The following is a 72,089-nucleotide window of genomic DNA, read 5'->3' on the forward strand; positions in this document are numbered from 1 at the left end:
AAAGTTGTTCCACATGTCATGCTACAAGCTTTTGTCGCTTTTTAGCTTTCATTACATTGCTTGGGGATGTCTCATAAGCTACACTCTTTCTTTTTTTCTTTCTTTCTCCCTCTCTCGGTGTGTGTGTGTGTGTACGTCCGTGTGTGTGTGCATGCGTTAGTGAGAGAGAGGGAGAGAGAGAGACAGAGAGACGTGTGTCACAAAGGGGGCTCACAGAGGCAGTATGCCTGTAAAAACATGGGCCACAGAATTGTTATATACTATAAACTTTACGAGCCATTTTTTTTCTCAAATGAGACATGTTGACATTTTCTCCCACAAATTTGATTGTGCCAAGATTCCAAAACCAGTGTGTCAAATTCTATGAAAAACACTTTCACCATTTAAAAAATGTTTGTTCTCCCTCATCCACCATCTGGGAAAAAAGGGCCTGGTTAACAACACTTAATTGAATCAAGAGAGCCTATCTTATACTCCTGACTCCTCCAATGTCACTGTCTGGTTAATTTATTCAACAAACAAAATCACAGCCACATTGACACGCCATCACTTTGTCGTCTTTGAAGGACAGTAGACTCTTTGTTATCTCTGCAGCTCTCCCTCCAAAACCCTCCTTGTGTCTCCTTACAACAACAAACAGAGGATGACAATTCCATCAGCTGCAGCAACCAGGTCCCCAGTCCGAGTTTTGTACCTCAGGGGGTGTTCCAGTTCCTCAATGATCGTGAAATGAATGGTTGTGAAATGGTGTAGCGGCTCGGCACAAATAGCCGACTGAGAGGGTAGTTTAAAGCCCAGTGACTGTCCCGCCAGAACCCCAAAACAGAGTACAAAGGCGTGGGAGAGCTGGGGCTCAGTCAACCGTCCCTTGGTCACTGTTGTAGATATTGAGCCTTGCCTGAACACGTGAGCGACGTGGTGGGCTCTAATTAATGGTGTCGTCCTTCTTAGGAGGAGGGGGCCGGGATGTCAGAGGAGTAGAGGAGAAGAAGTGGGTAAGAGGAGTTAGGGGTTGATTGCTATGGGGAGCGGATGGAGGGGATTTCAGTAGGTGTGGATTGGAACAGAGGCTGGGGAGTAGTGGTTAATAAGGAGTGTGAGGGATGGGATAGGTTTTTGATTAACTTCTCTGCGCTACGGATCCCTTTTACGGGATCATTTTCCTAAACAACGGCTGAATTGCATGGCGCAAAATATTACAAAAAATATTTATAATCATGCAATCACAAGTGAAATATACCAAAACAAAGCTTAGCTTGTTGTTAATCCACCTATCGTGTCAGATTTTGAAAATATGCTTTGCAGCGAAAGCAATCCAAGCTTTTGTGAGTGTATCAATCAATGCTACAACAGCTAGCCCCAAATTAGCATGGTCACAAAAGTCAGGGGGGAAAAAAATGTAATCGCTTACCTTTGATAATCTTCGGATGTTTGCACTCACGAGACTCCCAGTTACACAATAAATGTTCTTTTTGTTCGATAAATATTACTTTTATAACAAAAAAACGCCATTTGGGTTGCGCATTATGTTCAGAAACTACAGCCTCGTTCCGGTCCTGAAAGGCAGAAGAAAATTCCCAAACGTATCAGATTCAAAAATATTACAAAAAATATTTATAATCATGCAACCACAAGTGAAATATACCAAAACACAGCTTAGCTTGTTGTTAATCCACCTATCGTGTCAGATTTTGAAAATATGCTTTGCAGCGAAAGCAATCCAAGCTTTTGTGAGTGTATCAATCAATGCTACAACAGCTAGCCCCAAATTAGCATGGTCACGAAAGTCAGAAAAGCAATAAAATGAATCGCTTACCTTTGATAATCTTCGGATGTTTGCACTCACGAGACTCCCAGTTACACAACAAATGTTCTTTTTGTTCGATAAATATTACTTTTATAACAAAAAAACGCCATTTGGGTTGCGCGTTATGTTCAGAAAACCAAAGCCTCGTTCCGTTCGACGAAAATTCCAAAAGGTATCTGTAATGGTCGTAGAAACATGTCAAATGTTTTTTATAATCAATCCTCAGCTTGTTTTTAACAAACATAATCAATAATATTTCAACCGGACTGTAACCTATTCAATAAAAGAGAGAAAGAAAATGGAGAGCTACCCCTCTCGCTCGCAGGAACTAATCAGAGGACACCTGACTAGTTTTGAAAAATCTCGCTCATTTTTCAAAATAAAAGCCTGAAACTATGTCTAAATCCTGGTCACAGCCTGAGGAAGCCATTGGAATAGGAATCTGGTTGATACCCCTTTAAATGGAAGAAAGACGGGCCAGGAAACACAGATTTAAAATGTTAAAAAATCACTTCCGGGTTAGATTTTCTCAGGTTTTCGCCTGCAGAATCAGTTTTGTTATACTCACAGACAATATTTTGACCGTTTTGGAAACTTTGGAGTGTTTTCTATCCTAATCTGTAAATTATATGCATATTCTACAATCTGGACCTGAGAAATAGTCAGTTTACCTTGGGAACGTTATTTAAAATTTTAAAAAATCTGACCCCTAGCGTCAAGAGGTTAAATTATGAATAGAATTTGATTCATTGATTTATGGGTTATGACTGGAGGATGGGATGAGATGGACTAGTGTTTGTGTGCATGTGTTTGGAGGAGGTAATAGTGAGCCCGTAGGGAGAAAAGGAAGGTGTTCCGGTGGGTCAGGACTCCCGGTGGGAACCAGGGACAGGAAGGGAGAATCTTCCCACCGGCTGTGGTCAAGGTCAGAGGTTAGGGTTCAGCTCAGCCCTGCTCATCTTAGCCTCATCTCAGGTGTCAATGGGTTTGTGTGTGTGTGTGTGTGTGTGTGTGTGTGTGTGTGTGTGTGTGTGTGTGTGTGTGTGTGTGTGTGTGTGTGTGTGTGTGTGTGTGTGTGTGTGTGTGTGTGTGTGTGTGTGTGTGTGTGTGTGTGCGTGCGTGAATGCGTGAATGCGTGCATCTGTCTAACCTTAAATACTGCCCAGGGACGGGAGCTGTCCACTTCACCTTGTCTATCCTCTATTTCTGCTATTTTCTATATTTTTGTTCTCTCCTCTCTCTGAGATGTCTTGATGTGAGTTAGTGCCATGCAAAAGCTATCAGCACACATTTGTTTTCCTATCACATTCCCCCGTCACTCTCCAACTCAGAGGCCCCATGCAAATACATGCTGCCATGTCAATCTCACACTGTGACTATTTCCTTCCTCTACCAGCTCACTTCAATGCAATTCAGTCTCCCATTTGCATGCATAGGCTGCACTTTACATTAAACAAATACAGATATTTCCATGAAACCATTGCAATACATCCTCTTTCTCTTTGCTACCATATACTGTTCTTAGTAAACTGATGGAGAGAATTGTGTTTGACCAAATACAATGCTATTTTTCAGAGAACAAGTTCACTACTGACTTTCAGAATGTATACTGGCATTTTGCAGGTACTATTTAATGAAGCTGCCAGTTGAGGACTTGTGAGGCGTCTGTTTCTCAAACTAGGCTCTCTAATGTACTTGTCCTCTTGCTCAGTTGTGCACCGGGGCCTCCCACTCCTCTTTCTATTCTGGTTAGAGCCAGTTTGCTCTGTTCTGTGAAGGGAGTAGTACACAGCATTGTACGAGATCTTCAGTTTCTTGGCAATTTCTCACATTGAATAGCCTTAATTTCTCAGAACAAGAATAAACTGACGAGTTTCAGAAAAAAGTTATTTGTTTCTGAACATTTTGAGGCTGTAATCAAAACTATAAATGCTGATGCTCCAGATACTCAACTAGTCTAAAGAAGGCCAGTTTTATTGCTTCTTTAATCAGAACAACAGTTTTCAGCTGTGCTAACATAACTGCAAAAGGGTTTTCTAATGATCAATTAGCCTTTTAAAATGATAAACTTCGATTAGCTAACACAACGTGTTTTGGAACACAGGAGTGATGGTTGCTGATAATGGGCCTCTGTACGCCTGTGTAGATATTCCATAAAAAATCATCAATTTCCAGCTACAATAGTCATTTACAACATTAACAATGTCTACACTGTATTTCTGATCAATTTGATGTTATTTTAATGGACAAATAATGTGCTTTTCTTTCAAAAACAAGGACATTTCTAAGTGACCCCAAACACAGATTTAACAAAAGAAAAATCATTTTCGCCTGCAGAATCAGTTTTGTTATACTCACAGACAATATTTTGACAGATTTGGAAACTTTGGATTGTTTTCTATCCTAATCTGTAAATTATATGCATATTCTACGATCTGGACCTGAGAAATAGTCCGTTTACCTTGGGAACATTATTTTGAAAAATAATAATAATCTGACCCATACAGTCATGACGAGTGTGTTTCATTTGGTGATCTCATGAAGGACAGGAAACACACATAACTGTATCTCTTAAAGTGTACATTTCCCAGATGTCAGGTTTACATCTAAATATTGTGAAACGTATGTGATTAAACATGAAACTATTTGTGAAAAGATGTAATGTGATGTTATTAATGTGATGTTATATGAGAATATATGGGTTTTCATGTAAAGTTTTACCCCCTCAGTAACCACACCCACGTGAGCATAGACATTACGTCGGAGTCGTGGACCGCCCTTTTCTCAGAAGTGTATAAAACCCACTCCTGACGAAATTTACATTAGAGCAAAAAATATGGAGCTGTCGCTACATGTTGAAATACTTAAGAACTACAACTCTATAGGCGAAAGAGACCATACAGCTGTAGTTTTGGCTACACGGCTGGAAATGGTTAAACTCTGAGACAATCGATCACTACAGAATAAGAGCAAATGCTAGACATATAATTACTAGTCTGCAGCTGTAAATTACGTAAGTCTAGTACAAGAATACCGACAACCGCGGAAGCATCTATTCTATGCAATGACCATCTGTAGGCCTGACGTATCCATTACAACAGACACTATCCAGAGCCGCAGAGAAAGCTACAACCACGAAGAACATTGTGACTTCTGGGGAAGTTAACCAGAGACTCTCTGAGGAACTGACTCTCCAGCAGACGAACTGGCAATTCCAACAGAGAATACAACAATGACATACGGTCGTAAATATATACATTGCAATTATTCTCGAATGAGCGGCTGTTCATGTGCAAAGGATTAGCATTTCAATTAATATAATTATCAACTGTGTGTAGTGAATCCATTTTGTCTTTCCCGCTCTTTTCGCAGTCCCCACCCCTTTCCTTTGTCTACCAAGCTGTCATATCGGCTTCGTCCGCTAGGGACTTTTTCTTTGTATCATGTAGTAACCCAAATATCTACTGTTGTTTGTTATGTATTTCTGTGATTATTTAGTTAGTTAGTAAATAAATAATTAAGCCAATTTGTATATTGCTGATTCATCATTTAGGCTAGGGTTCGTGCAGAATATCCTAGGGTTTGCAACGTTTAGTAATGAGAACTGCTGAGGTAATAATAATTCATTAATAAGCGGCTGTTTTGATAAGATATGAAAGTATCTGATGAGTCGATTCGGGAAATAGAGACTCTATAAAAAAAAATCCCGTGGTGCCCCGACTTCCTAGTTAATTAAAGTTTACATGATTAGTTTAATCACGTAATAATAATTACACATATAGAATTGATTTGATAAAATAATAGACTATCATTTAATTCACATTTAATGATAGTCACAGACACGACAATGGTCAATTATCATGGTCAAGACATATTCAATATCATGGTGAAGTTGTGAAGATGGGGAGGGGTATGTCTGTTATAAAAAATATGATAGCATTTTTGACACAAAAATCAACTGTACTAGTTGTTCAGGCTCTGGTCTTGTCCCATCTTGATTACTGTCCTGTAATATGGTATGGTCCAGCACAGAAAGACCTGCAGCTGGCTCAAAACAGAACAGCACACCTTGCCCTTAACTGCACCTACAGAACTAACATCAACAAGATGTATGCCAGTCTTTCCTGGTTGAGGGTTGATGAGAGAGTAGCGTTTTCTTGATGTCAATGACCAAAAGCACCCTCTTAGGCCTCATGGGCGGAATGTTATTAATATTTTTCAAAATGTCATAATTAATTATGTTTATTTTTTTTACAGACGAAAATCCAGTGTTTCTATGTCAAACAGTTTTGTTATATTTCAGTCTTTGGTGATGTATATAAAGTGTAATATTCTGATGCAAACTCAAAATGAAATACATTTTAACTCTATATCTGACATTGTACAGGTATCTTCTTTTTAAAGGCCATAACCATGTGTGTGAAGTGTATACTTTTGTTTCAAAGTAGATTTGTTTAAGACTACCAAGAATCACTCTGTGTGACCCTGATTTAGCCCACTGCAGAAAATATTTTTAACTGTTTCTCTTCCAGTTTTTATGAGAAATATTACTGTGATGAGAATTCCAGATTGTCTGCATAATCAAATAACATTCAGCTCAGACACCCATACATACCCCACAAGACATGCACCAGGGGTCTCTTCACAGTCCCTAAGTCCAAAACGAATTCACGGACCCGCACAGTATTATACAGAGCCATGATCACACAGAACTCCTATCCATAACCAATTACTCAAGCAAACAGCAAAATTACCTTTAAAAAACAGATTAAACAACATCTCCTGGAACGGCGGGGACTGTGAGGTGACACACACAAACACAGACACACTAACACATACATCATTTCTTTGTTGTATTATTTATGTTGTTTTTTAGGTGTATTTGTTGTGTTTATCGATGTATTTTAAATTTGTGTGACTGTCCTTGTCTATCAGTGGATTTTGTTACTTCTCATGTGAACTTTTTTATGGACCCCAGGAAAAGTTGCTGATGCTTCTGCAAAAGCTAATGGGGATCAAATAAACAAATATATGTCTCTACCTCCCATACTTTCTCTGTCACTAGGATTTTCCTCTAATCTTGTGTCCCTGCTTTCATTTAATTCTCCCTCTGTCTCTCTGTCTCCGTCACGTCTTTATTCTATGTGTCTCCATCTCCCACACTATCTCTTTGTCTCTCTCTGTCTCTCTGTCACTCCCACATTCTATTCCCAGCCAGCCTTATTGTCCTGATAGATGTGGGATTTTGACATCTCTCCTTCTCTCTCATGCCCTCTCTTTCGGTCACTCTCTCTTTCTCTCTCGTGCCCTCTCTCTCGGTCACACACACACACACACACACACACACACACACACACACACACACACACATGCACTGCTGCCCTCCTGTCACAACTCCAGCAAGTCCAATGGTCTGGCATCTGACAGACGTTCTTTCAAAGGTTACATGTCAATCAGTTTTGACAACCATGATGAAGATTTAACCCTGCAGCAGCCAGACTCTATGGTCATGAACTAACCCCTTAACCTTAATCTAGCTACTGAAACCTAAAAGATGGTTCGATTTCTCTCAGACTAGTCCTTATCAGCCAAAAATATACATCCAGGTGGCTTAACCCTATTTGTCTTGGCATTTTTGTATGTTTAGGAGATAGACTAGACCTCCTAAAAAATATGTATTTGCTTATCTCCCAAGTATGTTCCCATGGTGCTGAGTTTTAATGCAGTATGTTATTGGATACAGACATGAATAAAGAGAAAGGCTCTGTATGGTTGCAATACAATCTGCCTTTTCTTCTTCTCCTCCATTCCCCAAATTTGGACCTGATGGGTCTGTAACCATGGTGCTGCAGGGATCATATTTAGAGGTGGTGGGAGTGTCAGTTAGGTCTCTTTAGCAGAGCCAGAGGGAAGAATAGAGAGGGACTTGGTTAGCATTAGGTCATCACTCCCCCTCCCCCTTTACACACCAGCCCCCATCACCCCCCAATCTAGACTCCCTACTATTAGTCTATCTCAAGCTATGACAGAGCTCATCTCACAGTGCTACGATGCAGATTGACATCTCAATGAGAGGACAGCGGCAGTCTTTTACAAGGACCATTTCACGGCTGCAGGCTTTGTCTCCCCGCGCCCCTCTGGGCAGAACCTCCGTTTTTGGGGGGTTCAGAGGGGTGGGAGGTGACCACAACAGGCTGAAGGGGAGTGCGGGGTGGGGTAGGAGGGGACACCGTCATGACCCAGTGCCCCTCAATCAGAGTCTGTGTAACTGGCCGCAAAACTGGCTCGCTCCATATACCTTGCCTTTGCATATGAATTGGCTAGCCATTGTCCAGGCCAAAATGCACATTAAACCTGACTGGAAACAAGTGAAAGGAAAGGAGGCCAAAACCTTTTTCTCTCCCTCCTTAATAAAACAATTAATTAGACTATGGGTTTCTAGAAGAAGGACCTCTTAGTGCAAATCTCTTTATTTGTACCCAATGGTATAATGTATCCTGTAAATAAATAGGATGTTTATTGTTTTACCAGAGAGAGATAGCATAGTGCTCGGTCTGTATCTGTGCCTTTGTCTGGCTCCAGATTGAGATTTGGGTTTTCTCGTCTTGGTGTGGGTGGTAATAGACTCGTTGAAGGCTGACTGGTCTGTGGAGGACACCTTGGTCTCAGAGACGCCATACGCTTTTGTGCTGGTCACTGAGGAAACAGAGCAGTAAAAGAGTGTCTGCTAAAGAGACAGTTTATTTCAGAGTTTATGAAGCTAATCAGAGTTGGGGTCAATTCCAATTCCATAAATTGTACATTCCATGGCTAAAAGTAAAATGACTGAGTCTATGTGTTAGGTCTAAGGCCTAGATTCAATCAGATCAAGCATTAACCGGCGATAGCAGTCACGCGTATAGCGGATGTTTTGGCAGTGTCAGAGGTGGAACTGCGTTGAAGCCGTCAAATCGGTGAGCAGCTGCTCTTGCGATCACTATCACGAAGCCACACCCGCCCCACTTGAGTTTGAAGTTCAGAACGAGAAAGTGCTATGTAGAAAAATCACGCTCAAATTGAAAAATCATTCAACAAAATAATTTGTATTTCCATCAGCCTAATCAAGGTGTAGATTACGTCTCACATTCCAGTGTTTGAACTTGTAAACAAGGCTGCATGGGATATCTGTTCATGCAGCTCCATGCAGCCAATGGCAATGTCTGCTTTAGGTATAATGCCAGGAGCCACTTGTGGATTTGGCAGCTCTAACTCAGTTCCACCTCCGACACCGCCAAAACAACCTCTGTGTGGATGTCGGCTAAAGCGGGTCTGATTGAATAGAGCCATGAGTATACATGTAAACATAAATGCCTTTGGGAGAACTGTGTAGGCCGAAAATATTGTATTCTAACATTTTTAACATAAAGGTTTGATTTTCAACATCTTATCAACTCTCTTTTTGTGCCTGATCAATGTAAAGCACCCCTAGCTAAACTCTCTACTGTTAATTCAGAGGCATCCCTGTCCACGGTGAAAGAGTGGAGAAAATTCTTCTGGCATAGCCCCTCACTGTGCTTTGTGCTCTAGGCCTGACAGGCGGTTTGGACTGGACGGGCCCCATGTAGGCCAGCCCCGGCCTTCTCTCTGGGGTCCTGAGGAGCAGGGTCCTGGCGGGACACTGTCTCCAGCTCCAGGCCCAGCCATGCAGCCGTCAGCAGCCCAGTGGGGTTTGTTTGTGACGGGTCCGAGTCGGTCCACAGCAAAGATCCGGCACAATGTCCAGCCTGCTGGTTCGGAGGCCGAGCCAAGAGGCCAACTGTAGGGGCCTCTCAGTCAGGGGCCCCCAGGGCCAGTGCTGGGCTCTCACCATCACAACGCATGCAGCTGCGGTAGGCAACGCAGGCACAGCCCCCTCTCCCCTCGCCTACACAGGTTCCTTCAGCAATGTGGCAGGCTGTGGCCCTATGAGACACAGCTCATATACATAATCCAGCAGGCCCCCAGCTCTCTGAATAGGGGCTCCCCTCCTTTAGGGCCCAGAGCCCCTCAAAAGGAGCCTGCACCTCCCGGTATTGGGGGCCATGTGCGCAGTGAGAAAATGAAGACCTCTGCTCCCCTCTAAATCCCCAGGAATTTCTCATTAAACGCAGGTCTCGGGCTCCTGAAGACCCCGGCCCCCCCTTGAGGAGACTCAACCCGGGCAGAGAGAATGGCTACTCCAGTCCACTTTGTGTCGGCTGCTGTTTCCCAATGCTTGTTATTCACATCTTCCCTTTCTCCCGGCACAAGAGGCTTCTCCCAATCGCTCTTTTCAAAGCCACTCAAGATTTCCTCTTCTTTTCACTCTATTTTAATGTGTGAGTGAGTGTGTGTGTGTGTGGGGGTGTGTGGAAGGGCCCAAACCTTGGGTTGGAGAGAAAATAGTAATTGAAGTGACATGTTTTTTATGGTTTCCTAAGATATTTGGTGTGGAAGTAGCGAGGACGGATTCATCCGGACACTCATATCAAACAATAGGTTTTTGGTGCCTTGTTCTCAAGTTAGAGATATGCTCAATGCATGTGTATGGAGAGAGTGAAGAGCTCTGAGAAAGGCAGAGAGGATGTTTAAGGCAGTCTTTAAAAACATATCTGGCTAGTGATTCAGCCGAGGGCGTTATCACTTCTAACTTTTTGCTGATGTAAAGATGATGATTGATCTAGTTTATTTTACAATTAGGAAAAAACAACAGTGTAATATCAAATCCCTTCTTGTTTTATTGTAATTCTTCATTCCATAAGTAGGTTGCTGTGTCCTGTCCATCCCAGTCTATTACCATTGTTTAAAACTACAAGCTTTGAATATTGTTTTAGACAGATTTTGAATATAAATCTGAAAAACTGCATTTAGACTATAAAGTACCAATGGAATTGATGGAGTGCTCAGATCCCCCTCTGTTATCCCCATAAATAGTGCATGTCATTTTGCAAACACAGCTACTGTCACGACTTCCACCGAAGGTGGCTCCTCTCCCTGTTCGGGCGGTGCTCGGCGGTCGTCGTCGCCGGCCTACTAGCTGCCGCCGATCCATTTTTCCTTTTCGTTTGTGTCTGTCTGTTTTTGTTTACACCTGTGTCCTATTAGTTCATTTCGGGGGGTTTATTAACCTCCTCTGCCTGCTAGTCTTTGTGCGGGATTATTTGCTGTGTTTGCTCTGTTAGGGGTGCGTGTTTGCCCCACAGTTTTTTTTCTCTTACAGTCGTTGTACCGTTGGTACTGTATCAGGAGTAGAGGTTTCTCCTCCGTGTGTCTCGTGATTTTCCCTATGTGTGGTGACATCGTTGGGGTGTGTTTCCCCACCTGTTGTTGCTGGGTTGGGACTCTATAATAAATGACTGTGCCACTGGAAATTCCTTGCTCTCCTGCTCCTGACTGCTGCACCTACCTCTTCTTAGGAGGCACCTAACAGCTACTGTATAAGAGATGCCCTTACCTCCCCTTAAGGGTGTTAACGTACCTACAGGAGAAAGTTAAAAGCAATCTTGTTAACCTCTTATGGCTGAGATCGGCTAAGATCCCGTTAACGGGATTGATTTGACAACAGCCAGTGAAAGTGCAGGGCGCCAAATTCAAACAACAGAAATCTCATAATTAAAATTCCTCAAACAACAAGTATTTCACACCATTTTAAAGATAAACTTGTTGTTAATCCCACCACAAAGCCTTTTTCAAAAAGGCTTTACGACGAAAGCACACCAAACGATTATGTTAGGTCAGTATCTAGTCACAGAAAAACACAGCCATTTTTCCAGCCAAAGAGAGGAGTCACAAAAAGCAGAAATAGAGATAAAATTAATCACTAACCTTTGATGATCTTCATCAGATGACACTCATAGGACTTCATGTTACACAATACATGTATGTTTTGTTCGATAAAGTGCATATTTATATCCAAAAATCTCAGTTTACATTGACGCGTTACGTTCAGTAATGTTTTGCTTCCAAAACATCCGGTGATTTTGCAGAGAGCCACATCAATTTACAGAATTAGTCATCAAAAACTTTAATATAAGATACAAGTGTTATGCACAGAATTAGAGATATACTTCTCCTTAATGCAACCGCTGTGTCAGATTTAAAAAATATTTTACGGAAAAAGCAAACCATGCAATAATCTGAGTACAGCGCTCAGACACCAAAACCATGTTGGAGTCAACAGAAGTCAGAAATAGCGTTATAAATATGAACTTACCTTTGATGATCTTCATCAGAATGCACTCCCAGGAATCCCAGTTCCACAATAAATGTTTGATTTGTTCGATAAAGTACATCATACCTCCTTTTTGTTCACGCGTTTAGCCCAGTAATCCAAATTCATGAGGCGCAAGGAGACGAAAAGTCCAAGAGTTCCGTTACAGTCCGTAGAAACATGTCAAACGATGTATAGAATCAACCTTTAGGATGTTTTTATCATAAATCTTCAATCATGTTTCAACCGGAGAATTCCTTTGTCTTCAGAAATGCAATGGAACGCAAGCTAACTCTCACATGAACGCGTGTGGTCAGCTCATGGCACTCTGCCAGACCCCTGACTCAAAGAGCCCTCATTCCCCCCTCCTTCACAGTAGAAGCATCAAACAAGGTTCTAACATTGACATCTAGTGGAAGCCTTAGGAAGTGCAATATGACCCCATAGACACTGTACATTGGATAGGTAAACCTACAAACCTCAGATTTCCCACTTCCTGGTTGGATTTTTTCTCAGGTTTTTGCTTGCCATATGAGTTCTGTTATACTCACAGACATCATTCAAACAGTTTTAGAAACTTCAGAGTGTTTTCTATCCAAATATACTAATAATATGCATATCTTAGCTTCTGGGACTGAGTAGCAGGCAGTTTACTCTGGGCACCTTATTCATCCAAGCTACTCAATACTGCCCCCAGCCATAAGAAGTTTAACAGCAAGCGATTGAGCAGCATAACTCCTGAAGAATTTCAACATGGGCTATCCGCATGTGGGCTACAAACACAGACAGTGTATTATTTGTTTTCGAGACTGCCACAACAAACTGCAGTTCCTCACATTACAGTTAATTTATCAGCTGTGCGTAATACTGTGCCCATTGGGATATGTAGGAATGAATGGGTCAGAGGCATGTTACTTGAGTCCTGTCAACAGATTTGATGGGAGAGGGTCCATATGTTCCTTTCACTCATCATGTTCTCTATGAATTCACCATGATGCAATCAAATCAGTCCCCAAATCCCAGTTTACATGAAACTACCGTTGTAAATCAAGGTTCTCTGTGTGGAGAGATGGGTAGAATAATAGGGCAATAACGAGAGAGAGAGTAGAGAGAGAGAGTAGAGAGAGAGAGAGCAATAGAGAAAGATAGAGAGCGTAATAGAAACAGAATGGGATAGAGAGATAGACGGAGAGAAAGAGGAGAGAGCTGTCACCGGCAAGGACAGCTGACAGCTGAGATCGGGGAGGTGAAAGGTCGCGGGTGGAAGCAGCGGGGGAGTGGAGCGGAATTTAAAACAACAGGAAGAGTATTCCACATACTGAGTTCCGGGAGGGAGAGGAGGATAGCGTGGGCCTCCGGAAACTCTCCTTTGTGAGATAGTGACAGAGACGCCTAAAACTTAATCAGTGAGGGACCTTACCCCCCCCCCCCCCCCCACACACACACACACACACACATACATACACACATATGAACGTACAAAAACACAAATAAGCATACACACACATACATAATTATGCATACATGCCTACACACACCCAATTATCACCCCAGTCGGTACAAAGGTTAATGCTATAGCTGCTATTCAGTGCCTAATGATGGAAAGTTTAAACTCTCAGATATTGTCCTGTTGGAAATTATGTTTCTGTCATTTGTGAATTGAGGAATTCAATGGGGCCTTATTCAAACAATTCCTGATGTGAGATCTATAATTTCCTATTCTAATCAATCTACATGTAAAATAGATATGTATTCTAAATTTTATTCATTTGTTACAATGTTAAATTGCATTATTACACATAAGACATAACACAGGTGTTACACATATCTGGATTCAATATGGTTTACCATGATTACTGCATTGTTGGGTTTTTAGTTTGCAAGAAAGGCATATCACTGTACTTGTCCATGTGACATTAAATACATGAAAGTTGTGCTGCCCCTTGGTGGTAGAATCATGTCACCACAGGTTTATTTCAAAGTAAAAACATTCTAAACTCAGCAAAAAAAGAAACGTCCTCTCACTGTCAACTGGATTTATTTTCAGCAAACTTAACATGTGCAAATATTTGTATGTACATAATAAGATGCAACAACTGAGACATAAACTGAGCAAGTTCCACGGACATGTGACTAACAGAAGGGGGGGACAAAATCAAAAGTAACAGTCAGTATCTGGTGTGGCCACCAGCTGCATTAAGTACTGCAGTGCATCTCCTCATGGACTGCACCAGATTTGCCAGTTCTTGCTGTGAGATTTTACCCCACTCTTCCACCAAGGCACCTGTAAGTGTAACGATTGTCGTCTGGAGAAGGAGAGGAGGACCAAGGTGCAGCGTGGTAAGTATTCATAAATATGTTTCTTTAATAAATATGAACACTAACAAAACAACAACACGACAAACGAACAGTTCTGAAAGGTGACGACAAACACTAAACAGAAAATAATCACCCACAACTCAAAGTGGGAAAAATGGCTACCTAAATATGGTTCTCAATCAGAGACAACGATAGACAGCTGCCTCTGATTGAGAACCACACACGGCCAAACACAAAGAAATAGACAACATAGAACACCAAACATAGAATGCCCACCCAAACTCACGCCCTGACCAACCAAAATAGAGACATAAAAAGGATCTCTACGGTCAGGGCGTGACAGTAAGTTCCCGGACATTTCTGGGAGGAATGGCCCTAGCCCTCACCCTCCGATCCAACAGGTCCCAGACGTGCTCAATGGGATTGAGATCCGGGCTCTTCGATAGGCCATGGCAGAACACTGACATTCCTGTCTTGCAGGAAATCATGCACAGAACGAGCAGTATGGCTGGTGGCATTGTCATGTTGAAGGGTCATGTCAGGATGAGCCTGCAGGAAGGGTACCACATGAGGGAGGAGGATGTCTTCCCTGTAACGCACAGCGTTAAGATTGCCTGCAATGACAACAAGCTTAGTCCGATGATGCTGTGACACACCGCCCCAGACCATGACGGACCCTCCACCTCCAAATCGATATCGCTCCAGAGTACAGGCCTCACTCATTCCTTCTACAATAAACACGAATCTGACCATCACCCCTGGTGAAACAAAACCGCGACTCGTGAGTGAAGAGCACTTTCTGCCGGTCCTGTCTGGTCCAGCGACGGTGGGTTTGTGCCCATAGGCAACATTGTTGCCGGTGATGTCTGGTGAGGACCTGCCTTACAACAGGCCTACAAGCCCTCAGTCCAGCCTCTCTCAGCCTATTGCAGACAGTCTGAGCACTGATGGAGGGATTGTGCGTTCCTGGTGTAACTCGGGCAGTTGTTGTTGCCATCCTGTACCTGTCCCGCAGGTGTGATGTTCGGATGTACCGATCCTGTGCAGGTGTTGTTACACATGGTCTGCCACTGCGAGGACGATCAACTGTCCGTCCTGTCTCCCTGTCTTAGGCGTCTCACAGTACGGACATTGCAATTTATTGCCCTGGCCACATCTGCAGTCCTCATGACTCCTTGCAGCATGCCTAAGGCACATTCACGCAGATGAGCAGGGACTCTGGGCATCTTTCTTTTGGTGTTTTTCAGAGTCAGTAGAAAGGCCTATTTAGTGTCCTAAGTTTTCATAACTGTGACCTTAATTGCCTACCGTCTGTAAGCTGTTAGTGTCTTAACGACCGTTCCACAGATGCATGTTCATTAATTGTTTATGGTTCATTGAACAAGCATGGGAAACAGTGTTTAAACCCTTTACAAAGAAGATCTGTGAAGTTATTTGGATGTTTACGAGTTATCTTTGAAAGAAAGGGTCCTGAAAAAGGGATGTTTCTTTTTTTGCTGAGTTTAGTAGGCCTATGTATTGTATTGCTTTTTATTTAAATGTTTTCAGTGAAGGCCCAAGATTCAACATACTTCTGCTGTAGGTCAATGTTAATGGTTAATCAGGAAATTATATTTTAAATGTCTAAACATTTACCATTACTGTATGTCTAATTATCTTTACATTCATTATGCTAATGTATAATATCATATTGAATGCTTTTGTTTTTACTGAACAAAGCCATATCTATACATCCCTTGTAGAACCTATTACAGCCTACTGAAACAATAAAAGTCGCTTTGGGTGGCAGAGGTCAAACTTATATGTGACCACTAGGTGGAGTAAGGAGTGAGTTGTGCAGTGGCGCCTGTTGGCAGCAGGCCCGGTAGAGTCGTCTGTACAGCCAAAGAAGAAGAGGCGAAGCGAGATGTTTCACTGCCCAAAATCTCCACCGAAAATAAGCCCACGAAGTGAGGAATTTTTGTATGGAGGTCAATGAGAGTCTTTCTATGCCTGCTACGTTAAGTTAACGAGAGTGTCGAATTTTGTCAACAAAAAATGTAATTGCTAATTTGCTAAGAGGCTTATTGGATAAAATAGGAGTTTCGTAATGGTTACGTTGTTACAAATACCCGATATAAGTGGATGCACGTGGCATTTCGGCAACTTTGAAAAAAGAACTTTCCATCAGTGTGCTTGTTTTCATAGAGATAGATAGAGGACTCATCATGCATATGACAGATTTTGCATGGATATTTTCAATAAGCATGGTTACATGCACACAAAAATATAATTATGGTGGATAGTCAGATTACTATAATAGTTTAAAATGTTTACATGCTTTGCAAGAAGAACGATTTCCCTAATAATCCTGTTTACATGGACACCAGAGGATGCTGGTCGAAAGAGCTATAGGAGGACAGGCTCATTGTAATGGCTGGAACGGAATCGATAGAATGGCATCAAACACATCAAACATATGGAAATCAAGTTTGACTCCGTTCCATTAATACATTCCAGCCATTACAATGAGCCGGTCCACATATAGCTCCGCCAACCAACCTCTACTGATGGACACCTCTGAAATCAGGCTACGTGATGGGACTTCTGTTAATGCAGAAAATTGGCAATCAAAAATAAGCATTCTACCACAGTGACCATGTTATTTTTGTGAAACGTATTTGATTCTGAGTTTTTGTATTTTTATTTTATTTTTTTAAACTAGTCAAGTCAGTTAAGAACAATTTCTTATTTTCAATGACAGCCTATCCCGGATGATGCTGGGCCAATTGTGCGCCGCCCTATGGGACTCCCAATCACGGCCGGATGTAATACAGCCTGGATTCGAACCAGGGACTGTAGTGACACCTCTTGCACTGAGATGCAGTGCCTTAGACCGCTGCACAACTTGGGATTTTGGACATATAAAGTTTGTATGTGAAAACTATTTGTAAGACGCATACTTACTCACGCATAAGAGCGAGGCTTGCTCTACTGGTGCTGGCACATGTGCAGATCAAATACACAGCTGGGATGAGATTAAACTGTTTATATTTCCTAATCATTCAAAAGCTTGCTCAGAAAACCAGATGTTTTAATCGGTGTATGCTTACTTCAATTTTGACCTTACACCGATTAAGATAAGCAGAGTAAGGTGTTTACATTACTATTTCCATACTCGGCCTACTGCCATAATTAGTTTAATATTGAATAATTAGTGTGCATGTAAATATACTAATTGAGGGCTTCCACCATTTTAAAGTAGTCAACTGGCTGGGGATTCCTATGAGTTGGGCCATTGAATAATAATAAGAAAATTGACTACTTTAAAATGGAGATAGCCTCAATGGCGCTGCCCATTCAGTCACATACGTTATAATGGCACAGATAGAAAGAAGAGTCCTCTATCTATCTCTATGGCCATTTCACACGTATCTGCCCTCTCATTGGCTAGAATGTTCCCACCTGATCTCGCCTCCCCCCATCTGCATTCCGTCTTTCAGAACATGTATTTCCATTGTCAGAGCGGTTACTTGACTATCTTGTCAATATAATAGACCATCTTTACTACACCTACAAAGTCATAGTTATGGCAAAATCCCGCCCATTTCTATAATTTATCTTCTTAAAATCGGATTTTAAACCTAACCCTTACATTAACCCAAACCTAAACCACACTGCTAACGTTATGCATAATCCTAGCCTTAAATGATGACCAGAAAGCACTTTTTTTTGTTCATGAATTTTTCATGATATAGTCCATTTTGATTTTGTGGCTGTGTTAACTAGTGACAACCGAATGAACGTCTGGGACATTTGGCCGCCACACTTGCGAATTAAATAATTATTTTGTGACCTGAATTATATGCCATACAAACGCCATACAAGTACAGTATGCCAGTTCTTCTAGAGTCTGTTTCTGTTTTGGGGTGCACAGAGAGAGGTTGTATTTGTCAATGTAGTTGAAATCGTATTATAATAGTGTTATTTACTGTAAACACGTTCTAGAGAGAAAATATAGTGCTTTCTATGTAAACCAACATAAAGTGCAAACACGTTTTTTAAATTATCTTATCTAAAGATTAATTATATTGCACTGGATGTTTAAATATTTAAGACTTGGAGTTGTAGGGCTTTCTTAGGCCCTCTTGATTCGAACATCTTTAATAAGTGGGTGTAGCCATGTCCAGCTGCATATCCTCTGAGCCAATTGGCTCCTGTCTCATACATAATGGTGCAGGTGGGTGGGGGGAGGAATGGCGTGCCACTAAGGGGCAGCCTAGTTCCTGTTCCCAGGGCCGCGGGAAACAGCCGCCCTCCCTCCACCCTTCTTCCCTCCTCTCTCTCTCTCTGGCTTCCAACAACAGAGCCTGGCGCAAGCCTGTGAGTATACCAACCAGGGCTTTAACTCACTGCTGCATCCACCGCACAAACAGACAACGATGATAATGCAATGCATGCATCGTGATCATTTTGATTTGATTTCAACACACAAAAACATGTTACTGTAGTTTTGGTGGTTCTGCCCTCTTCCTTCCCCACCTGAATATGTGTCTGCTTGAGGAACACTGTATGGTATTATGCTCCAATGGCTTAGCTGAAGCACTCATTCTTATTCAGGAGAGAGGTTGTTTCGTTCGAAGACACTAGTAGCAATGTGATAGATGAGATGACAGAAATAGAAACTGTCACTCCTCTGAGACATCTAATTTATTAGTAATAAGGACAGTTTCTGTTTTTTTGCCAAATGAGTCATAACTCATAAGCAGGTTGGTTTGATTTGATTTGAAGGTGATGGTGGGTAGGGAGGGGTGTGGCATCTTCATTGTGGTGATAGTGTTACAGTGGATTTGAAGGGTTGACTGTCACCATCCTCAGAGCACAAAACCCAAATTAACCAGTAAATACTGTAAAAAGTTATAATTTGCTGTTACACAATTACAGTCACACAATCATGAAGTTGTATTATGTATAATCAATGCATCATGACTTAGTTGTTTAGTTTCCAGGGTTAGTTACTTAGTTTCCAGTTTTTTTTGTATTCACCACCAATAACTGTAGGGTTAGAGGTCGTCTAGGGTTAGATCTGATTGACCCACTGACCTCAAATTATCAATGGGCCAATTACAGTTTTCTATACTCTTAGTAGTGTATTGAACAGATAATTAAACTTTACATAAACTTTCAATCATAAGGGCTACATAACACTGTTGTAAAAATACATTATATATATAATTCAAGGTCATGACAACGTTAATTAGCTAAGCCAGTTGGGTCATTTTAAACCTAGCCAATTAGCTGATCATGGCATATGTCATCATAAATCATAAGCTGACTACTGTTTATAACAAATGGCAGTGTTATAACAGTGTTATAGGCCTAACAGTGTAATGTAGCTTTTTTGACAGAGACTTCATTCAAGTAAAGTGTTACCAAATAAAGTATGAGTATGAAGACTGACAAATGACTGAAATACATTATAGTCATGTCATGGACAGAGCCATTAACATAAGTGACAACATTGAGCTAGCTGTCAGTAAGTAGACTAATGGACAGTGACAGACTTTATAATGGGCTTGTCAATCACTCTGCCACAAGAAGACATGATGGAGACTTGTGTACAGGTAAGATACTCCTAAGGGTCCACATTGTAGGGGTGATTAGTGAAAACACAGCTCGGGTAAAGATGGAGGAGCACAGGTCTATAAACCAGGCATGACAGGTAAGCATGTTGTGTAAAAGGAGATAAGAATAGAGTGGTACATATAGCTGAGTATTGTGCAACTGAAGTGCTGATGTCTCTAACCACCATTGTTTTTCTGTTCTGACTGACTGCCGACATTACGAACTGCACAGACAGAGCACAGCGTAGAGGAACACACTTCACATACTGTATAGCAAGATAATGATTCAACAGTTTACTTCAACTCGATTTCTTGACGGATATGTAAATAGAGAGGCTTTAAATCATGTTATGGTATTTTTCTCGTTACAAATCTGTCTAAAAACGAAAGAAAGATGGGTTTATTAGGGCTTGGAGACGCATGAATGTGTTTGATCTGTCGGGGCGCTGTTTTGACTGTGTGTTTGCCGTGCACTGCAGGCCCTCTCCCACCAGGCTCATGCGAGCGAGGCTGAGCAGGCAGCGCAGTTCTTCCGTAGGCTTCAGTTTTTCCACTCGACGAAAAATATCGCATATTCATCTTATAGAGAGTGTGAAGACATATCTCGCCTTTTCGAAATACAGAACTGTTAATCAAGCAAATAAGCCAATACGTGATTAAAACCATATTTTGATGTTCAGGGCAAGATGGATTCTTTATGGAAATTAGCATTATGGCACACTGTCCCCCTACACACACCAGTTACAGTTGCCCGTCGTGAGTCTTCTGTAACCTGTCATATTATAGCATATACACTAAATAGCTTAGACTAAATATTATTGTGGAATGTAGTTTCTTCGAAGGTGTGTAATTAATGCAGCTTTGCATTGAGGCTTTGGAATGTTTTGGATTGATTGGAAACGTGTGCGTAATTGCGGTTACATTTTGTGCGCTTTGATGTGAACTTTATATCGAGCATATTTTAACACTTTGTGGCCTGTTTTTTTGTGAACAGACTCCATTTTGAAGGACCCGGTGAGCAGAGGAAATAAGGCTTTGCAACTCGTCTAAAGGAAAGGAAGCCATCTGTTTTCCGGGTATAGCCATATTAGAATGCATCTACATGAAGACATAATCCTTTAATTTAAAAAGCGCATGAGGTTTCCATTTGGGGTATGATATTATGCCATTGTTGGCACAAGTTGAGCAAATGGCACGCATGTCATTAGTGATACATGTGAATGACAGTAATTAGAAATTAATGTGATAATTCATCGAGGATTGGACCAGTAGAGAGGAATATCTGCGTCTTTTTTCCATCCCACATATCTTTAGGATTTTTGGTGGCACTCAAAGCCTCAGAAATACTTCATGCTGGGGGTTGGGAGGTAGTGACGATTGGTCCGCTCTCACAGACAGACACGGGCAGTCAGGGGCTGCAAGGGGCAGGTCGACAGCTAGGAAATAGTAATAATTTATTAGAATATGCATTGAATATGAGGTAACAAGGAATTAGAAACTTATAGCACACTATGATATGTTGCTGTAAAGGGGTGGTTCTCTCAGTAAGTGAAATGCATGCATATATTTATCTTTTGAAGGGGCCGCCGGTGGAGTAACAGCTATCGCAAGTAGAGACAGTGTATGTCCACAGGATCCTGGCCTAGTATTGCTGCTACTGGGATTCTCCTTATCCGATTTCACAAAATTGGAAAACAGCACATTTAATTATATAAATTAAAGGGTTGACAGTTGTTTTTGCGGTGACGGACATTTCAATGGTAAGATTATTGCGGCATATCATTGACATCCGCTTTTTTTTGTTTAAACATTCCGTGATTGTGTATGTACAGTAGACATCGGTCGATGTTAAGTCTGTACGAATGTGTGGCTGTGTGAACTTGTGTGTCCATACTGTATTGTAGCTTGCCAGCTATGCACTATCTCTGGTGCCTCGTGAGCCATGGCACACAGAGTTGATGCACAGGCGGCAGGCGCTGTCAAGAGCTGTCCATTTTATTCATGGGCATTCGCGATTTCTACATCAGCCTTTTGAAATCAATTTAACCCTTCGTTGACGCTGGGAAGGACAGCGTGTCATTACAGTTATGCTGGTCTAATTTGAACATGACCGTTGGCCTTCCAAACGTGCAGTAGGTTGCCACGATTCCACGTTCTTGGCGGGGTGGAATGATGACGATATTATGGCTGCCTGATACCTAGTTTCATTCTTCATCTTTTTTTTGAGGTGGGGCAAGATAACTATTTAATAGATAATGAAGCTCAGTAATAACTTTTTATCATATTTTTGTTGCCATGCTCTTTGATAGCTTACAATAAATAGACTATAATTATAGACAACAAAATGTATGTGATCAATAATTGAAAATCCATCCAATTAAAGTTGCTATCACTTTTTTAAACCTATTTCTGTTTTACTTTTATGTTTAGGGTGGAGACATGGCAGCATGAGTCAGCCCTATGAACTGCCCATCAAAGATGCTCAGGCCTGCTGCTCTGACCCAACATTGACCTCTGCCCCCAATGACCCTGTCTCCCCCTGCTCAAAGCACCATAACCACAATTCAAGACTAGACCCTCCACGTGCCATGCAGCTGTCCACTGCCCCTGCCCCGAAATCTACATCCACCTATGGGTTCATCAAGGACCTATCTTCCTCCTACAGCCCTCTGAGAAGGCTACAGCACCTGACCACCATGGTCAGCCACCCAGACCTGGTCCTACCTGGAGTCGGGGAGAGGGCCTCCCAGGGCTCCAGGGAAGACTCGCATACCCGGAATGCTGTTGGGAAAACTGACATCGGAAATTCCTTGGCCCTCACAGCTACCCAGCCAGGCAGCAGAGACACAGACAATAGTAAGACTAATCTTAGTGTGGAGAAGAAGAGTGACTGTTGCTTCTCTGACCCACCCAGTCCAGCTTTCTCACTGGATAGCAACAGCCCCTTTGCAAATGGCTATCTGCACTTTGAGTCCACTTTGTTTGATGATGAGAATGATGATGATAATGCAGAGGATGATGAGGATATAGCGTTGCCTCTGACAGACAGAGAGAGAAAAGTTGGAAAGTCACCTGAACCTCTTCCTGGACTTTTAAACTTGAAGGTTAAAAATATACCAGAGCCAGGGCTCTCTGTGGGTAAAGGCTTGCAGTCCCCTGGTGTCCCCCCATTTACAGCACATGATGGGTCAGACGAGGACTGGGGGAGTGACTGTGAGCCTCTCTCTCTTGGGAATAGCCCCTCTGGGCCTGCAATGGCAAGTCCTACTACTGAGCTTTTACATAACATGGCTATTCACAGCAACATCATACAGTACCAAACAGCCCTCGTATTTAAATCCTGTAACATGTCACAGTTCTGGCCTGGGTACTTCCTTGTCAGTCCAGACCACCTGTTTTACTGTGCAACATAAATTGTCAAGCTTATGGGTTTTGATTATATGTGAAATGTTAATGAAGATAGTGAGAGGCCTAAATTCTGGTTAATTAGCCAGAAAGGTCAAGCAAGATCACTTCCTCTATAATCGATAAGCTCCTCCTACTGTAGCTGGAGAGGATCCATGTCATTCAGTTGCTGTTTGGCTCAGTATACGCCAGCATCTCATGGTAAATTATAGTCAATAGTTTTTCCTTTTGCAATCAATAAAAGATGTGCACAGAGAAATGTCATTAGTCAGTCCATATCCAGAGCTTTGTTTAGTCTCTGGGATGTTTGCATGATCAGTTGATACAAGGTTAGGGGGATCCCTCGCAAAACTAGAACTAAAAATGAGCATGATTTTGGAGATTTCACAAAATAGAGAGATTTTCACAAAATTCCTTTAGAGGAAGGATTCTTGACATATATTTGACATTTGTATCTAAAAGCATAGGCCCAGGCCTCCTTTTCAGACTCCTTAATGTTTCATCTGTAGGTGCTACAAAGCAAAAAATGGTGTCATATGAAGCTTTACGGCTTGCTCTGTAATATGAGTAGTATTTTGATTTAAAGAAAACATTTATTACATTAATTTATGAATATTGAAACATATAAACATGAATATTGAAAATAAACCATATTTGATTTGGCACATTTTTTGATATATTGTTGAACATAATATATTCTATGGGCATTTCAAAGTTCTAGAGTGGAATCTCTGCTAGTTTTAAAGTTATGGCCCATTTTATAGAGAGAAATTGGCATAGTAGGCAATGTAACCACAGCCCTCCTTGCATCGTTGCACATCCTGCAATTCATGAGCAGAGGGTGAATATTTTAAATCCATTTTCACATTCACTGTGTTGGTAATGCTTACAAATTGGATCATAACTAAAAGTAGAAGAAATCCCACTCTGGAACTTTCAATGCCTGTAGAGTTTATTATGTTCAACAATATACTTTTATATTTGTTTGCCAACTCAAAAGTTTAATATTTTCAAAATTCATAAATGAATGAAAGTGTTATTGAAATCAAAATACTACACATATTACAGAGAAAGCGGTAAAGCTTCATATTACACCATACATTTGGCTAATGCCAAAATTTCACAAATATTCCAACTTCTATTAATTATGTCTTAATTATGCTTTAAGATACAAATATAAAATATACTGTATGTCAACAATCCTTCCTCCAAAGAACTCTCCTATGGATTTAATTGAGTGAAAATCCCCCAAATCATGGTCGGTTTTATTCTGTATAGTTTCGTGAGGAATCACTCGTTAGTAAGGTTGACTGACATCTAGGCCAGAGAGTGTGTACAGAGCTGATATATGCATTTAGAGTGTTTAAAGAAAGTTTCTTAAACATTTTAAAAGATAGTTGATTATATAATATTGGTTTGCACTATGTTGCATCTGGCAAAAATTAGAATAGAGTTGCAAGGATTTAACTTTGCCTATCGACGCCGGCTCTGTCATGCGCCAGCAATTTGAGACTGGTTGTAGATGTTAAATGACTGTGGTCCTGGCCACTCGTCAACGTATAGTCTTGGAAAATATTGGAATGCTTGTATATGTTTGAAGATAAAGATTTTGACCAAATTTTTACAGACATATTTGCATATGTGAAAGAGCATGTACATTCTGATATAGTAATGTAATACATAACATGAATTGTTTTGAAACATGACTTGAAGTAATTTAAATATTGTCTTATTTGGTGTCTGTCAACAGATGGGCAGCCCAAAGAAGAAGTCCTTACCACCTGTAAAGTTTTTAGAAGGTGAAGTTATATGGGCAAAGTTCAACCGAAGACCCTGGTGGCCTTGTGAGGTGACTGTTGACCCACTACAGGGAACCTATCACAAAATGAAAGGTAGGCCTTGGTCCTGGATATTATTTTAACAAGCCGTTGTTTGGTTTGAGTTAATCTTGTTGAACAGATTTGCACTACCATGGAAGTCTTGTGTTTCGCAATCCACTTGTCATATCTTGCTCTTGCAAAATATATGTTATATCTGTGATAAAGGTTAAATTAATAGAAAATCTACAAACACTAATACCTAGTGGCCTTGGTCCTTTGCCCCTGTGTGATGATGCTGCAGAGCCCAGTGACAGGCCTTGTCGGCTGTACCACATCAGGACCTTTGGGCAGCCTGTGGAACTGGCCTGGGTCACAGGGAAAGCTATACACACATTTCATGGAGGCTTTGAGTTCGAACAGCTCCCCTTGCTGCGCAGGAGAGGAAGGCAAAGGGACGAAGACTACAAATACATTGTAAATATGTGGCACAGCTTTTGTATATGTTGGACAATAATGAATCATGTTTTACCTGAATGTACCTAAAAATACAAACATTTGTGATTACAGAAAAGCTTTATTTGCCTTCATAGATACCCAAGAGGTTTAATGCATCTTGGAAAACCAGTGTGGCTGAAGCAGAATCTGTCCTCCCAGAGCGACCCAAAACGGATGTCTCTATACCTGACTCCATAGATACAACCCTCTATGATGGGTCCACATCAGAAAAAGAGGGCAAGGCCCTTCCAACTCCCCCTTCCAATCCATCCAACTGTATACCCCTTGCACCAAGCAACTTAACATACGGATCTCTGTCACCACACAGTAAACATTCCCCAACAAAAGTAAGCACTTCAAAGAAGCCTCAAAGCAAAAAGAAGCCAAGTAAAGCGTTTAAAGCTAAAAATGAGTGCTTGAACACCAAAACAACATTTGACAGCACTAACAAGCCAGAGGGGGACATAAAAGAATGTCCGTATTCGGACCTTGACTCTATCCCCAATATTTTGTGTCCTAAAGCACTTGAGCGTCAATCCAAGCATGCTCAGACTCAGCCCTCAGTTCCAGTAGTAAAAGAGGTGAAGAAGCAGCCTGAAGGACACAGTCGCCTGTGGTTCAGCAAACCAGGAAAAGACAGGCGTCTCAACACTACCGCCTCCTTATCTAACCACAGTGCCTTCAGCAAGGGCCCCTGCAAGAAAAAGACTCAAACTGCAGCTGCTGTCAACAGAAAGACTCAAGCGTCCAGTGCGGCCATCAAGGAATGCTCTATTGATCAGTCGAAGACTCCAGTGTCCAGCGTAATAGTCAAAGAACACCCTGCTGATCAGTTGAAGACTCCAGTGTCCAATGCAACATTCAAAGATATTACTGGTGATCAGTCGAAGACTCCAGGGTATAGTGTAACAGTCAAAGAACGTCCTGTTGATCAGTTGAAGCCTCCAGTCTCAAGTGTGCCCAAGCCTCCTGATGAGTCGAAGGCCCTGGGCAAGGAGCCTGCACATCTGCCTGCTAGCAACCGCCTGATGACCAGAGCTCTTAAAGCTATGGAGTTAGCAGTGCGGAAACAGAATCTGTTCTCCAGCCCAAAGCCTGGCTGTTTCCTTCCTATCAACAAGACAGAGGAGGAGGTGTCATCTTCCACAAACACTCCTTCTGATAAACCAGAGACCAAAACAGACTGTTATACAGAGGAAAAACTTTTAAAGGTTGACAACGATAATCAGTCCTCCTCAAAGTTCACCAGGTCGAAGGACTTTGAAGCAGAGGTTAAGACTGAAGATGAGGGCTTCTTGATATCCCAGATGCCTGTGGACTTTATACCTCTGACATCTGGGAAGGCAAAGAAAAATAACTGTGTGTCTGACATGTCCTCCTGTTCCTTGCCATGCTTCTCTCCCATGGACGCCTTCAAAGACATTAAAGAGTTATCTTTCAAGTCCCTGGAATCAAGTGAGGGTGATGGGAAACCTGTGTCTTTTAAACCAGACACTAACTACAAGTTCAGTACTTTCCTCATGCTGCTGAAGGACATGCACGATACCAGGGAGAAAGATGGAACTCCCTTGGAGCTGGAAATCGGACCACCTAGTGCTCATGTAAAAGAGGAGCCTTCCGTGATTCCACCCTTACTGGGAGAGGAGTCACTCGGTCAAGGCCCGAGTCTCAGTAAAAGTCAACAAGGCAAGAGCAAAACCAAGGCCAAGCCCAAACCCAAATCTACTCTGAAGGTAGAAATCCCACAACTTGAAGGCAGCACAAACCAGGTCGTGAAAAGGCTAGCCAAAAACAGAGGCTCGTCCGAGACTAAAAAGAAACCGAATGGAAAAGTGCCTTTTGGTAAGAGGTCTCCTGGACCTGGCTACCTTGGGATAGAAGCCTTGCACCACCTTCCGAGCAATTCTTGGGAGAAGTTTGACCAGGATTTAGAGACATTAGGGGGGGTGGGGGAGGGCTGCAGTAGGCTAACGAATGAGAGACTACAGAACATGGTGCCTTTGGAGCAGGGTGGTGCAGAACCATCAGTGTCCTTTCAGCCAAAGACAGCATTGGACGAGCAGACTATCGCTGCCACAATTTCTGCAAACACTACACAAAGTACTGGGGAAGGCCAGGAGGCACCCACAGGTAAAGAGTTTTTGTTATTTCCTTGGTTTTACAGAAGGGTATCCTAAAGGAGATAATTACTGGTCAATGCATTAACTTTGCTTCTGAAGTCATACCATAATGAAAATATCAACAGCTATGAAGTAAAAGTGTCCGATGCAGGGCCATGAACTTCTGTAGATCATGACATGTAATGATTTAACATGTGTGGTGTACACTAATCATACTTTTTGCACACTTATCCTCCACAGCACATAAACGAATTCGAAAACCAAGCAAAAGACTCATAGAATGGACAGAAGAGTACAGTCAGATAATCTGCACAAGGAAGAAACAGAAAAAGCCCCTCCAGTCTTTGGGAAAGGTAGCTCACTCAAACATATTGCATCTCTTGGATTTTCAGGGTTTTGTATTATGATCCCAGCTCTATACCCTCTTCATGTTATTCCAGGTGGCACATTCCAACAGCAACAAACCAGATCCCCTACCATCAGGGAAAACCACACATGACCACGCCCCTCTGAACCCACTTCCTGAAATACAAACTCTGCCCCCAGACGAACGATCCAAGACCCCCACTGGACAAGCCCCTCCCCCAATAGAGAATACTCCCCCTCAGGATGCACCTATCCTGTCCATAGATACTCTAACCCCACCTCCTGAAGCAGACCCTTCGCTGCTGAGTGACGGTCTGACAAAGAATGTTGGTGAGAAACTATTTATATATAAAATGTATACTTTGGTTGGATTGCAAAAAATTACTAAATGTTTTCAAAATGCAATGTGCCGTGAAACCAAGTAATTGCTGTTTTTATTACATTACTCCTCTGTAGTAGTAGTCATTATCCCAGATGTGTGTAAAGGTCCATAGTAACACTGTTGTCTTGTGGCAGGTGACGTTCCTTACTTGGAAACCATCCGTAAGAGACAGAGGAAACCAACTCCGAAGATTATGGAGGCTGCCACAATTCCAAAGAAGAGGGTATGGAGGTGTTAGGGAATAGTTGTGCTTTGTTCAATAAGGATTTTTTTTTGTATCTGATGGTTCCATTTATCTTCACAGTACAGTAATGAAGGCCTTAAAACAGGTTGACTGGTTAATTATCTATTACAGGTCAAGTCCCTGAAGACCATCTTATCAAGTCATCCTCTTCCTTCAGGTCAGTCTACACAGGAAGGATCTCCCTCAAACTGCCCATATTACACACTTTTTAAGAGTCTTCCTCACTTTTGATTAAGATGAGTATGGAACTAGCATCAATACATTTGAGACTATACACTGTTTATCACAATTCTTTGTCATACTGCTATTGTTTACTTAATGATTGTCAATTCAAAGGGCTGATTGGTCTTGGGGTCAAAGTTGACTTGACTGTTTTTGTTCCCAGGCTCTGGACAACTCTTTTCTAAATCAAAGATCAAGCAACCTACCACAGCTACCCCTGCACCCTCCACGTTTACACCCTGCACCCCTGCACCCTGCCCCCTGACCCAGAGCAGCCTGGAGAAGGGGTCAGACTGTGACGTCACCAAGCCCCCCAGTGAGGAAACTGATCTTCATGACGATGGGAGGGATACCCTAGACCCAGAGGTCAGACAATAGGTCAAATCTCAAGCTCTATTTTATGGTCCATGTTTGACCTGATAATAACATAGAAAGTACATGGTAAAATAGACATTACTCAATAATGATCTAATAATGAAAATAAATTTAAAAAATGTTTCTACATGGAATCGTGTTACAGTGTTTGAACTCTCCTGCTGATTTTCCTCTTCTTTGCTCCTCAGGGTTTTACATCCAGTTTGGATGACAGCTTTTCATCCATGAGGGAGGAGTCTTCACTGTGCGATGGCCCACTCTCCCCCAATAAGAAGATCATAGGGGACAGAGGGGGCGCTGCCTCATTGAAAGAGAATGTGTGTCAGGTGAGTAGGCCTCGCATCACCAATGTAGGAGTGGTTACCTTGTGTTGTTTTAATTTGCAATATGTGATTATGGACTGACTGCATTTGCTCTTTACTCATTGTTTCAGATAGTTGTGTAAATGTTGTTGTAATGTTGTCTAAATGTTTATGGACTGTATGGTAGGTGTGTGAGAAGACTGGGGAGCTGCTGCTGTGTGAGGGCCAGTGTTGTGGGGCCTTCCACCTCCAGTGTATCGGCCTCACAGACCCTCCTATAGGGAAGTTCGTCTGCCAGGAGTGCAAGTCTGGTGGGTCAAGCACATATTCCTTAAAAACACAACCACTCTATACTCATTAACCAGGTTTCCATCCAACCTTTTTATGGGAGTAAAGTTCATGTCGGATAAAAAATGTCATTAAAGGTCTGATGGAAACAGAACATTTTTCAGTTAAATGTTCAAATGTTGACAAAACAAAATGCGGCAAAAAAGGTGGGAATGTTTTGTGTCTGTAAAATGATTTATGTGAGAAATGTCAGTGGAAAAGCTTTTAATGCACAAGTATTGATATAATAACCATCTTATCGAAGTAAACTTGGAGTCACGCGATGACATGTTGTGTGGACTTAAACGTCACAGGGAGATGAGGTGCAAGGTGATGATCTTGATGCTCCTTTCCAATAAATATTGATGGTCTTATTCTGGTGACATGATCATCAATACTTGGCTGCCATTTGACAAATAAAAATAATCTTGCTCTTTTGTCCATAATAATCTCATCATGTAGGCTATACGTGCGTAGAGTTGAAAATGCGATGGAAATCCATTTGAACTTGTATTTGTTATTCGGTACATGGGAATTTAACCGCAGAAGCTATTTTTATGTGCACTACGTCATCACGCACAGCCTTTTATCTGCAACAAGTCAATTTGATGGAAACACATCTCTACTGGGAAAATGCGCATATTGTTTTTATGCGGATTTTAGAATATTTGTATGAAAATCTGTCGCCAATTCAATGGAAGCCTAGCTAGTGTCATGTTTTTAAGCTCCATTACTGCCCAGACAAAATTATGGAAAGACTATTATTAGTTGCACATAGAGTTATAAGTGTTCTCTCTGATTGTTTCACACGCTATTTTGCTGATTCTCCCCTGTCATCCTCTCATCGTAGCATCCATAATTCTCTCTGGCTAGTAAAAGCAAATCCATTGATTAAAGCTGATGTGTTTGTTGCTAGGTCTCCACACCTGTTTTGCGTGTAAGAAGCCCGGGGAGGACGTGATGCGCTGTATGATCCCAGTGTGTGGGAAGTTCTACCATGGAGAGTGTATAGCTAACCACGCTCCTACTGCCCCCCTGCACCTGGGTTTCCGCTGCTCTCTCCACGTCTGTCTGTCCTGCTTCATAACCAACCCTGTCAACCCCTCCGTCTCCAAAGGTGGGTGCTGCTCTGCTTAACCCAGCACAGTTTAGCTTTGTTTTATGCAATTCTGCTCAATTGAAATCCCGGTATATTGCTAATTCCACAGGAGAAATTATGATGTTGGAGTTAATAAATAGAACAATTTTTGCACACGTTTGTGCTAAAATAATTTACATTTTTGCACAGCAGTTCAGTTTATTTCAACAGCATGATAGAAAGACAAACTAATTGAAGTGAGCTGTGGGAAGTAAATGTATACCAGATATTCTAACTAACAGCTCATTCTGCCCGTCTCCCCTGTGTTGTGTGTCCTGTAGGTCGTCTGACGCGCTGTGTGCGCTGCCCTGTGGCGTACCATGCCAATGACTACTGCATGGCAGCGGGCAGTGTGGTCCTAGCCAACAACAGCTTCCTGTGTCCCAACCACTTCACCCCCCGCAGGGGTTTCCGCAACCATGAACACGTCAATGTCAGCTGGTGCTTTGTCTGCTCCGAAGGTACGCCGGCCTCCACATATGTTGTGTTGTTAGAGTCAGATATGCATAGGTACGCTATTATGTCATGTACATTACATGATCAGCGTCCAATTTTCGCAGAACATGTGATCAGCGTTCTTAAACACTAGAGCCCAGCCCGTAAACCAGTTCAGTAGCCAAACTGTTATTCTTCTCCCATGCTCCAGGGGGCAGTCTGCTGTGCTGTGAGTCGTGTCCTGCTGCCTTCCACCAGGAGTGTCTGAACATCGACATGCCCGAGGGCAGTTGGTTCTGCAACGACTGCCTGGCCGGGAAGAAGCCCCACTATAAGGACATCCTGTGGGTCAAAGTGGGCCGATACAGGTTAGTACAGCTGCCTGGGTACCAACCTTACTGGCTCAGCATTGGTTTGGCAAAACAACAACAAGTTGGCTAAAGCAGAAGCAGATTGGCATCCAGTCTATTAGTAAAAGTCCTCCCCTGCCTTAACCACATTCCCCATGCTAAAATATCCTAACTCTGAAGTGTTCTGACATTACTAAACAACCAAGGTACTGAGAACCAAAATGCACCTGCATTTCTATTCACAATATGGCAGTGGTTGCAAAATGATAGGGTCTTTCTGCCATGGGCCGTGACCCATTTTCTTTTCTTATTCATATCGTCTTTTCCCTTCCTATCCTCTGTCTAGGTGGTGGCCTGCGGAGGTCAGCCATCCCAAGAACATTCCGGAGAACATCTTACGTATGAGGCACAATGTAGGAGAGTTCCCTGTGCACTTCTTTGGCTCCAACGACTACCTGTGGACCTACCAGGCCCGAGTCTTCCCCTACATGGACGTAGACACCAACAACAAGGAGAAGATGGGGAAGGGTGTAGACGCCATCTACAAGAAAGGTATTCACACCAACAGACCTGGGCAGAAAATAGTTGTATTTTGTAGTTTATTTTAAAATACCAACTTTTAAAATAATTGAGGTAGTCGAATATATTTTATATAGAGTTTCAACTAAAAGGAAACTTATTTTATATTTTATAAACAATATAAAACATACACATACAAACTACAACATCATACAAACATCAACTACATAATACCTGCACAGACCCACTAGCACACACCCCCATCTCCAGCGCCCCCATCACTCTACGCCACATGGTCTCAAAATGCACCATTTTGTTTCTCTCCCTCGCCCATGCAATTTACATTTTTAGATAATAAAGCATTTGAACTTTCCATTGCGTTAACGACGGAAGATTGGTTGATTTCCAGTTTTTGATTGACGAGAAAAGTATCGTCCAACCCATCGGGTATCTCACTGCGCCCTCATATGCCATGTCTTGAAATATCCAGACAGACGGACTAAAAGTGAATTTACATTGTAATAGTTCTGACAGCCAACTTTCTAACTCCGCCCATAACTTTTGGACTTTATAACATTCCCAGAAGGCATGGATTATTGAGTCATCGTTAGTGTTACACTTCAGACAACTCTGCCGTTGTGCTGTAGAATTTGTGAATTTTGTCTCTTGTATAATACATTCTATACATTAATTTATACTGGATTAAGAGTAAATTTTTGTTAACTGTAATCTCATTAGTTTTGTTCCAACATTCCCTCCATCTTGTGCCATTATCAGTTATTTTTAAGTCTGGATTCCAATAGTTTATATTTGTTTCTAAGAGATTGTCAGTTGGATAGGCTCTCCGCAAGGTTTTGTACAGCTTACCTATCATATGAATATCCTTCTCTGACTCAAATAGGATTACCTCAAGATTGCTCTGATGTCCAAAAGATTTCTAATCAACATTTCGTGATATAAAACTTAAGTTGGATGTACTTGAAAATATCTACATTAGTCAATTCAAAATTTTAAGCTGTCATGGAAATACATTTATTTCCTATTACCAAGTAATTTATGGTTTTTATGCCTTTAGTTTTCCAAGTGGACCAATTTATCGGTGAATTCTGAAAAGCTATCCAAGGATTGTTCCATAGGGTTGTGTTATAAGGGAGTGAGATTGGTTCTTGTAGAATACGTTTCATTTTCTTCCATGTTGTTCTTAACTAGGAAGTTGTTAATATTCTTAGCTTTATCCTTTGAAAATTGACACATAAAAATATTCTGAGGGATGAGCATGCACATCTTCAATATGTACCCATTGTTCCTCTTTAGTGCATTTAACTATATGTCTCAAGTAAAAGCCTTGGGTGGTGAGTTGATACAATTCCACGTCTGGAAGGTTAAAACCACCCTCAGACTTAGGAAGATGTAATACTTTCCTTTTAATTCTATGAGTTTTATTTGCCCCTCTGAAGTCTGTTATGACCGAGTATACTTTTGTAGCCCTTTCCTGCAGTTAAATGACCTAGTGGCCTCATGTGTGGAATGTTATTCATATATTTCATTATCTCATAATTCATTTTTTTTTTTAAATATGGTGTTTCTATGTCAAACGGTTTTGTAATATTTCAGTCTTCTGTGATGTATATAAAGTGTACTATTGGGATGCAAACTTGAATACATTTGAACTCTATTTCTGACATGGTGTAGGTGTCTTATTTTTTTTAAGACCATAACATTGTGTATGAGGTGTATACTTTAGTTTCAAAATAGATTTGTTTAAGACTACCAACAAACACTGTGTGACCCTGCAGTAAAAGGTTATTAAAGAATGTCTTCATGGGGTAATTGGTATTACCGAGAATAAGTATGAAAACTTTGGGAGCCATGCAGGGCCGGCATTATGGGAGGGCCTTAGGGGGCCTGGCCCGCCCTACCTACCTTCTTGCCCGTCCAAATAAAATATTGAAATATTGATCATTTATTTGACCGAGACGCACGCCAACAGAAAGACGCATCAATCTCAGATAAAGTATCCAAGAGAGCGAATCAGCGCTCTCTGGTTGTGTCTAAACTTGACACTTACATGCGACTTCTGCTATCAGAATACGAAGCTTGCAATTGTCTAGACGCACGAAAGTCGCTTTGTGGTCTGATTGTGTTCAGATCTGTCTGACCACTTCAGGAGGTGGTCAGGGTTGCATTTTGTGCCGATTTTTCCTCAGTCTGGACGCAGTCAGGCTACCGAAAGTGCATACAGTGGGCGAAGTCATCAGCACTCCTCCCACAAGTCATAAAATGTGTGTTTTTGGGACAGAGGCACCTTTTCATTATAATGTTGACGGAAATACGTTCCTAGGGTGTGGGGAAAGTGTTTGCTGGCCTCATAAATGCTAGCCAGCGAGCTAATATTTAGATGTATTTATTTTATTTTTATGCTAACTCGTTTGCAATCCCTCTAGCATTGCTTGCTAACTTGCTGGCTGGCTACAGAGCTTAGCTGGCTACTTAGCTACAGTAGTTAGATACTGCCATCAGCTGTTGTTTTACCTATTCCACCTTATAGAATGCATACTGGCATTTGAATATAGTGCGGGAATGGATACAATGTGGGCAAGGTGGACACATTTAAATGTAAATGTAGACAGACGCATGACGTGTTCGGAATTTTATGATCAGAACTCCATTATCAGAATACAAAAGCGTCATGAACTGTCAAATCTAACTAGACACGGCCTCTGTCTCAGTATGTGTAGACCATATATAGCTGATGCTGTCTGGACCAAAAGAGTATGACATGTCATACTATTTCTAGCCAGACTGGATTAGATACATGGGCTACATATAGTAAGACCGAGGGGAGCTGTTTCGCTCACTCCGATGCTTTCTCCGGTGAGAGTTTCAGCAGAGAGGAAGAGGCGAAGCGAGAGGGCTCACTCTCGCCAAAATCTGTCCAGAATAAGGCCAATGCGTTTCTATGGGCATAATATGCAGACCTAAGCTTGTCATCTGCCTTCCCGCCTTTGGGACAACGACTCTCATTGTTAGGGCGGAAACATGAGCATCTCGTCATTAAATACACATCTCAGGTTTTTGCCTCTTGCGAATTGGAAAGGAAAACTGGCAGGTGCACAGTGCACTATTAGGACACTGACTTTCCACAAAGCAAAGTTAAAAGGATTGTTTTTTACTTAATGTTAATCTTTCCCCAGCTTTGGAGGAAGCTGCTAGCAGGTTTCTGAAACTGCAGGCAGAGAAAGAACTGAGACAGCTTCAGGAGGACAGGAGGAACGACAAGAAACCCCCGCCATACAGACACATCAAGGTAACTGCCACACCTTTTGCCACACAAAATGTATATATGAAGTTTGAGCTGTAGAAGTATTAGAACATCCCCTTGACATCTTAATTCCTCTGACATCACTCTCCTACCCCTCAGGTGAATAGGCCAATAGGGAAGGTGCAGTTCATTACGGCCGACCTATCAGAGATCCCGCGCTGTAACTGCAAGGCATCGGACGAGAACCCTTGTGGCATTGACTCTGAGTGTATCAACCGCATGCTGATGTATGAGTGCCACCCTCAAGTGTGCCCAGCAGGGGAGGGCTGTCTTAACCAGGCCTTCACCAAGCGCCAGTACAGCCAGGTGGAGATCTTCAGGACGCTGGCACGAGGCTGGGGCCTCCGCTGTGCCCACGACATCAAGAAGGTAATACATGTCAACTATAGAGTAAATTAAGTAGAGATCAATGTGCCGCCATGAAACTGTATCCCCTGGGGCTAAAACTATTTTCAAAAAGCTATGGAATTGAAAGGGGACTTTGATTCTTCTGCAATCCCGACAGATTTCAGTCCCAGCAGACTTTTTTTCTAGAAAATGTGCACAATCTTTTGGCTGTTCAAGAAATCATAGATTTAATTTCTTACCGGTACAGGACCCCCCAAGTATACTACCAAAATTACAGGGTAGCCTACTCTGCTGACACTGACAAACAGATCAATAAATACGATATTGTCTGATTCATATAATCGGCCTACGAAAAGGGGAGACACAAATACAATATGACGTCCATCTAACCTGGAGGAGGAAATTATTGTCCAAAAACAAACAAAAGGAACACTGACCCAATGATAAAGACAGTGAATATGCACACTCACCAAGGATATGGCTGATGTTCTCCGCTGGTGCCAATAAGATAGGCTTCTGTTCGATCAATTAAGTTAAGAATTTTGATAACTCAAAGACAGATTGGTGTCTTTTCAGTGTTATCTCTACACAGCAATAGCCATTTGCTTTCCAAACAGCTTTTACGCGATTGTATTTTAAATATTGCGATATGCCTGGCTGGCTGGGTCTCTGCTTTTCACTGACAGTCGCAACTCAACAATCTATTTGGTATTTGCAGCACGCGCTGCACAAATTGCGGGCCCTTCCGACTGTAGGCCATGCGATTTAAAACAATCCATAGCTTTTATTTTTAAGAAGTCAATGATCCTCTGTGGCCAAATCATGCTTTCTGTTGTAGTAGCCTATGTTGAATAATTTTATTTCTTTCTGTATAGACAAGAGTAAGCTAATTAGGTTATATAATGTTGTCAATTTAATTACATATACTTTAGGGAAAACTTAGTTTCCCTTAGCCTTATGGACACGCCCCCTATCCATTTTAATGTGTCATAAACACAAGCAATAATGATTTTTTTCATCTGATTGTCAAACAATCACTTAACAAAGGCTACCCGCGCACATTAAAACTTGAAACATTTGTAATTTCAGCATCCAAACCCCAACAGTGCACTGTGCACCTGAAATTTGATGAATGGAAAGAGACATCTGTTACAAAACACCTACAGTACATGTATTGTAATGACATTCTGCGATTGTCATTAGGCCTACGCTTGTAGCCTGAATTGATGTATCCACTGTTGTCCACTCGCGCCTTGGTCTCGGCTACTCATCTCTGCCTTGACAAAATGTAAGTGTTCTCCTCGAACCACAACGCAATTTGGAGCGTATACAGTCAATTCGCTAATTTTTCTTGCAGCTGACATTCAGTAATGTTAAGTAATGACGTGATTGACTATATTTTTTTGGGCATGTTGTATTAATTGTGATCGGCTCACGTTTTACCAGCACAGTGTACCCCCACAATTTATTTTGCCGGGACGCCGTACTGGTCTGTACCGCCTTACTTTCATACCTGATGATTAATATTAGAATGAGTGTTCCACCGTATCTCTCCTGCTGACTGTCATGGTTGTGTGTTCTCAGGGGGAGTTTGTGAATGAGTACGTAGGAGAGGTGATCGATGAGGAGGAGTGTCGGGCCAGGATCAAACACGCCCAGGATAACGACATCTGTAACTTCTACATGCTGACTCTGGACAAGGTAGGGTTCAGGAGTCAGGACTTAAAGGTCTAATGCAGCTGTTTTTATCTCAATATCAAATCATTTCTGGGTAACAATTTAGTACCTTACTGTGATTGTTTTCAATTAAAATGGTCAAAAGCAAACAAAAATAGCTTCTTAGCAAAGGGCAATTTCTCAAGCAAGAATTTTTCTAGGACTGTCTGGGAGTGTTTTGAGCGTAGAGAGGAAGCTGTTGGCAGAGAGGTTTGGAACTATCTTTCTTATTGGTATATTAACTAATTTACCACCAGGTGATGTCAGCATACTATGGAACGCCGTTTGGGTCTTTGCGTGTCAAAAAAGATACACGTCAAATAACACAATTCTATTATAGAATGTTGTGTGTGCTGAATTTGCACGTGCAAGCCAAGTGCCCCCACTACTAACAGTAGCACTGTCAAAGCTGAACAAAAAAGTCTGTAAACAAGCACACACCGGCCACGAACGATGTGTTTACAATAGTGCGTTGGTAACAAGCCATTATTTGTTTCACCTCTACTTCTGGGGTAGCTAGTTAGCTTTAGCTTGGTACCTAGCTAGCACCAATACAACCAGCCTGAAATCGATGAGCAGTAGAAACTGCAGTCATTTTCATTATTCTTAGCAATGATTTAGGAATCCTTGTGAGTAAGTATTAGCTAGGTTGCCACTTGTTCACCTATTGAAATTGAACTTCAGTTCATGAAAATAAATAGCTAGCCAACTACTTAACCCTGTTGCCCAAAGCTAACGTTATAAGCACCCAGCTAGCTTCATCTGGCTAGTGAGGCTCAACCGGACCGGTTTATGTGTTTTGAAGCTAGCCACAATAAGGATTAGGCACAATAGTGACATTTGCGGTTTGCCTTCAAAATAAAAGTACCCCTTTGAAAGTGATGCAGAAGGTTACAATTGGTGGAATCATGCCATATTTAGACTAGATAATGTTAAACAAGGTTGGAATGTGAAGCAATGAAATGGGGTATCAGTCTACTCGGTGACACCCACAGAACACAACTGTGAAGAGTTACGCAAATATTAGCGTTGTAGCTCTTATCGGGTATCAGTCTACTCAATAACCAAGATATTTTTCCCAACGCCCTCCTCAGAGTTATCAGACTCCAAAACATCCACACAGTATTGTTTCTCTTTTGGAATAATGTTCAATACACATAGTAGGTTGACAATAAATGTGGCTCAATTCAGTTGTTTCAGAGTCCCGCAATAAGAGCTACAACGGTAATGTTCTTTGGGTGTCACTGAGTAGACTGATACCCCATGTCATTGATCCACAATTCATAGGTAAGGCTGTACAGTGAAATAAGTATGCCCCCAATGCAATTCTAAATTCTAATACATTCAGTGTGATTTCAACATATTTTTGTAAAATTAACAAATTATTGGCTTTTATTGATTTTGTATAACAACGTTCCAACCTCGTTTATTATGATCTATTCAATTATGGTGTAACGGATGTGAAATGGCTAGCTAGTTAGCGGGTACGCGCTAATAGCGTTTCAATTGGTTACGTCACTTGCTCTGAGACTTGAAGTAGGGTTTCCCCTTGCTCTGCAAGGGCCGCGGCCTTTGTGGAGCGACGGGTAACGACGCTTCTTGGGTGACTGTTGTTGATGTGTGCAGAAGGTCCCTGGTTCGCCCCCGGGTATGGGCAAGGGGACGGTATAAAGTTATACTGTTACATTGACGCTGTTGACCCGGATCACTGGTTGCTGCGGAAAAGGAGGAGGTCGAAAGGGGGGTGAGTGTAACGGATGTGAAATGGTTAGCTAGTTAGCGGGTACGCGCTAATAGCGTTTCAATTGGTTACGTCACTTGCTCTGAGACTTGAAGTAGGGTTTCCCCTTGCTCTGCAAGGGCCGCGGCCTTTGTGGAGCAATGGGTAACGATGCTTTGTGGGCGACCGTTGTTGATGTGTGCAGAGGGGCCCTGGTTCGCGTCGGGGCGAGGGGACGTACTAAAGTTATACTGTTACAATGGCATAATTCTACTAATTGTATTCATTTGCATCACTGTCAATGACATACTTTAATTTGAAGGCTAACTGCAAAGTCAACTATTGTGGCTAATCCATATTGTGGCTAGCTTCTCATAGATGGGTCCGACCACCATTAATCAAATAAGAACTGTTTTATAAATTAGGGTTATTTTAGAGCTAACGATAGCTACTGAAACAGATTATGTTGTTTTGCTATGTTTTTGGGGAAGAACATTGTTTGCATCCATCAGCTAGCTAGCTTTTTTTATGACCAGTACTGTAGGTGCGAGAGACAACCTTACCAGCATCATAGCATACGTATCGATGAATCGTTGTGACATATGAAATATGAGTGATAGCGTAATTTCCATGGAAATTAACTTACTAAATATGATAGGCTAAAGTTGTGGCTCCGGAATTGACTGGAAATAAATATTGAAAACACATTTATTTGTGTCTGCCTGCAAATTGCACAGTGCTATCAAATATATGCCAGATTATTTCAAAACGGTTATCTTTGTTTTGTAGGCTATTTGCCATCTATTGTATTAAAAGCACCTCTGTTGCAATATTCACAAACTCTAATACCCTCATTCTTGCTGATTGACTAGTTTCAGTAGCCTTCATATCTTCTCTTTTGTTGGGCGTGTGAAATCAAGTGTGCCTGTATGGGTGGTCTCAATTAAATAGCATGTAGACTATACTATATGGGTGGAGAAGCACAGCATAGCCCTGTCTAAGCCGGGGGAGGAGAGGGGGGTTTCTACTAAACTACATTATATGGAATTATTTGAAAAGGTTATACCAAGGATCATTTAGCTATTTGATTTAGAATTTTAAGACGCCTTGAGGTATCACAGAATATATATTTAAAAAATGATTTGATGAAAAAAATGTTTGGCCTTACTACTATTAGCCCATACAAATGCATTGAATAACAGATTCACTACATGGAACAACAGAAATCTAAAGGAAGTTTGTTCTGAAGTGTCTGTCCCATATCTGAGAGATATAAGAAAGATCAAATCAAATCAAATTTTATTGGTCACATACACATGGTTAGCAGATGTTAATGTGAGTGTAGCGAAATGTTTGTGCTTCTAGTTCCGATAGCGCAGTAATATCTAACAAGTAATCTAACAATTCCCCAAAAATGACCTAATACACCCAAATCTAAAGGGGTGAATGAGAATATGTACATATAAATATGGATGAGCGATGGCTGTGCGGCATATGCAAGGTGCAATAGCTGGTAAAAAAAATACAGTATATACATGTGATATGAGTAATATAAGATATATAAACATCATTAAAGTGCCATTATTTAAAGTGGCATTGTTTAAAGTGACTAGTGATCCATTTATTCACGTGTCCAGTGATTGGGTCTCAATGTAGGCAGCAGCATCTCTGAGTTTAGTGATTGCTGTTTAACAGTCTGATGGCCTTGAGATATAAGCTGTTTTTCAGTCTCTCGGTCCCAGCTTTGATGCACCTGTACTGACCTCGTCTTCTGGATGATAGCGGTGTGAACAGGCAGTGGCTCTGGTGGTTGTTGTCCTTAATGATCTTTTTGGCCTTCTTGTGACATCGGGTGCTGTAGGTGTCATGGAGGGCAGGTAGTTTGCCCCCGATGATGTGTTGTGCAAACCGCACCACCCTCTGGAGAGCCTTGCGGTTGAGGGCAGTGCAGTTGCCGTACCAGGCTGTGATACAGCACAACAGGATGCTCTCAATTTTGCATCTGTAAAAGTTTGTCAGGGTTTTGGGTGACAAGCCAAATTTCTTCAGCCTCCTGAGGTTGAAGAGGCGCTGTTGCGCCTCTTCGGGATGTCTCATGGTCTGATAAACACAGCTCTAGCTCTGTCACCTTTCACCGCAGATGCGGAAGTTCGACATTGGCGGATGCGGTAGATTGAGACGCATTCAATGCAAAAAACATATCTCTAACTTAAACTGACAGATTTCTATTGACATTGACTGGAAATAAATATTGATAACACGTGTATTTTACTCTGACTGGACCACTTGATTTACCTCTGTGTTTTGAGTCGTTGACCTGTTGCATCACCCAACTTCTGTTGAGCTTCAATTGGTGGACAGATAGCCTTACATTCTCTTGCAAAATGTCTTAAACTTGGGAATTAATTTTTCCGTCGATGATAGCAAGCTGTCCAGGCTAGAGGTCGACCGATTAATCGGAATGGCCGATTAATTAGGGACGATTTCAAGTTTTCATAACAATCGGAAATCGGTAATGTTGGACGCCGATTTTGCAGATTTTTTCTATTTTTTTTCTTAACCCTTTATTTAACTAGGCAAGTCAGTTAAGAACACATTCTTATTTTCAATGACGGCCTAGGAACGGTGGGTTAACTGCCTTGTTCAGGGGCAGAACGACAGATTTTTACCTTGTCAGCTCGGGGATTCAATCTTGCAACCTTACGGTTAACTAGTCCAACGCTCTAACCACCTGCCTCACTAGGAGCCCGCCTGTTACGCGAATGCAGTAAGAAGCCAAGGTAAGTTGCTAGCTAGCATTAAACTTATCTTATAAAAAACAATCAATCATAATCACTAGTTATAACTACACATGGTTGATGATATTACTAGTTTATCTAGCGTGTCCTGCGCTGCATATAATCGATGCAGTGCGCATTCGCGAAAAAGGACTGTCGTTGCTCCAACGTGTACCTAACCATAAACATCAATGTCTTTCTTAAAATCAATACACAGAAGTATATATTTTTAAACCTGCATATTTAGCTAAAAGAAATCCAGGTTAGCAGGCAATATTAACTAGGTGAAATTGTGTCACTTTTCTTGCGTTCATTGCACGCAGAGTCAGAGTTGAGTATATGCAACAGTTTGGGCCGCCTGGCTCATTGCGAACTAATTTGCCAGAATTTTACGTAATTATGACATAACATCGAAGGTTGTGCAATGTAACAGGAATATTTAGACTTATGGATGCCACCCGTTAGATAAAATACGGAACGTTTTGTTTTCGAGATTATAGTTTCCGGATTCGACCATATTAATGACCTAAGGCTCGTATTTCTGTGTGTTATTATGTTATAATTAAGTCTATGATTTGATAGAGCAGTCTGACTGAGCGATGGTAAGCACCAGCAGGCTCATAAGCATTCATTCAAACAGCACTTTTGTGCGTTTTGCCAGCAGCTCTTCGCAATGCTTCAAGCATTGCGCTGTTTATGACTTCAAGCCTATCAACTCCCGAGATTAGGCTGATGTAACCGATGTGAAATGGTTAGCTAGTTAGCGGGGTGCGCGCTAATAGCGTTTCAAACGTCACTCGCTCTGAGACTTGGAGTAGTTGTTCCCCTTGCTCTGCATGGGTAACTCTGCTTCGAGGGTGGCTGTTGTCGATGTGTTCCTGGTTCGAGCCCAGGTAGCGGCGAGGAGAGGGATGGAAGCTATACTGTTACACTGGCAATACTAAAGTGCCTATAAGAACATCCAATAGTCAAAGGTATATGAAATACAAATCGTATAGAGAGAAATAGTCCTATAATTCCTATAATAACTACAACCTAAAACTTCTTACCTGGGAATATTGAAGACTCATGTTAAAAGGAACCACCAGCTTTCATATGTTCTCATGTTCTGAGCAAGGAACTTAAACATTAGCTTTCTTACATGGCACATATTGCACTTCTACTTTCTTCTCCAACACTTTGTTTTTGCATTATTTAAACCAAATTGAACATGTTTCATTATTTATTTCAGGCTAAATTGATTTTATTGATGTATTATATTAAGTTAAAATAAAAGTGTTCATTCAGTATTGTTGTAATTGTCATTATTACAAATACATTTTAAAAATCGGCCGATTAATCGGCATCAGCTTTTTAGGTCCTCCAATAATCGGTATCGGTATCGCCGTTGAAAAATCATAATCGGTCGACCTCTAGTCCAGGCCCTGAGGCAGCAAAGCAGCTCCAAACCATGATGCTCCCTTCACCATACTTTACAGTTGGGATGAGGTTTTGGTGTTGGTGTGCTGTGCTGTGCCTTCCTCCACGGATAGTGTTGTGCGTTCCTTCCAAACAACTCAACTTTAGTTTCATCTGTCCACAGAATATTTTGCCAGTAGTGCTGTGGAACATCCAGATGCTCTTTTGCGAACTTCAGACATGCAGCAATGTTTTTTTTGGACAGCAGTGGCTTCTTCTGTGGTGTCCTCCCATAAACACCATTCTTGTTTAGTGTTTTACGTATCGTAGACTCGTCAACAGAGATTTTAGCATGTTCCAGAGATTTCTTTAAGCCTTTAGCTGACACTCTAGGATTCTTCTTAACCTCATTGAGAATTCTGTGCTGTGCTCTTGCAGTCACCTTTGCAGGACGACCACTCCTAGGGAGTAGCAACAGTGCTGAACTTTCTCCATTTATAGACAATTTGTCTTACATTGGACTGATGAACATCAAGGCATCAATGAACATCAATGAACATCAAGACATCAATGAACATCAAGATACTTTTGTAACCATTTTCAGCTTTATGCAAGTCAACAATTCTTAATATTGCGTCTTCTGAGATCTCTTGTTCGAGGCATAGTTCACATCAGGCAATGCTTCTTGTGAATAGCAAACTCAAATTTTGTGAGTGTTTTTTATAGGGCAGGGCAGCTCTAACCAACATCTCCAATTTCGTCTCAATGATTGTACTCCAGGTTAGCTGACTCCTGACTCCAGTTAGCTTTTGGAGAAGTCATTAGGCTAGGAGTTCACATACTTTTCCCAACCTACAATGTTTAAATGATGTGTTCAATATAGACAAGAAAAATACAATACTTTGTGTGTTATTAGTTTAAGCAGACTGTGTTTGTCTGTTGTTGTGACTTAGATGAAGATCAGATCTCATTTTATGACCAATTTATGCAGAAATCCAGATAATTCCAAAGGGTTCCCATACATTTTATTGCCACTGTATTTCTTAGGTTATTTTTGCGCATTTTGATCTCAACTAGGTTGGCAAAATTGCTGGGACCAGGGCTGCAAAGCAAGCCAGTCACAAACACCTAAAATAACATTACGGGACTGCAGTCAGGTTCGGGACCAGTTCTTGCGGGACGGGTTGGGAGTCAGAAAATAAGTCAAAAGTCTCTTGGCATGAAGTTTTCTCTGTAATCTTATGACCTTTAACTATGATTTATGTTACTAGCTACAGGAAGTTGTCATGGGTTATTAAAGCTGCAATATGTAACTTTTTAGATCAAATTTCACATAGAAATGTGAGTTATAGATCTCTCATTCTCATTGAAAGCAAGTCGTAGAAGCAGTAGATTTCTATGCTTCCCGTTCTGAAGTTTCATTTTTGCATGTAGCTTAAAAGACAATATTTTTGGTTATGGAAAATATATTTCACAGCGGTTTAGATGGTACAATGATTTTCTACACAATGACTGCTTGTTTTGCCACATAAACTGAAATTAGGCAAACTATTAGATTTTTACAACCAGGAAATGGCAGAGCGATTTCTGCATATTGCGTCTTTAATGCGATTGGTTGTTATTAGTTATTATCACTACTATTGACCATTCTTGTTTTCTTGTTTTAAGAGGATTCTCTTGGTTTTCTATATTTCACCTCAGAAAATTGCATCTGCTTTGCATGGTAATACAAAGACACCCAAGCAGACTTCAAATCAAATCAAATTTTATTTGTCACATGCACATGGTTAGCAGATGTTAATGCGAGTGTAGCGAAATGCTTGTGCTTCTAGTTCCGACAATGCAGTAATAACCAACAAGTAATCTAACCTAACAATTCCACAACTACTACCTTATACACACAAGTGTAAAGGGATAAAGAATATGTACATAAAGATATATGAATGAGTGATGGTACAGAACGGCATAGGCAAGATGCAGTAGATGGTATAGAGTACAGCATATACATATGAGATGAGTAATGTAGGGTATGTAAACATAAAGTGGCATAGTTTAAAGTGGCTAGTGATACATGTATTACATAAAGATGGCAAGATGCAGTAGATGATATAGAGTACAGTATATACATATACATATGAGATGAGTAATGTAGGGTATGTAAACATTATATTAAGTGCCATTGTTTAAAGTGGCTAGTGGTACATTGATGATTGAACAGTGTTGTTAATTTCGGTGTGTTTGTCAGGATCGGATCATCGACGCTGGTCCGAAGGGGAATCAGGCCCGCTTCATGAACCACAGCTGCCAGCCCAACTGTGAGACCCAGAAGTGGACGGTGAATGGAGATACACGTGTGGGGCTCTTCGCTCTCATAGACATCACTGCAGGTGAGCGGAGATTTGGCATGAGGAGTTTGTGCTATGTTAAAGCTTTGACTTTTGGCAACACTTTTCATTACATAGGCATTACAGGAGAAATATAAGAGCATTGAACTAGTTAAAGAAGAAAAGGAAGTTGCATAATATTCACCAGGACAGAGTAGTCCATAGGCAGTATATTTACAGTACTAGTCTATTATAAGGTAATTATATAGGTAAATCTATCAGCAGTTCATGTCCATCTCTGCATCACTTGTTGTGTATACTGGTTTATATCTGTCCTCTATGGGTCATTCTGCCTGTCTCCAGGCACAGAGCTGACGTTCAACTACAATCTGGAGTGTCTGGCCAATGGGAAGACTGTGTGTAAATGTGGAGCTCCAAACTGCAGCGGCTTCCTAGGAGTCCGGCCAAAGGTGAGAGGAGACACTGGAACGAGATGTTGTTATTGGGTTTGATAACATGATCCACAGAATGAATAAGATACATGGGATAGTAGAATGAGATAGTAGAAACAATATTAATTGCTATTTTAAAATCTCTTTCCACAAATCCAAGGGCACTTGATACAGTAGTCAAAATATTAGTAATGTCAAGGGGAATGAGATATTTGATTGACAGGGGCATCATCAGTTTGGGTGTCTGTGTCTCTATTAACAGCCTGACTCTTCATCCTTCCCCAGAACAACCCTCCAGCAGACGACAAGGGCCGCAAGCTGAAGAAAAAGGTCCAGGCTAAACGGAAGAACAAGATGGAGGTGACCAAGGAGAGGGAGGACGAGTGCTTCAGTTGTGGGGATGGGGGACAGATTGTGTCCTGTAAGAGACCAGGCTGTCCCAAGGTCTACCACGCAGACTGTCTCAACCTCACAAAGAGGCCTGCAGGTCAGTGGCCCAGTTCGGTTCCCAGTTCGGTTCCTGTCAGAGGACATTTTTGAGTAGTTATCATAGCTTGTAGTGGTTTGTTCTATTTCCTCGCTGTTACTGTAGGATTGTGTGATTGTAGAATTATATACATGACGTATTTCGTGCATTTTCACTGTTTGATGTCTGTCAGATCACTGGTTAGCAGTCTCAGTGTGCTGATTACTTCTCTGTTACTGTTGATGCAGGGCTGTGTCTGACTGCTTCTGTCTGATATACTGCGTCTGACTGCCTTTTCTGTGCTGCAGGTCGGTGGGAGTGCCCGTGGCACCAGTGTGACCTGTGTGGTAAGGAGGCGGCCTCCTTCTGTGAGATGTGTCCCAGCTCTTACTGCACACTGCACCGCGACGGCATGCTCTTCATCTCCAAACTGGACGGACGGCTGTCCTGCAGCGAACACGACCCCTGTGGACCAGACCCCCTGGAGCCAGGGGAGATCAGGGAGTACCTACCCGACACTGGGGCTCTCTCAACAGGCCCGGCGGCTGGTATTGTACCCCCTCCTGCTGCTGCTGTGGCTGGTGCTGCTGCTACTACAAGGGGGACAGGGGACCCCCAACCTAGCCCTGGCCCTGAGTCTTTCCCCCCTCTCCCCATCTCTTGCCCCATCTCTTGCCCCATCTCTGGCCCCTTCTCTGGCCCCATCAGCACCCCTCTACCCAGCTCGAAGGCCCTCGATAGCTCTCACCTATTCCTTCCCCAATACTCACCCATCTCTTCCTACGGAGATGAGAAGGAAGAAATTGAGGATCCTTTTGGTGATGAAGAGGGGGATGGAGAGGGGATTGAGGGAGAGTTGGAGGATGGAGAGATGGAAGGCTTAAAGTTGAAAGATGAAGAGGAGGAGAAAGAAGAAGAGGAGGGAGAGGGAGAAGAAGAGGAGGGTGAGGAAGAAGAGGAGTAAAGACCAATGTCCTTTTTCAACAACTCTGCATCCTGGCTAATCATTCATGGGGGGGTGGGGAGAAGAGCTACCTGCTTGTTCTTGAGGGTGGGACTGTGCTCAGCATCATGTAGATTCACTCATCTTTGTATATAAGGATCCATGTACAGATGATTTATAGATCTGTGAATTTGAACACCGCCTTGTTCAGACAGACCCCTGAGAAATAGCAGGATGAAACAATGTGGCCTGGAGCTGGAGTGTCGAAATGGAGTAGGAGGGAGTTTCCTTTGGACACTGATTTATGGTCAATTTTCCCCCTAATAGTCCCAGTTAGGGTTTGTGATAGGTATACTGATCCTAGATCTGTGCCTAAGGGCACAATGGGTATGATAGTAACTCTAGTCATATAGATAGGTCCATTTGAATCTCTTCTTTGTTCGTTGTTGGTTTGTGGTTTTAATAACATGTTTACATTTCTGCACCTCCTCTTGGAGAACACGGCAACTAATGTATCTGAAGCTTCACCTTTATCAAAGGGGAGACTGAAGAGAGGAGAGGAGCAGTACTGTCAAAGGCACAGAAATCCCCTCATGAGAAAGTAGCCTATGGTGTGTTAGATGGGCCTGTCAAGCTGGTTCTCTCTGTAGCAACTCTCCTACATGGCACAAATGAGTAATGCTGTGAAATTAGTGCGTCAGCAATGGAAATTATTAGTCACACAATCAGTCATTTCAACCTTGTCATTGGTGTACAGTCTATATCCATACCTATTTGATGATGATGAATCTATCGTTTCTGCTGGCATCTGCCTTACCACACCAAATGATACAGACACCTAGACAATACACATGAAATCAAATGGCTTAGTTAGTAAATGTGGGTAGTACATCAAGGTGATATTGATATTGAACATGCCTATATCCTAATCCATGACTGCACTTTGCGTTTTCCCTTAACCCTGGCATTGCATTGCCGATAGCTCCTCTGTACTGATATCTATTTGGGGTGCAGTTGGCTGTACTGTAGGTTTTTGAACACAACTGAAATCTGATTGAGTGGTCAACTAACGTAAATTCAATGTGAAATCAACCAAAAATGTCACCATGTCATTGGGTTTAGGTTAAAAGTTGCTGACTTTTTGAAAATCCAATCAGTTTCCACGTTGATTCAACGTCATCACATTTCATTTTTTGGGTTGAAATGACGTGGAAACAACATTGATTCAAGCAGTTTTTGCCCAGTGGGAAGCTTCCTTACATGGTCTAGCTTTCCCTTCAAACTGAACTGAACCTTCAATGTGAAAGTGCCAGAGTGTACTCAGCAGTTGAGTAAGCTACTTGACTTAACCTTGACGACAGCTAGCTCACTTGTGTGTATTATATTCTCTATGACATATTTATATTGACTTTTATAACGCACAAATGAAGATGGGACTGACTTCTAGTAGTGACATTGCTGTATGTCACTTTATATAATCCATACTTTCTGTTTGCTCGGCTATACTCCTTGCCATTAGTTTAGCACTAAAAAGTACACTGGTCCACTCCCCTGCTAAAATGCTTTCACTACAGTATTTGTCTCAGCTATGTGTTTTCTCCCTCTTGAAGCTTGTCTCTACATCACTCTTTGTTGTGTCAGTTTTTCTTCTCTGCTTATGCCTTTCCAATTGAGTCAATCAGTGTTGGGGTTTTTGTGAAGTTGATTCTAGAGGGCCAGAGAACAGAATGAAGTGGATTTGCCACTTTCCAGTTATGGAATGTTGTGTTTCCATTTCTGAAGCTTATAACACACCTTTACTCCAAATCTGCACAATACGCACTATTTTTACTGCTTAATGTCTCCCAATTTTGTCACTTTAGTCATGTCGAAGTATCTCTAGCAGCCTTTATCTATTAAAACTTAACTGGCTTAGTTTTAGATGAGGCCCATGAAAAGATATGTGCAATTTCTTATATTCTAATAGAAAACCAACCTGTTTTTTAATGACTTGAAAAATTGGTAAAACGGTTCCAAGGGTCCCTTCTTGTCCATATACTGTACTGTAAAGGTTGCCATGGTGCCCCCTGCTGTTGTTCCGATATACAGATACAGGCACCCACCGTCATGGCCAAAGTAAATATTTATCTGACTTGAACATATTTATAGCACTAAAACGCCTACGAATTTTAACAACACAGATAGATTTAACTGATCTGTTGGAAGAGTATTTGTACATTTTAGATTGGCCTAGCCTGTCCTTCCAAAATCTTATATAATATGTATATACATTTTGTATATGAAAGCTATATATGATGAATGATTAAAAAACAAGAGCTAATAATGAGTGTAGAGCCAGTGGATATCATGCGTTCTCTGGTCTCAGCTTTGTCATCAACCATTCCCACAAACAGGATCACTTCAACTTTGATACATATTTGTTGTTTACGGTTGAGTTGCTGTCAACAGACGTGGTTAATAACACTTTATATTGATGTGACAGTATCACAGTAATCAAACAGATAATAGTAGGCTATGAAAGCATACAGTATGAGGAGGTCGAGGATCATTTCTGGTCACGACATGAGCTGGGAATCGGAAGAGTCGGGAGATTGAAGGCTCAACTATCACTACAGTACCTTTGGGACTTGATATGATAATGAGCTGTATATCTTTTTGCTTTAATATATTCCGTTTCTACATTGTCAGTTACCCCTCCCTCCTCTTTGGAGGGTTCTTTGATGTGGCACAAAGGAAGAGTTGGGAGGCTGTAAAATGTTTTTATACATACCTACGTATGTAACAAAGCTGGACATTGTTTTTCTACTGCTGTTTTTGTTGTTGTTGCCGTCATGCTTCTTAGCTTCTGACTCTCTTCCCTCTCTGCCTTATTAAGCCTTGTGTAATTCATCTGTTCAAATTGTAACTGTTGAAGAGTTCAATAATATCCTGCTGCCTTGTGAGGATATTGAAATGTGCTGGAGTCCTTTGTACATAATAAAGAAAAAAATGTAAGTTGCAATTACATCTGTTTTTCTTCAACTCTGTTTTTGGCATTTTGATTTGGGCCAGAGGTTTGATTGTTACCTTTCCCGACTGAATAATCAAGTTCGTAGGCATATTACTGTAATAACAGTTCACGATTGCATTGAGCAGGGGTAGATTTGTTACCATAATCCACTATAGACATGCTTATGATATAGCAACTGGCTTTAACACATCCATAGCTCAGTGTACTATAAGCCTTGCTAATAACTAAACTGACCACTGTGCTAACCACTGTTTCACTTCACATACTGTACGATAAAGTGAAGGAAAACAATGGTGAATGCAGCAGTCAGTCTGGTTGACCAGGCTAATGTAGTGTAGGTGTCACACAGACACTAACACAGACAGACTTGCAGAAATCTAGTCTTTATTTTTTCAATTTACAACACGCTACAAAACAGTCCACACAATGAATGATCACATCAGCCGACTCTCTGTGGACCTGTAATAGTGTTGGGACTATATGCATGTTATAATATCTACAAGGCCTCAGATAGACGTGGGACTGCAAACAAACTCTTGCTTTGTGCCTGTGCCCCTTGCACCTTGTAATAACAGTCCTGTAAACCATTCATAAAAATGAGCTATGTGAACTAGTCCTCTTTCTCAGGCACCAGGTCTGCGTCCGTGGGGAGTGGCACCATAGAAGGTGCTGTGTGTGTGTAAGCAATAACACATTTGATGAAGTGTATGTACACTTGAATGGAGCCTTCTATACACAGCTAATGATGGATATGTGATTCATGCCTGTGGGCCCATTGCTGCTGCTTACTACTAGTACCCTACAGGCACAACTTCAGTGGGACTGAGATAAACCCTCAGAGAGGTTTCAGAATTTTCTTTCAATTATCTTTGTACTCAAATGCAATAATAACTCTAACTAAGCTACATTTTCACACACATTGGTAAAATCAAGTAAAAATCTGCCATTGGCTAGACTGTCTCAAAAGGTCAAAGGTTTCTTGAAAAGTGTAAACAGTAACAATACATTCACAGAAAATTGCAACTTCTCATTGTGTGGAGTAACGACAATGGTCAGCCACGGTGATGAGGCGTCCGTAACATTGAAATAGTGACTTGATGGAGATTACATTGAACATTAGTTAAACATAGCTGTATGTAGGGTTTCTTTGAGTATATATATATAAATAAATAAGCCATTTAGCAGACAGTTTTATCCAAAGTGACTTACAGTAAGGCATTCATATATTTTACGTATGGGTGGCCTAGGGAATCAAACCCTCAACCCTGGCGGTGTAAGCGCCATGCTCTACCAACTGACTTACAGAGGACCACATAAGCTATATCTTGTACTTTTAGCCATAGCGACATAACTATCATATTACATTTACCCACAAGCTTTTTCCTGTGTTGGTGCAATCTTTCTAGTTGCATTCCATACTTTCAACTGTATCAGAACTTATGACGCTAAGAAAAACATATTAGATGACAATAAATGTGCAGGTACATAGTTTGGAAAGTACATTTCACCATGAAGAGTAGACAATGAAAACAGTGTTCACAGAATGCTTATTCAAATCAAGTCATTAAGAATCACACTCACTCAAGGCATTTGACTGAGTGATGAAGGCCATTTGTGTCATCAGCATAATTCATTTATATAAGGTGGGTTGATAGACACTGAGGAAATCAATGTTTTTTTTTTTTTTTTAAGTGTGGTTGAGGTGCTAGTTCCTCGTATGCTTCATTCAGATATCGCCCTTGGCAGGTCCTTTGTAATGGGAGAGGGGTCGCGTCCAACTATTGTGAGGACTCCTTTAAATGCAGCATGTAATCGTCTATGGGACAACGGAAAAAAGCTACCAAGAAAAACCAGCAACACTGTTTGGACTCCTCTCTTTCTTTCTCTGTTTTAAATGGACAGGCTCCAGATGGGATGTGTAGCATCCATCCTGCATTTTCAGGTTGGTTTTACGGCAAGTGATCGCTGTCCATCCAGTAAAGGCTCAACTGTGGCAGCAGGAATAGAAAAAAGAGTCCTTCTTCTGACCCAAGTTAATACCGGTCTCTTCTGTAAAGTGAAAGCAGAGATTTGTCAATCAGACCCATTCAGGAATGCATTAATTCGCTACAGTGGAGATTAAATTGACAACTCATGCTAGTAATACTACCATTGCAGACAAAATGTGCACTGACAGCTAAGCTATTGGAGCCAAAGTCTCACCGGTCAAGAATTGAAAGGAGATGCTGTTGTAGTCCTCTGCAACCTTTTGGAACAGCTCATCTGGAATGTGGTTAAAAGACAGTATGAGTCTACATCTGCATTTTTGGAAATGTTGTCTTATGAGAATGGGTTATAAATAAGGTTACACTATATTTGAAATTAACTGACCATGAGGTGTCACTTACCCACATTGTTTCCTGTTTTACTGGATGTTTCAAAATGTTTAGCCCCAATCTCTGTAGATGAGAATGGGGAAAAACACTAAACATGAGCCCCTTTAAAACAGCCAGTCCTTATACTAATCAAGAGGATGTCTGGTCAAACACTCAAGACTACATTAAGTGGGAGTTAGTGATGATTATCATTAGCAATTTACCATCAGCAAAGTCCTGAACGTCATGGTAGTCTACTTTCCGCAGGCCCCGGTCACTCTCAATCAGGTCAATCTTTGTGCCACACAGGTATATCTTGCAGTGCTTCAATTGAGATCATAGGAAAAAAATTTAATCTGTGTCATTGTGGGCAGTTACATACATAGGATAACATACTCTCATCGGACAGTTTATTAGGTACACCATCTCATTCACAGATCGCTCCTAAAGACTGCGTTACGTGGCCATGACTTCCTATATAAAGCGGGCAGACATGCATTGAGGCATTCAGTTACTGTTGGATTGAACGTTAGAATGGGCAAAACAGGTGACCTAAGCGACTTCGAGCGTGTTATGATCGTCGGTGCCAGGAGCGCCGGATCAGGTATCTAAGAAACGGCCACCCTCCTGGGATTTTCACGCACAACAGTGTCTAAGGTTTACCGAGAATGGTGCGACAAAACATCCAGTGAGTGTCAATCCTGTGGGCGAAAACAGCTCGTTGATGAGAGAGGTCGAAGGAGAACAGCAAGAATTGTGTACGCCAGGGATCATCAACTAGATTCAGCTGCGTGCTGATTTTTTCTTGAGGGGATGGTTGGGTGGCCGGAACATAATTACAAATGATTTCTAGACTGCAAATTGACCGCAAGAATCCCAAATAGATATAATATTTAACTAAAACAATCATTTCAAACCTTGCTTACATTTGTATATGATCACGTCTCCAGTATGGATAGAAGTACTTGGGAACAGATTTCCCAATCTAAAATCGCTTGGAGCTGATTTCCTGGTGTTTTCACAGTTTATCTCCAACAGAAAACTTGGGGGACCAAATAAAACCACCTGCATGCCAAATTCAGCCCGCAAGCTGCCAGTTGGGGGACCCTGGTGTAAGCTAACAGGAAGGCCACAAACAGGCAAATAATGGTGCAGTACAACAGTGGTGTGCAGAACGTCATCTCGGAATGCAAAACTCGTCAATCCTTTTCACGGATGGGCTATTGCAGCAGATGACAACAGCGGGTTCCACTCCTATCACTATGAACAAGAAGCGGCTCCAGTGGGCCTGCGATCACCAACACTGGACAATTGAGGAGCGGAAAAACATTGTCTGGAACATGACAGCGAGTTCAGTTTACTTGAGTGGCCTGGTCAGTCCCCAGACCTCAACCTAAAATGAGATGGAACGGGCTATTCACAACATGAATGTACTGCCCTCCAATCTGCAGCAACTGCATGATGCCATCGCGTCAGCATGGACCAACATACCTGTGGAATGTTTCTGTCAACTTGTAGGATGCGCTAAAGAATTTAGGCAGTTCTACATTTACATTTTAGTCATTTAGCAGACGCTCTTATCCAGAGCGACTTAGGGTAGAGTGCATACATACTTTTTTCCCGTACTGGTCCCCCGTGGGAATCGAACCCACAACCCTGGCATTGCAAGCCATACAGGACCTGGCAAAGGGGGGGTCCAACCTGGTACTAGATTGTGTACCCAATAAACTAGTACAGTGCATTAGGAAATTATTCAGACCCCTTGACTTTTTCCACATTTTGTTACGTTACAGCCTTATTCTAAAATCGAGTAAAATTACCCCCCCTTAAATCTACACACAATACCCTACAAGGACAAAGAAAAAACAGTTTTTTAGAAATTAGGAAATGTATAAAAATAAAAAATAAACAGAAATATCACATTTACTATGTATTGAGACCCTTTAACTCAGTAGTTTGTTGAAGCACCTTTGGCAGCGATTACAGCCTCAAGTCTTCTTGGGTATGACGCTACAAGCTTGGCACACCTGTATTTGAGGAGTTTCTCCAATTCTTCTCTGCAGAGCCTCTCAAGCGCTGTCAGGTTGGATGGGGAGCGTCGCTGCACAGCTATTTTCAAGTGTCTCCAGAGATGTTCGATCGGGTTCAAGTCCAGGCTCTGGCTGGGCCCCTCAAGAACATTCAGAGACTTGTCCCGAGGCCACTACAGCGTTGTCTTGGCTGTGTGTTTAGGGTCGTTGTCCTGTTGGAAGGTGAGCCTTCGCCCCAGTCTGAGGTTCTGAGCAGGTTTTCATCAAGGATCTCTCTGTACTTCGTTCCGTTCATCTTTCTCTCGATCCTGCAAGTCTCCCAGTCCCTGCCACTGAAAAACATCCCCACAGCATGATGCTACCACCATCATGCTTCAACGTAGGGATGCTGCCAGGTTTCTTCTAGATGTGACGTTTGGCATTCAGGCCAAAGGGTTCAATCTTGGTTTCATCAAACCAGAGTATTTTGTTTCTCATGGTCAGAGTCCTTTAGGTGCCTTTTGGCAAACTCCAGGTGGGCTGTCATGTGCCTTTTACTGAGAAGTGGCTTCCGTCTGGCCACTCTACCATAAAGGACCGATTTGTGGAGTGCTGCAGAGATGGTTGTCCTTCTGGAAGGTTCTCCCATCTCCAGAGGAACTCTGGAGCTCTGTCAGAGTAACCATCAGGTTCTCGTGTCACCTCCCTGACCAAGGCTCTTCTCCCCCGATTGCTATTTGGACAGGCAACCAGCACTAGGAAGAGTCTTGGTGGTTCCAAACTTCTTCCATTTAAGAATGATGGAGGCCACTGTATTCTTGGGGACCTTCAACGCTGCAGACATATTTTGGTACCCTTCCTCAGATCTGTGCCTCGACACAATCCTGTCTCAGAGCTCTACGGACAATTCCTTTGACCTCATGGCTTGGTTTTTGCTCTGACATGCACTGTCAACTGTGGGACCTTATATAGACAGATGTGTACCTTTCGAAACCATGTCCAATCAATTAAATTTACCACAGATGGACTCCAATCAAGCTGTAGAAACATTTCAAGGATGATCAATGGAAACATGATGCACCTGTGCTCAATTTCTAGTCTCATAGCAAAGGATCAGAATACTAATTTAAATAAGGCATCTTTTTTTTTTTTTTATAAATTTGAACACATTTCTAAAAACCTGTTTTTGCTGTGTCATTATGGGGTATTGTATGTAGATTGATGAGGGGGAAAATGTATGTAATACAGTTTAGAATAAGGCTGTAACGTAAAAAAAATTAAAAGTCAAGGGGTCTGAATACTTTCCAAATGCACCTTATGACAAAACCCATCATACAATTCCCATTGGCAAGTGAGTTGAGTTTTTATGAAAGAGTCTGTAACCTCGTCACAGTTTTGCAGTTCCTTCACCCAGAATCTAGCTCGCTGGAAACTGCTTGTGTCCGTCAAATCTACAGGAGAAAAAGTCACACAAATTAAGGTGAATGACAACATAAAACTTAACCAAAACAGTGTATGTTTTCACAGTTATGAAAGTGTATTTGACCTAGAATATTTTGTAGTATTAATAGTAATATTGCAATGTAAATCAGCCCATAAAAACACTAAAAACAGAACCAGATAAAAACTAAAAGACACTTAAATGAGTCATCAACTGGGGAAATGCCTCATTGGCTATTTTCCAAACTGTAAAAAGTCCCCCAATGAGGGAAATAAGAGTGGAGGACACTCATATATGCAGAAACCTCCATTGCACTCAACAAGAATTTCTACAATTAAACATTTAGGATATAACAAAGCCATTAGTGCTTGCCAGGGACCTCACGATACGACATTATCATGATACTTAGGTGCCAATACGATATGTATAGTGATTCTCACGATTCTATATGTATTGCGATTCGATAATGCAATTTTACTGTGATTTGATGTTCCAAACATATTGCTCGACACTGAGTATACAAAACATTAAGAACACCTGCTCTTTCCATGACAGACTGACCAGGTGAATCCAGGTGAAAGCTATGAACCCTTATCGATGTCACTTATCGATGTTAAATCCACTTCAAAATCAGTGTAAATGAAGGGGAGGAGACAGGTTAAAGAAGGATTTTTAAACCTGGAGACAGACATTGATTGTGTACGTGTACCATTCAGAGGGTGAATGGGCAAGACAAAATATTTAAGTGCCTTTGAACGGGGTATGGTAGTAGGTGCCAGGCGCACCGGATTGTGTCAGGAACTGCAACACTGCTGGGTTTTTCACACTCAACAGTTTCCCATGTGTATCAAGAATGGTCCACCACCCAAAGGACATCCAGCCAACTTGATACAGCTGTGGGAAGCTTGGAGTAAACATGGGCCAGCATCCCTGTGGAACGCTTGACACCTTGATGAGTCCATGCCCTGACAAATTGAGGCTGTTCTGAGGGCAAAACGGGGACTTCAGCTCAATATTAGAAGGGTGTTCCTAATGTTTGGTATACTCAGTGTATGTCTGCTACAGCGAGACAAGAGAGCATGAGAAAATTTGTTTTGATCAGTAAGGTAAATAAGTGCTGAAAACAGGTTCTCACTATTTAAAAAGAAGATGTAGAACAAGCTATCGGATGAAAGGAGGAGTTTTGGAGCAGGTACAGACGACTATCGCTAGCTAATGCTACCTACAGTATTGATACTTGGAGTCAAATATCGATAATAATATAGTCCAAAAATAACATTTCAATATGTAACTATAAATTCCCCCCATCACTAAACACCATAGTAGCAAAACAAAACAAAAACGTAGCGTGATATTGAGTGTCATTCCAAGGGGATAAGAACTTACCATAGCAGACAATGGCAGCCCTGGCTCCTCTGTAGTAGATTCTACTCATAGCCTCGTAGCGCTCTGATCCAGCCGTGTCCTGGGTTGCAGAGAAGGAATCACTTATAGTCTATCCACACATAGCCTGTAGCTACCTCATATCGGGCTACAATGGATTTATTAATTAAATTATTATGCAATGATAATAATAAACCAGGCAACTCCCTACGGAGTATAAAGACTCATGCAAATCCTTTTTCCATTTTATAAAGGATGCCAGCAGTCATCCTCACTCACCCATATTCCCAGTGTAACCACCTTGTTTCCCACCTGGATTGGTTTGGCAACGAATGCAGCCCCAATAGTCTATCGAAGAAAGAAAGATTGCAAGAAAAATATGTAGCAAGTACAATTTTGAGAACGAGTCTTCACACTAAAGCAGAGAGCTTCCCACACACCACCCTAGGCAATCAACTGATACTCACGTTCTGGTAGGGGCCGACAAGAAAGCGGTGGTGAACATATCTCTCCACAAGGCTGGTCTTGCCCACACTCTCTTTCCCAAGCATAACAACTTTGGCATCCACACGCATGGTCATAGTGCACAGGACCAGGACAAGAAAGGAGGAGCAGGAGAGGGGTAGACCAGGATGCTGAATTGCTGTGTAACAGTTGAAAGAGACAAAAAATTATAATAATAACAGCAACAAGTAGATAGTATGATTAAGAAGTTGGGCACGATAAAACAGTTCCTATATTCCTTCTACTTTGTTCATGGCATGACAACATGACTTCGATGCAGCATGACTTGGCAGCCACCAACAGTACCAACACCACAGAATGAGTTTGAGACACTGCACTCGAAGTTGCCACAGCAGAATTTGTCTGAAGAGAGCAGTTGGCAGGATACATTTCAAGACATGTCATGACATTTGTGGCAGATGTCAACAATTCTAAGAAGTGAACTTGAGTTAAGTTAAAACAGGCATGGGTGTGTAGCTAGCAAAATAGTTAATGCTGTCATTAGCTTAACCATCAACAAATGGTACACATAATTAGCAGACCTGAACGATTACACGAAATACAAAAGAACGTTTCGTTAGCTAGCTTCACAGTAGCATTTATTAGCTAGCTAGCCATCTAACGTTAGCTAATGATGACTTGATAAGCTAGCTAGCGAGCTAAAACCAAAACACTTACCTGCTTGATAAACTCAGCTAAATGTGTTCAAATTGAAGTATCAGAGCCGAGTGAGATTAACAGTATAGGTAAATGGTCGAATAGCTCTTAAAATATGAACATTTCGTTAAGAGTTAGCTAGCCAGCCAATGTTTGAGCCACTTGGTGTTGTCAGCACGTAACGTTAACGTTACATTTTAGCTAAAAACTAAAATTACAAGATACAGAAACATCCCTAACATTTATATAGTCTATGCCATTGCTATGTCATATGGCAAAGCTTACTCGACTTGAACTTCTAGACCTCATTCGTTAGCAAGCAAGTTAAATACAAAATTCCAAGAGGCTTTGTTATGAGGGAACTACTTCTTCTTTAAAGTTTTAGGGCAGACTACACCTATTGGTGTATGGCCGCCAACTCTTTGATATTATTGCGGTCCGCCAACAAATGCTAGTAGTGCATGCCGCCACCTACTGTTTTGGCTGTATATCAGCCCAAATAAATAAAATTAAAATTAACTAAACAAAACTCAATGTACTCCTTTATTCAGATTCAACTGCCAACGCCCATCCCTACAGGCTCTGGGGCCTGACAAGGAAGAGCTGAACAATTAATCAAATGGCCACCGGATTATTTACATTGGACCCCCCCATTTGTTTTTTGCACTGCTGCTGCTCGCTGTTTATTGTCTATGTATAGTCACTTCACCCCTACCTACATGTACAAATGACCTCGACTAACCAGTACCTCCGCACATTGACTTGGTACCGGTACCCCTTGTATATAGCTTCGTTATTGTTATTTTATTACTTTTTATTATTTTTTACTTTAATTTATTTGGTAAATCTTTTAACTCTTTCTTGAACTGCACTGTTGGTTAAGGGCTTGTAAGTAAGCATTTCACGGTAAGGCCTACACGGTAAGGCCTGTATTTGGTGCAGGTGACAAATAAAGTTTGATTTGATCTGATCTTTGGACAGTATTCTTTGCAAGTCCTGGAAACCCCAAAAACTTTTCAGCCGCAGATACTATTATGTCCAGTTTCTTGGACTTTTTGTTCGTTTGTGCAGTACAATTAATCACATCTGTGATAAACACCAGTATATCCACCTTCTTCACCACCAGCATATCAGTTTCCCTCAACTGTTGAACAACACCCTGAATCTCCACAGTCTATGGAGTATCCATCACCATATCTTCAGCTCCCCTCGCTCCTTCAACTATTTCACGTGCCTCTGTGTAGGAGACCTGCTGAATAGTCCTGATCTTTGCCACTTCATACTTCTTTACCCTAACCGGGCACTCCGGGGAATTGGGAACTGTGAACTAGTTGCCAGAAGATACCGACCCTACCGTTACGCTTGTTTACACTACGCTGCACTGGAATCAGAACGCAATAGACTACCACAGTATGAATCATAATACCCTTACAACCTAGCACTATTCAAGGAAATGGTTCCAGTCGTTTTTCCACCATAAATTTATCCCATAGGGGAAGAGGGGCATGACAGCGGCCGCTTTCCAAACTTTAAGAGTCTCAGACGATACGAAAGAGAGAATGAACAGACTAGTATTAGGGGTTGCAACAATGGTGGCGGATAATTTTAGGAAGAGAGGGTCCAGATTGTCTAGCCCAGCTGATTTGTAGGGATCCAGGTTTTGCAGCTCTTTCAGAACATCAGCTGCTTGGATTTGGGTGAAGGAGAAGCAGGGGGAGGCGCTTGGGCCAGTTGCTGCAGAGGGTGCAGAGCTGTTGGCCGGGGTTGGGTTAGCCAGGTGGAAAGCATGGCCAGCCATAGAGAAATGCTTATTGAAATTCTCGATTATCGTGGATTTATCAGTGGTGACAGTGTTTCGTAGTCTCAGTGCAGTGGGCAGCTGGGAGGTGGTGCTCTTATTCTCCATGGACTTTACAGTGTCCCAAAACTTTTTGGAATTAGTGCTGCAGGATGCAAATTTCTGTTTGAAAAAGCTAGCCTTTGCTTTCGTAACTGCCTGTGTGTATTGGTTCCTGACTTCACTGAAAAGTTGCATATCGCGGGGACTATTCGATGCAAGTGCAGTACGCCACCGGGTGTTCTTGTGCAGGTCAAGGGCAGTCAAGTCTGGAGTGAACCAAGGGCTATATCTGTTCTTAGTTCTACATTTTTTGAAAGGGGCCTGCTTATTTAAGATGGTGAGGAAAGCACTTTTAAAGAACAACCAGGCATCCTCTACTGACGGGATGAGGTCAATATCCTTCCAGGATACCCGGGCCAGGTCGATTAGAAAGGCTTGCTCGCAGTGTTTTAGGGAGCATTTGACAGTGATGAGGGGTGGTCGTTTGACCGCGGACCCATAACGGACGCAGGCAATGGGGCAATGATCGCTGAGATCCTGGTTGAAAACAGCAGAGGTGTATTTAGAGGGCAAGTTGGTCAGGATGATATCTACACTTGAAGTCGGGAGTTACATACACCTCAGCCAAATATATTTAAAGTCAGTTTTTCACAATTCCTGACATTTCATCCTAGTAAAAATTCCCTGTCTTAGGATCACCACTTTATTTTTAAGAATGTGAAATGTCAGAATAATAGTAGAGAATTATTTATTTCAGCTTTTATTTCTTTCATCACATTCCCAGTGGGTCAGAAGTTTACATACACTCAATTAGTATTTGGTAGCATTGCCTTTAAATTGTTTCACTTGGGTCAAACGTTACGGGTAGCCTTCCACAAGCTTCCCACAAGTTGACTGAATTTTGGACCATTCCTCCTGACAGAGTTGGTGTAAGTGAGTTAGGTTTATAGGCCTTCTTGCTCGCACAAGCTTTTTCAGTTCTGCCCACAAATTTTCTATAGGATTGTCAGGGCTTTGTGATGGCCACTCCAATACCTTGACTTTGTTGTCCTTAAGCCATTTTGCCACAACTTTGGAAGTATGCTTGGGGTCATTGTCCATTTGGAAGACCCATTTGCAACCAAGCTTTAACTTCCTGACTGATGTCTTGAGATGTTGCTTCAATATATCCACGTAATTGTCCTACCTCATGATGCCATCTATTTTGTGAAGTGCACCAGTCCCTCCTGCAGCAAAGCACCAACACAACATGATGCTGCCACCCCGCGCTTCACGGTTGGGAGGGTGTTCTTCGGCTTGCAAGTCTCCCCCTTTTTCCTGCAAATATAACGATGGTCATTATGGCCAAACAGTTCTATTTTTGTTTCATCAGACCAGAGGACATTTCTCCAAAAAGTACAATCTTTGTCCCCATGTGTAGTTGCTGTCAGGATTTGGCCAGGATTGTTCAGGTTTTGGTCACTAGATGCCCCCATTGCGCCTTTTTGAACCTTTTGTTTTTCCCTTGTTCTAGTTATTATTTGCACCTGTGCCTCATTTCCTTGTAGGTATTTAAACCCTTAGTGTTCCTCAGTTCTTTGCTCTGTGTTTGTATGTTAGCATAACATGTAAATGACTTAAATGTAAATGTAAGCACCCAGCCCCAGCCATGCTGTGAACATTTGTTTCTCTAGTTGGATTTTCTTGAGGTACTCTGGTTTTGTTTTTGATTATTCTTTTGAGGTTTGTTTTTTCCCTGCTGTTCTTACCACTTTGTGGATTTTCATTGTATCTTGGAGGATATTCATTTTTTCTCTTGGCATTACTTTTGGCGTTGTGGATTTATATTTTTTGCCTGAAGATCTTTTTCCTTTATTAAACCACCGTCTCTAGTACTGCTGTGTCTGCCTCATCTTCTGGGTTCTGCCGACTATTAGTGACTGTTTCTCACACCGGGTCCTGACAGTTGCAAACCGTAGTCTGGCTTTTTTATGGCAGTTTTGGAGCAGTGGCTTCTTCCTGGCTGAGCGGCCTTCCAGGTTATGTCGATATAGGACTCGTTTGACTGTGGATATAGATACTTTTGTACCTGTTTCCTCCAGTATCTTCACAAGGTCCTTTGCTGCTGTTCTGGGATTGATTTGCACTTTTCTCACCAAATTATGTTCATCTCTAGGAGACAGAACGCGTCTCCTTCCTGAGCGGTGTGACGGCTGCGTGGTCCCATGGTGTTTATACTTGCGTACGATTGTTTGAACGTGGTACCTTCAGGCGTTTGGAAATTGCTCCCAAGGATGAACCAGACATGTGGAGGTCTACAAAAGGAATTCTGAGGTCTTGGCTGATTTCTTTTGATTTTCCCATGATGTCAAGCAGAGAGGCACTGAGTTTGAAGGTAGGCCTTGAAATACTTCCACAGGTACACCTCCAATTGACATTTTCTGGAATTTTCCAAGCTGTTTAAAGGCAGTCAACTTAGTGTATGTAAACCTCTGACCCACTGGAATTGTGATACAGTGAAATAATCTGTCTGTAAACAATTTTTGGAAAACTTACTTGTGTCATGCACAAAGTAGATGTCCTAACCGACTTGCCAAAACTATAGTTTGTTAACAAGAAATTTGTGGAGTGGTTGAAAAACACGTTTTAATGAGTCCAACCTAAGTGTATGTAAACTTCCGACTTCAACTATATGAAGGTGCCCATGTTTACGGATTTGGGGTTGTACCTGGTAGGTTCCTTGATAATTTGTGTGAGATTTAGGGCATCTAGCTTAGCTTGTAGGACGGCCGGGGTGTTAAGCATATCCCAATTTAGGTCACCTAGCAATACAAACTCTGACGGTAGTTGGGGGGCAATCAATTCACATAAGGTGTCCAGGGCACAGCTGGGAGCTGAGGGGGGTCTTTCAAAAATGGCAACAGTGAGGGACTTATTTCTGGAGAGATGGATCTTTAAAAGTAGAAGCGCGAATTGTTTGGGCATAGACCTGGATAGTATGACAGAACTCTGCAGGCTCTCTCTACAGTAGATTAAATTCCGCCCCCTTTAGTAGTTCTGTCTTGACGGAAAATGTTGTAATTGAGGATGTAAATTTCAGAATTTTTGGTGGCCTTCCTAAGCCAGGATTCAGACACGGCTAGGACATCAGGGTTGGCGGAGTGTGCTAAAGCAGTGAATAAAGCAAACTTAGGGAGGAGGCTTCTGATGTTAACATGCATGAACCCAAGGCTTTTTACGGTTGCAGAAGTCAACAAATGAGAGCGCCTGGGGACACACAGGGCCTGGGTTAACCTCTACATCACCAGAAGAACAGAGGAGGAGTAGGATGAGGGTACGGCTAAAGGCTATAAGAACTGGTCATCTAGTGCTTTGGGAACAGAGATTAAAAGGAGCAGATTTCTGGGCGTGGTAGGATAGATTCAGGGCATAGTGTACAGACAAGGGTATGGTAGGGTGCGAGTACAGTGGGGTAAACCTAGGCATTGAGTGACGATGAGAGAGGTTGCATCTTTGTAGGCGCCAGTTAAGAATCTCTGGATTAACTATCTAATGTTAGTTACATTTTGTCATTAATAAATTGGCTAAATGTCTTTAAATTGACAATTCTGTGAACTGTCTTGTGCAAGTTTTAATTTGACACAATACCTGTTAGCAAAGTTGTCAGCTAGAGATGATGTGTAGGAGCTGGCAGGGATTTGTAGTCTTGCATGATGTCTACTTGGATGCTAATTAACATTTTTGAATCCGAGAATAAATAGAGCCGAATATATTGATAAAAGTCACCTTGTCCAAGAGATATACATGGTTATCGTCACACCAGGGTAAGTCTACACGAAGCACAGCCATTATTTTAAGTGTTTCTAAAATGTCCTATGGGAATGGTGGAAAAACAATTGGAACCATTTTCCTGTTAACACACTATGGTGCCAGCATGATATGGATCAGAACACGTCCCTCTTCTTCTTTGGTAACATGGCGTTCGCACATTTTCTTTGTGCATGCTGCCACCTACTGTGCAATAGCGTGTGTTTAATCACATTACATTTTGTAATACAAAAAAAGTGGGGGAAGGAAAACAAAAACAAATTGCACCACCAACTAACCCTACACCTATATACCACTATTTCATAAAAATATATAGAAAATAAAAACCACCACCACATTCCACTACTTTGACCCTATCTGCTCCTGCACCATGCCACCAGCCTGGGAGGACAGGACGCCATCACTCAACACACTCTGTAACTCTTCTGAATTCAGATCTCATATACCCAAACACTTCTCTACAGCTGTCACTACAACATCTATTTTCTGTGATTTACATTCCATTTCTGTGGTACAGTTGATTACCATTGCTATGAATGTTAAGAAGCCAACCTTACTGAAGCATATATCACTTATTGACCAATCACTCTGTGCTGGCACAGATCCACTACCCACAGGAATCCTCTCAGGATCCCTCACCCTTGACCCACTCTCCTCTACTTTCTTCACTGCCTCAGCATACGACACCTTCTTCACTACTCTGACTCTGGCCACCTCAACCTGCCTCTCTCGCACTGGACACTTCTAATCCCCAGCAACATGGGCACCACTACAGTTGACACACAATTTTATCCACTACACAATCCTCTGTCCCATGCCCTCCTGCACACTTCCCACATCTTGGCATCTCCCTCATACACACTGCTGCAACATGACCATAAACGTTGCACCTACAAAAGCTCTAACAGGATAACTGATACATACAGTACATCCAAACATGACTTTGTCGGGTAAAAACTCTGACTCAAAACTCAAAAGGACTGATAGTGACTCCTCTGTTTCACCTAGCTAGATTCAACTGCACCCAACTCCTTTCCCACCCAGCCTGAAACCACAAATGACTCCGCCAAAAGTCAAGGATCCAATGTCACTCCTACTGGACCAGGTTCTTCTTTATCATGTCCATCGATGCCAGGCTTGGGCTCCGAGCTCTTCATCACACCTTCCACCTCACTTAACTCGCGCTCATTCACTCCCATTTCACCTCCAGAACTCAGTTTGGCACATGGCTCACTCTGCACTTGACACCAATCTTGTTCAACATCCCATCTCCATTTTTATTGCCATCTTCCTCAAATTCCACCCTTTCCTTTCCTCATTCTCTTTGACCTCTTCTTCCACCTCCATTCCTCCTCAGGAATTCACTTTTCTGTGTCCCTGTCCCAATATTCCTCTTTTGTCGCTATCTTCAAACCCTGCCTTGGTTCTCTCCCTCGCTACAAGCAGCCATTCATTGTCAGTGAGCACAGCACATGCCTAAAACACAACTCAATAGAGCTCACCAGCTTTTAGTCCTAAAACCAGTAAATAAGTTACCTCTGGTTCATTCAGCCATCCCTATTAGAAAAATGTATGGGGAAAGAATTGGGTTTTGAAATAAACGCCGGAAATAACGTCTGAGGTTAACACAGGCTTAGGAGATCTCAAAGAACAAAACGTATAAGATAATAGCAGTCAGTTAAGACGACCTTTATGAATTATGAAGCCTTTGTGATTAGCTTTTTATTATTACATACATTCTTCAAAATTCACAAAAAGTGACATTAGCTGATGAAGATTATCTCATAGATCAAAACGTATAAGATCTCCTAAGCCTGTGTTTACCCCAGACCTTATTTTCGGCATTTATCCAAAACGCCATTAATTTTCCTCATAGGCTTTGTCCAACAAACCATGGCGGAATTAGTGCCTACAAAAAGATGCTATTACTATTTCTCTCTTTGCCGGGATGGGATATGCCACTGTACTCCAAATTTTACCTTTATCCACACTGCTCCAACGAGAAGATAAAAATGTATTTGGAAAACTGCCCTTTTCGTCATCATGCTAGCTAGGTCAGGGGCATCGAATCTACTGTTACCCAACATTAGTAAGCTAGCTAAATGCATGATGTCCAAAATAACAAAGCAGGTAGCTAGCATAGAAGTCTGTATAGTCCAGTCAAAAACACACTTGCACATGTTTTTGTGTTCATTTAGTCGTTTTGACTAGCTAACAGCGAACAAGGTTGGTAAGCTAACTGCATGGTAATGCCCACAATAATAAAGTAACTTTTGCAAGCAGCTCCCGAGTGGCGCAGCGGTTTACGGCACTGCATCTTAGTGCTAGAGGTGTCACTACAGACCCTGGTTCAATTCCAGGCTGTATCACAACCAGCCGTGATTGGGAGTCCCATAGGGCGGCGCACAATTTGCCCAGCGTCGTTAGGGTTTGGCTGGGGTAGGCTGTCATTGTAAATACAAATGTGTTCTTAACTGACTTGCCTAGTTAAATAAGATACAAAATAAATGTACAATATGCATAAAACGGTATTCAATATAATTTGCAGTGAGAGACTTCAGATGTGCTAAACCTAGAAGAAGCTAGCTAGAAAAATGTGTATTCAATCAAATCAAATATTATTTGTCACGTGCACTGAATACAATTTACAGGCTCTAACCAATAGTGCAAAAAAAGGTATTAGGTGAACAATAGGTAAGTAAAGAAATAAAACAACAGTAAAAAGACTGTTGAAAATAACAGTAGCGAAGCTATATACAGACACCGGTTAGTCAGGCTGATTGAGGTAGTATGTGCGTGTAGATATGGTTAAAGTGACTATGCAAATATGATGAATAGCAGTAGCATAAAAGAGGGGGTGGCGGGACACAATGCAGATAGCCCGGTTAGCCAATGTGCGGGAGCACTGGTTGGTCGGGCCAATTGAGGTAGTATGTACATGAATGTATAGTTAAAGTGACTATGCATTTATGATTAACAGAGAGTAGCAGCAGCGTAAAAGAGGGGTTGGGGGTAAAAACTGTTGAGAAGCCTTTTTGTCCTAGACTTGGCACTCCGGTACCGCTTGCCAAGCAGTAGTAGAGAGAACAGTCTATGACTGGGGTCTTTGACAATTTTTAGGGCCTTCCTCTGACACAGCCTGGTGTAGAGGTCCTGGATGGCAGGCAGCTTAGCCCCAGTGATGTACTGGGCCTTACGCACTACCCTCTGCCTTGCGGTCGGAGGCCGTGCAATTGCCATACCAGGCAGTGATGTAACCAGTCAGGATACTCTCGATGTTGCAGCTGTATAACCTTTTGAGGATCTCAGGACCCATGCCAAATCTTTTCTGTTTCCTGAGGTGGCATAGGCTTTGTTGTGCCCTCTTCGCGACTGTCTTGGTGTGTTTGGACCATTCTAGATTGTTGTTGATGTGGACACCAAGTCAATGCAAGCTAGCTAGCAAGGTAGGTGTCTGTTCTGAAAGAGTTAGCTACAGACATGTAGGGTTGTTAAGTGTCCACTTCTATTAAATCAATTGCAGCTAGTTGTGAGACATACCAAATGATGCTGCCAATGTCCATAGTGAAGTCTATAATCTATAGGAAAATCCTGCACTGTAGCAAGCTGTTCTGCTAACATCATTAGCTAGCAAAATATCCATCAATGTCAGCTGAGCTAGCCATGGTTTTGTACTAGCTGGCTAGCTGATAATCCACCTTGCACTTTACATTTTTTGTCAATTTTACCTGGTTAGTCTCTAGCAAGATAGCCTTCTAAAAAGGCACTTATTTTTGTATTGTTGTCAAACGGAAAACATTCTCAATGAGGCTACTAACATGCATTGTAATCTGGGCTGCCTATCAGACCAACCATTCAAGGGATGTCATTGATGACACGTTATCAAGATGGCGGCATGCAGTAGTCAGATGAGGCCATTTTTAAAAGTTTTAACAAAGTAGTTTTTCAGCGGTTAAGGAAACATGCTTATTTATCACATTTTGTTATAAAAATCACCTTAACTTACTAAAATGTTTCAGTTCATATTTAATGTTACCATGATTGCATTCTGACCCCAGTGCAGCTCAGTGTAAACAACCGCGATGGTAGGTTTGGTATCTTCTGGTTAGGAGAACTAGCTAAATTACCACAGAGTTTCTAAACCCAAAGGCACAACATCACGAGACTTCTGGGAATGCTTGTGAAACAGACCAAGCAGACAAGGCCAGAATTTGGGGTCACAGAGTCAATGAGAGAAATTTTTAAATCTTCCTTAGTTGTTAATTTTCTTGAAATCTAAAGGCACAAACTAGATCCAAGCCAATGTCTTAAGTAGTTGAACAAGTTATTACTCCAACCTCGTGCAGTTCGGCACGAGACGACCGTTAGACCAGATTACATGTTTCTGCACATGAGTTTAGCTAGCCAGGTGTCGCTATTTTAAAAGGCAACTTTAAGGGTCATATACTGAGCAGATAATGCAGGGAGATGGATTATGCTATTGGTAGATGTCAACCACATTAAATTCATTGTTGTGAATACGTATGCTACCAATGACAAGTCAAGTAAATGTATTTTATTTAGAGACATTGAGGGGAAAATAAGTAAAATTATGTCTAAATTTCCATTAGCCAAAGTAATATGGGGTGGAGATTTTATACAGTATTACATGATAATCTAGATAGATGGCCTCCTTAAGGATAGCAATTCTGATTGTGAGATAAAGAATATATGTCTACGGTTAGGTGTTCTAGATATTTGGAGACATAAGAACCCAGATAAGATTGTGTTTACATGGAGTACCAAAGATTTATCTATACAATCCCGTATTGATTTCTGTCTGATATCTGAAGATATGGCTGACAAGGTTGATACAATCTCAAATGAACCATCGATTTTAACAGACCACAAAGGAATTTCAATAAAGATAAATATGCTTGGTTTGTCTACTAAAAAAGTTAGTAAAGGTTTCTGGAAATTGAATAAGACTTTACTAGAGAATTAAGTATTTAAGAAGGAAGTAGCAGGAATTATTGGAACCGTGCGTGTGTTACGTTTGGAAGTTACTGGGAACTAATGACATTTAATGTAAGGGTGTTGGCTATTTCAATGGGGAAATAAATTGCTCGTGCCAAGAGAGAGAAAGAATATAACATCATAAAGGGAATAATGAATTATACAAAAAAAACTGATCTAACTAATCAGGAATTACAGGAGCTATCATCACTGCAAATGCAGTTAGACTGTATCTACGAGGAAAAGGCCCGGGGAGCGTTTGTAAGATCAAGACGAAAATGGATGGAAGATAGAGATAAAAATACAAGATATTTCTTTAATTTAGAAAAAAGAGCAGGCGAAATGACTTCCGTATATAAATTAATGATCAATAATACTCCCAATGAAAATCCAAAATAAATCTCTCAGCATGTTACTCAGTTTTATCAGAATCTGTATATCAGCCCAGTCAACTTCCAATATGGATTGTTTCTTAGACAATGTAGCAAACATTGCTAAGAAGATAGATAATGATTTCAGGGATTTCTGTGATGATGAGTTACCCTAAATTGAGATAAAATATTGTATTAAAAGTCCTAGGGACAATAGATCCCCTGGAAATTATGGTTTAAAAAGCGAGTTCTATAAAAAGTTCAATGATCGATTGATTCCTTACATTCTTGCTATGTTCCAAGAATCAATAGAAAAGGGGGAGTTACCGACTTCCTTCAAGCAAGGCGTAATTATTTTGATTCCCAAACCAAACTTAATAAGGATAGTCTTTATATAGACAACTGGAGGCCCATTAGCCTGTTGAATAATGATGGTAAGTTATTTGCCCTTGTATTTGCTAAGAGGTTTGAAACAAGACTTACATCACATAATTGATGAAGAACAATTCTGGTTTTATGCATGGTCGACACATTAGTAATAACATCAGGTTGATCTTAGAAATTATTGACTATAAATGACCTAACCCTTGATGATAGTTTTCTTATGATTGTTGATTTTTATAACTCTTTTGACACTGTAGAACATGAGTTTATGTTCAAAGCAATACGTTTTTGGGGGTTTGGTGACTTTAAAAAAATTATTTACAATTTTATTTGGAGGATCAACCCTTACTATCTACGGAAAGATATTCTCAGTAATACCCAAGAACAAGGTCTTGAGGTTTTAGATTTCAATACTCTAAATAATACTTTTAAAATAAATTGGATTCTGAAGTATATTAAGAACCAGGAAAGTATTTGGAATGTCTTCCCTAAGTATTTATTTGACTCTGTTGGTGGTTTACAATTTCTGCTTCGGTGTAATTTTGATGTTGATAAAATCCCAGTAAAATTGGCCAAATTCCATAAACAGGCACTTTTAGCTTGGATGTTAGCCTATAAACAATTTTTCCCCTCACAGATACTTTCTATGGAACAAAAAGATATACGATTTAAAAAGTCTCTTTTTTTTCGTAACTGGTTTAAGAAATACAATTATTTTGGTTGGTCAGTTACTGAATGAGGATGGATATCTGCTCTCATATGGGGAATTTCTTGATAAGTTTAGAATTCCAAAAACCCTGAAAGAATATGCAATTGTATCAGTAACTAGGTAAAGGAAGTTTCATTTAAAATGTTACATAGAATTTATCCTGTTAACATAACATGTTTTGGAAAGATTCAAGCTTAATATTGACTATAATTATGATTTTTGTGGAATGGAGAAGGAGGCCATTTTTCGTCTGTTTTTTTACCTGTATTTATAGTATATGTAACGGCTTTCTTCTGTGGACGAAGGAGAGGACCAAAGCGCAGCGTGGTTAGTGTTCATGTTTAATAAAGACAATAAATGTGAACACTACAAAACTCAAAACAACAAATGTGAAAAACCGAAACAGTTCTGTCTGGTGCAGACACACGAAGACAGAAGACAAACACCCACAAAACCCAACACAAAACAGGCTACCTAAATATGGTTCCCAATCAGAGACAATGACTAACACCTGCCTCTGATTGAGAACCATATCAGGCCAAACATAGAAACGGGAAAACTAGACACACAACATAGAATGCCCACTCAGCTCACGTCCTGACCAACACTAAAACAAAGAAAACACAAAGAACTATGGTCAGAACGTGACAGTATAATTTGTTGGATTGACAGGCATAACTTTGTTACAAAGAAAACAGGACAGGTTGTACAATTTAATGGTTT

The 72,089-nt window shown here is 41.4% G+C and overlaps 2 protein-coding genes across 6 annotated transcripts; one reads left to right on the top strand and one right to left on the bottom strand.

Moving 5' to 3' along the window:
* The first annotated feature begins 18,608 nt into the window (after positions 1–18,608).
* LOC139537502 (histone-lysine N-methyltransferase, H3 lysine-36 specific-like) lies at positions 18,609–50,906 on the top strand. Of its 3 annotated transcripts, none has more exons than XM_071338892.1 (23): positions 18,609–18,695; positions 22,367–23,193; positions 25,092–25,233; positions 25,463–25,635; positions 25,752–27,786; positions 28,017–28,129; positions 28,217–28,472; positions 28,659–28,747; positions 28,880–28,925; positions 29,154–29,356; positions 29,554–29,691; positions 29,855–29,978; positions 30,911–31,111; positions 31,414–31,593; positions 31,779–31,935; positions 32,264–32,469; positions 35,631–35,743; positions 35,858–36,127; positions 37,691–37,807; positions 45,963–46,104; positions 46,405–46,511; positions 46,779–46,980; positions 47,268–50,906. In XM_071338892.1, the coding sequence occupies exons 2-23, from the start codon at positions 22,384–22,386 to the stop codon at positions 47,921–47,923; spliced, it is 6,480 nt and encodes a 2,159-aa protein (XP_071194993.1). In that variant the 5' UTR covers positions 18,609–18,695; positions 22,367–22,383; the 3' UTR covers positions 47,924–50,906. The 3 variants fall into 3 exon arrangements, with proteins under 3 accessions (XP_071194993.1, XP_071194992.1, XP_071194991.1); XM_071338891.1 differs by lacking the exon at positions 18,609–18,695 and adding an exon at positions 20,319–21,012; XM_071338890.1 differs by lacking the exon at positions 18,609–18,695 and adding an exon at positions 21,070–21,696.
* A 370-nt stretch (positions 50,907–51,276) lies between these two features.
* LOC139537503 (ras-related protein Rab-24-like) lies at positions 51,277–59,718 on the bottom strand. 3 transcript variants are annotated; one of them, XM_071338895.1, is made up of 9 exons: positions 59,282–59,718; positions 58,567–58,734; positions 58,379–58,447; positions 58,103–58,181; positions 56,659–56,726; positions 53,491–53,590; positions 53,300–53,350; positions 53,115–53,174; positions 51,277–52,961 (listed from the first exon to the last, which is right to left on the bottom strand). In XM_071338895.1, the coding sequence occupies exons 2-9, from the start codon at positions 58,678–58,680 to the stop codon at positions 52,897–52,899; spliced, it is 606 nt and encodes a 201-aa protein (XP_071194996.1). In that variant the 5' UTR covers positions 58,681–58,734; positions 59,282–59,718; the 3' UTR covers positions 51,277–52,896. The 3 variants fall into 3 exon arrangements, with proteins under 3 accessions (XP_071194996.1, XP_071194995.1, XP_071194997.1); XM_071338894.1 differs by having other exon boundaries at positions 58,567–58,742; positions 59,282–59,676; XM_071338896.1 differs by having other exon boundaries at positions 53,304–53,350; positions 58,567–58,742; positions 59,282–59,668.
* Between the last annotated feature and the right edge of the window lie 12,371 nt (positions 59,719–72,089).

The sequence above is a fragment of the Salvelinus alpinus genome, chromosome 13, assembly GCF_045679555.1.
Source record: "Salvelinus alpinus chromosome 13, SLU_Salpinus.1, whole genome shotgun sequence".
NCBI classification, from domain to species: domain Eukaryota; kingdom Metazoa; phylum Chordata; class Actinopteri; order Salmoniformes; family Salmonidae; genus Salvelinus; species Salvelinus alpinus.

Bases quoted from the DNA above. Each gene is read 5' to 3' on its own strand.
- LOC139537502 (XM_071338892.1), top strand. From the start codon at position 22,384: ATGAGTCAGCCCTATGAACTGCCCATCAAAGATGCTCAGGCCTGCTGC. The intron at 29,979-30,910 runs GTGGGTCAAGCA...GTTTGTTGCTAG, and splicing joins CTGCCAGGAGTGCAAGTCTG to GTCTCCACACCTGTTTTGCG. The intron at 46,512-46,778 runs GTGAGAGGAGAC...ATCCTTCCCCAG, and splicing joins TCCTAGGAGTCCGGCCAAAG to AACAACCCTCCAGCAGACGA.
- LOC139537503 (XM_071338895.1), bottom strand. From the start codon at position 58,680: ATGACCATGCGTGTGGATGCCAAAGTTGTTATGCTTGGGAAAGAGAGT. The intron at 56,727-58,102 runs GTAAGTTCTTAT...TTTCTCCTGTAG, and splicing joins GGCTGCCATTGTCTGCTATG to ATTTGACGGACACAAGCAGT. The intron at 52,962-53,114 runs GTGAGACTTTGG...TTCACTTTACAG, and splicing joins CTCCTTTCAATTCTTGACCG to AAGAGACCGGTATTAACTTG.